At 40.1% G+C, this 72089-nt stretch overlaps 3 protein-coding genes and 1 non-coding gene across 6 annotated transcripts in view; 3 read left to right on the top strand and 1 right to left on the bottom strand.

Moving 5' to 3' along the window:
• The window catches only part of LOC593803 (nuclear receptor-binding protein), a 26177-nt gene extending 18963 nt beyond the window's left edge, over positions 1-7214 (top strand). Inside the window, exons 11-14 of the mRNA XM_030983466.1 lie at positions 1344-1542; positions 3583-3646; positions 5381-5436; positions 6347-7214. Of these exons, the coding sequence (XP_030839326.1) occupies positions 1344-1542; positions 3583-3646; positions 5381-5436; positions 6347-6430 (403 nt within the window). The 3' untranslated portion in view covers positions 6431-7214. The remainder of the gene's footprint in view (positions 1-1343; positions 1543-3582; positions 3647-5380; positions 5437-6346) is intronic.
• Positions 7215-19715: 12501 nt separating this feature from the next.
• LOC582503 (mediator of DNA damage checkpoint protein 1) lies at positions 19716-69332 on the bottom strand. Of its 3 annotated transcripts, XM_030983463.1 has the most exons (22): positions 69212-69332; positions 68289-68381; positions 67340-67403; positions 65127-65179; positions 63666-63758; positions 62407-62502; positions 60989-61078; positions 59590-59749; positions 39453-39518; positions 38178-38228; positions 37458-37561; positions 36986-37385; positions 36027-36116; positions 34629-34696; positions 29721-29865; positions 27467-28326; positions 24877-27132; positions 24133-24254; positions 23970-24084; positions 22468-22636; positions 21258-21439; positions 19716-20784 (listed from the first exon to the last, which is right to left on the bottom strand). In XM_030983463.1, the coding sequence occupies exons 2-22, from the start codon at positions 68367-68369 to the stop codon at positions 20608-20610; spliced, it is 5442 nt and encodes a 1813-aa protein (XP_030839323.1). In that variant the 5' UTR covers positions 68370-68381; positions 69212-69332; the 3' UTR covers positions 19716-20607. The 3 variants fall into 3 exon arrangements, with proteins under 3 accessions (XP_030839323.1, XP_030839322.1, XP_030839324.1); XM_030983462.1 differs by having other exon boundaries at positions 23970-24254; XM_030983464.1 differs by lacking the exons at positions 37458-37561; positions 38178-38228; positions 39453-39518; ... (6 more) ...; positions 68289-68381; positions 69212-69332 and having other exon boundaries at positions 23970-24254; positions 36986-37325; positions 37374-37422.
• LOC105440795 lies at positions 45718-46567 on the top strand. The gene is made up of 2 exons (XM_030983465.1): positions 45718-45802; positions 46144-46567. Exons 1-2 carry the CDS (start codon positions 45745-45747, stop codon positions 46545-46547), a joined length of 462 nt encoding a protein of 153 aa, XP_030839325.1. The 5' UTR covers positions 45718-45744; the 3' UTR covers positions 46548-46567.
• Positions 60739-60811, top strand: TRNAM-CAU. Its single transcript has one exon. It is a non-coding gene; the product is annotated as a tRNA-Met (tRNA).
• Positions 69333-72089: the final 2757 nt, after the last annotated feature.

The raw sequence follows: 72089 nt of genomic DNA, 5'->3' as shown, positions 1-72089 counted from the left end.
ATTTTGGGGTCTTGGTCAAGGTCAAAGGTCATGCGGCTCATTATGTATGCAAAAAATAGCTTGTGATCGCATTATCATTAGAACAGATTGATGGATTCCTGCCAAACTTAGATCATGGATGTATCTTGCAGAGCCAATGAACTGAGTAGATTCTTGGGTCATGAGGTCAAAGGTCAAATGTCATGGGCTCATTATGTATGCAAAAATAGCTTGTGAACGCATTCTCATTAGAACTGACAGATGGATTACTATTTAACTCAGGACATCTTGCAGAGCCAATGAACTGAGTACATTTTAGGGTCATGAGGTCAAAGATCAAAGGGTCATATATGTATATGAGAAATTGCTTTTTGGTTTGTAAACTTGCTCTATGACGGAGGCATCATTTTCGACTGCGTGCAGTCGAAGTTCCATCTAGTTTTTGTATAATTCTTTCTTTTTGCCTTCTACTATTTCCTCTCTTTTATTCCCCCCCCCAAATCCATAATTTCTTAGTTACATATTTTGTATCTATTTATTGATTTTCTAAGTATACTTTGTTCATGTTTTATTGTAAAACAGAATCTGAGGAACTAACACTTCAACAAGCTCTGCTTCTAGTTAGTTCCTCTTTTCTCGTGCTATTTCTATTATATTTGTTGTTTCATTGCATATTTTGTTGGTAATATACATGTACTTATTCATTGTGTTATATTTCGCATGAGAAATAAAATAAACTCATTTGAGTCATGATAAATGAAAATCTAACCTTGATAGCAAACTAGTCTAGAGGAAAACCGAAAAATCAGTCAAGGAGACTGGTAAAAGTTGTAATCACTAAATGTATGAGCTCTTCAAATTGGCTGAATCAGTAATAGTTGTGATGGTGGACAACTTTCCTGTTTGTTCCAACACAAGAATGTACACAAATTTACATTTTTCCAAAATGTATGACGAAGGAGGGTGTTTGTTCTTTAATACTATCCTATCCACAATATATTTTGAGAAGAGGGAGAAGGGAAAAGACACTTCTAAAGGAGAAAAACAGAAATTAATGATATTTTTGTACACGACAAACTGAGAGCCATTCATGGCTATGTTATGATCCACTGACCAAACAGCCAATCTGCAGTTTTAAGGGAAGTTTTAAATTAGTATTATCTTTCAAATGCCATTGGAATTTAACCTGTTCATTTTTTTGGCCTGCAAATGGGACATAGTACCTTTAATTGTTGTTGCTCAAAGTAAACAAAAAGTGAATGCAAACAAAAAAAAAAGATTAAAGAAAACATTAGAAGAGAGATATATATCCAGAGGAAGAACTGAAATACCCACTCTAACCCTCTAACATGTGTATCAAACAGGAATGGTATCCATCCATTGACGGCCTTTGCCATGAAGAGGTCATACCCGGTCAAGATACGACCTCAGAGTCCTGAGACCCAGGAATCGGTCAAGAGCGCTACACCAGAACCCATTGACATGGAGAATAGGAAGATTACTATGATGCAGTGCGACATCAAACAAGGCAAAGAGGGAGAGGAAACACAGACTAATCTACATGTGAGTTGGGACAGCTTTCATTATACAGTCAAATCTGTCTGTAGCGACCGCCCAAGGGAAACACAAAAAGTGGTCTTTGTAGACGGGTTCCTTTAGTGCATGTTTCAATGAGACACCACTTTCCAGGGAAACAACAAATGTGGTCTTTGTAGACAGGTGGTCACTAAAGCAGGTTTGACTGTAGATACAGCCATTTTTATGATGCAATTAAACTTAATGCACAATTCCTTGTAAATAACCTAGTAACAAACTATTAAGTTCATCTGTTATGAGTCATAATTTAATATTGATCGTTAGTAGGTTGGACATGCCAAATTGTTTGTGTGATATGAATTAAAGCAATCTGAAATATGACTAGTGAATTATAATGCGTAGCAGGTGCGTGTAATATAAATGTCAGTCAGCAAACACAGATTTATACATGGTTACTGGTATGTTATGATTTGGTATGGTTTGGAAAATCTCGCACTGACTGGAAGAATCAAGGGGAGGAGAAGTAGGGGTAGAAGGAGCATTCTGTGGATGAGTAGCTTAAAGAGTGGAATTGATCTCAGGGAAAATGAATTACTTCATAGAATATAGGACAGAGAGTTGTGGCACTCCATAGTCGTCCACGTCACAGTATATGACACGTAGAGAGAGAGAGAGAGAGAGAGAGAGAGAGAGATATTATGAAAATAGCATATACTTTTACACCTGTTGGTAAAGTTATTGAATTGAGACTGCTGGACATTGTGAAGGGTGTCTTTCGTAATGTGGAGGTAATTCATTTGAAAGTTCTTTCAGGATTTCCAATGGACTTTGCTCTATCTCAAGTATCTCTATGCTTGGTATGATGGCCATGTATGACTACTAGCAAGAAAGGACTGTCGAGGAATGAGTCAGAGATTGCATAACCCATGCCTATTCAACATTGGTTTGCAACCTTCAATCCAGGGATCCTTTTCACAAAGCCTTTTTTCAATGACCAATGACAAAAATCAGTGACAAATCTGCTGATAACCAATCAGAAGCAAAGATTTCAGTAGCTTATAACAAATCCTGTCATTTGTCACTGATAATAATAAAAATAATAATAATAATAATAGCCTAATAGTCCACTCCAAATTTTATTAAACCGAAACGGAAATTCTTTTTGCCCAATTGATCGTGAGCCCGGCAGCCACTGAGCAGCGCCAGATCGACGTTGCTCTATCCCTTATTGTTGAACGCCAAACAAGGTAGCAACAACTCCCATCTTTTAACGTCTTTTGGTATGACGCGGCCGGGGTTCGAACCCACGACCTCCCGGTTGTGTGGCGGACGCTCTACTGACTGAGCCAACACTCCGGTATGATGACAAGTTTTGTGAAACACCCCCTGGACCAATCACCCTACCTAACCCTAAACCTGACCTTTATTAAATCCAGGCAGGGAAAAAATTATTTAAATAATTTCGGGGACTACTTTTCAACCTCGCTTGAATGAAAATAACACTATTTAATTTGTTTTGCATTCAGTGAACTCTATGCTCATTTTGGGGGGCTATTTTCTGACTTTCTGGGGCTCTTTTTGGCATTTCATGGGCTAATTCACCCTGAACCCCCCTGCATTTTTTTCACTGAACCCTGGTGCAACTTGCACCAAGCCCTAACCTTACAGTATATCTTGACAAAATGAAACCCCACACAAAAGTTGCCTGAGTGAATGTTGGGTCAGGGAATCAGATAATATCTGTAAATTCAGGGAATCCCTGGTTTTCTTGTGGAAAAAATTGAGAGAGAAAGGCCCGAATTCACAAAGGAGGTTTATGTGCGTCATATGACGCGTTTTTACAAACCAGGTTTGTAAAAAACGCGTAGAAACGCATCATATGACGCACATAATCCAAGGTTTGTCAACAAACCTCCTTCGTGAATTCGGGCCAAAGTGTTTGTAGTACTTGCAAGGTAAATTTTCCTGCCGATCTGTTGAGAAAAAGAGGATTTAATGATGAAAAATGTTTACAAGAGACTGACTGATTGTCTTATGTTTTTGTTTTTTGTCCATTCTGAATGACAGTTGGAGTTATTATTGAGGCTGGATGATACAATGAACAGACATCTTAGCTGTGAGATTACTGCAGGTAAGTTACAATATAATCAACCCACTGCATACTAATACACTCCCAACAATGGAAGAAATACAAGATCAGTAGATTTACGGATTTAAAGACCCCCCTGAATGAGGTTCCTAAAGCCTCGTTCAGCTATGGGAAGGTAAACTGCTGTGTGTTTTTATGCCTCCGTCCACCAAAGGTGGTGCCGGCCGGAGGCATTATGTTTTCGGGGCTGTCCAGATCACATGGTTCACGGTTTGAGTCCCACTGCGGCACAAATGTCCTTTGTCAAGACATCAAACTGCATTTGCACTATGCAAAATATCCAATTGATATTATCATAGTATAAGTATGATGAATGAATACCAGTACATAACAATAAATAGTTTTGAGTGACAGGATTTCAATACTAATTTCGACCCTATGTGACTGGTAAATTCATAACGATTTGCATACATTTGCATGATTAACTTTGCATGAAGACAATTTGATTTCGTGATTTCTGTAGAGAAGGATATAAACGACATGCATTTTTAAGAGCTAAAATGGGAATGCCAATGTTATATCAACAAAATGCATACAATTTGCATAAATTATCATGATTAACCATGAAGATATGATTAAAGGGTTTTGTGGAGAACAATTAAACTCTGGGCCTAATAACACTATGAATATGACTGACAAAGAAAGCGGACAAAATATACAGTTCCTCAGGTAGACAAAGGAACATCCCTTCACTGCTGTTATGTAAAAATGTGTAGAACAGGTGTCACATGCATATTCACTTGTTCTACACATTTTTACATAATAGCAGTGAAAGGATGTTCCTTTATCTACCTGAGGAACTGTATATTTTGTCCGCTTTCTTTGTTCGTCAGGTTCATAGTGTAAATCCCACTTGAGCCTATTAAAATAATCACAGCTAAAGTCATCACTATGAACATGACAGACAAAGAAAGCGGACAAAATATACAGTTCCTCAGATAGACAAAGGAACATCCCTTCACTGCTATTATGTAAAAAGGTGAATATGCATGTGACACCTGTTCTACACATTTTTACATAATAGCAGTGAAGGGATGTTCCTTTGTCTACCTGAGGAACTGTATATTTTGTCTGTCATGTTCATAGTGCATGGAAGTGATTCTTTGCCCTCTTGAAAGGATCACTTCCACCTGTGTTTATTAGAATGTATGACAGGTGCATGCATAAATAATGATTACATAACTTTTGTGTGCATGTATCCAGTATTAGTCTCAGTGGGTTTTACAAATTTGTACAAGTGACCTTTATCTGCGCGTGTGCAGATTGTATCTACAAACTGGGGCCCATTTCATAAAACTTTTTATCCAAAACAAATGCTTAATTTCTATGATAAGTTTGCTCTCAGCCAATCAGATGCCTTGATTTCAGTAGCTTATAACTTATCTTTAAGTTAGACTTAAAAATTACTGAAAGTCTTTAGCATCTATGAAATTATTTTGTAAAAGTTATTTTAAGAGGCATAAAATGTTGATTCAAATCTTCCATATTTCTAATGTCAATGAGGTTTCATGTTCTTGATTCGGAATTTATAAAAAGTCTAAAATACTTGAATTGTCACTTCTGAATTATTTTATTTTAAGGCTACATATGGCTGTCAATAATATTTTAGTCCAACTTAGAGATAAGTTTGACTTGAGATCTTTGTGAAACAGGGCCCTGGTCTATAACCATTGCATGTAATTCTCTAAGTGTAACTGATTTTTCTTTCTTTGACAGAGGAGAGCCCAAGGGTACTTGCCAATGAACTTGTCCAATATGGCTTCATTAGTGATGTAAGTGTTTGCATCAACCACTGTGTTTTATAACTAGCATTAGGGCAAGATGGCCACATCTCGGTTAAAGTGACTCGGTAACGTTGTTGAAGGTTGATGAAAAAACTGCATCATTTTTGTATGATATGTTACTTATTATATCCCCTCTACTGTTCTAACCCTCTGAAAAGCAAACAAATCTTGAAAAAAATCTCAAACAGCAAAGATATTTATGTTTTGAGGCGTCACTGTGCAACACCCCCTAACAGTAAATTCTCCCAACCAATTTTTGAATTTCCCAACCGTTTTTCCATAAAAATAAGACATAAAACAGGCTTTAAAAAATCTTTCAGCTCTTAAAGATATTATAATAATATAGTTGGGAATTCAGGAATGGATCAGATCAGTTTCTCCCAATTTTTATCATTAATAATGGTCTGTTTTAACTCAAACTTTCAGATTATCTTTAATTGTCCATCTAGCATTGAAGTCACTACCTTAGCACCATTTTCTCTCATCTGAACAATGTTACCAAGTCCCTTTAATATTGTGGTATCCTCCTGTTCAGCTTACCACATGTGTTCGTATCTACATAGCCAGTTTTGTATTGCAGGAGCAGGGATAGCGCAGGTGAATACAAAAAACAGTTGAAGGAGAATAAAGACTCGTATTTGTGTACAAAATGTAGAATGGCGGATCTAACACCATCATGATTGGGTTGGTGGAGGAACGATTGCCCCAATCCTACTTTGATTAGCTAATAACATAGATTAAATAAGGGTAGTTTCTTTTTGTACTTTAAAAGGATGGTTACATTTTTTTTGGGGGGGGGGGGAAATACAACAGATTTTTTCAAACACTATTCTAAGGAATTTTAATTTTGAGGTTTGTCATGTAGGTGAGAATGTTTTTGTTTGTCCTCTCATCACAGTTTGACAAAGACAGAGTGGCTGGCATCATCGAAGAGAAGGTGAACATTGTGGTACAGAGTGTGGTCCCTGCCATAGCAACGTAGTATACACCCACCCACCTGAACCTTCTCATCATCGCCACGCAAGCTCTCTCAATCGCCACCTGACCACGCCCGCTCATCACCACCTCACAATGCCCGCTCATCGCTACCTGACCACACCCCCGGCCAAATCTAGCTTCATCAAAGTTTCATTCCTTCCTGGTTGTCACTATGGAGTGACCCATGTGGTGTCTTCAGTTCTACACCACTGTGCCATTATATGAGTTTTCAACCAGTGCGCATTCAATATAAAGGAGTGCGATTATGTATAATATATGTTTTGTATGGGACTCAAAGGTTTCTATTTTGTGGCATGTCCTAGCGTTCTGAGTAATCTCTATTTCTGACTTGGCTTGGTGCAGATATTTATGAAGCCTTTATGACAGATGTTCATAAAATGATTTGGGTTGGAGGACATGTTGAATTGGTTGTGGTGATACATGTTGCATCACAGAGACAAACTACTATCCAAGATAGAGGACAACCAAACAAGATTATCTACATCTTCTCTTAGTGTTACCGTTCATCATGGGTAATCACCATTGGCCCCTCAAGATAAAGGACAACCAAACAAGAGATCATCTACATCTTCTCTTAGTGTTACCGTTCATCATGGGTAATCACCATTGGCCCTACAAGATAAAGGACAACCAAACAAGAGATTATCTACATCTTCTCTTAGTGTTACCGTTCATCATGGGTAATCACCATTGGCCCTACAAGTTAAAGGACAACCAAACAAGAGATTATCAACATCTTCTCTTAGTGCATACCATTCATCATGGTTTGCAAATACCGGTAGAGATATTTGATTGATTGAAGTGAGAGAGAGGAAGAGAAAGATAGAAAAGACAATTCACATGTAAATATATCATTACCACTTAGCTCTAGCATATTTATGCTTCACTCCATTCCTGCATTCAAAAGTACCAATGTAATGATAAGCTATTGCATGTTTGTCGTGTGAGGTATTTAATACTTTGGAACTGTTATGCAAAGTCTTTGACAGGGGGAGGGGCATTTGTCATTAACATTACGTTTTGTTGTCAGACTTTGAAGGATTTGGTGAGAAAATTTCCCCACTATTTATATTGACATCATATCTGTTTCTTTGTCTTTATTTTTGTTATTAGTATTATGATGATATGGGTTTTCAACATGATTTTGGGTGGGGTAGGAGAGAGGGGGGGGGGGGGGGGGTAAAAGTTACCAATATGCTGCACTGCTGCTTCTGTAGAAGTGTCCTGGGATAGAAGGGGGAAACAGAAAGAAGGGCGATATCAAGAAACAACAAGCGATGTTTGTTTCCTATTAGCTCTAGAAATGCTGCATTGTTGTGTAGCAGACAGCAGATAGCTATGTGTAGGGATAGCTGAATCACATGGATGTACAGAGAGGTATAGACTAAATTATATACTTTACATATTTAATTTGATTTTGATGACTCTCCTTTTAATGGGACAACCAAGAATTGTACAAAGTTTGTTTGGTGTGTTCAAGCCCTTGAAGCTGTGATTTCTGGGGGGGGGGGGGGGGGTGTTTCATAAAGCTGTTCGTAAAGTTATGCATGACCTTACGAACAACTTGTATATGAAGTGCCAGATAGTTTGCCCAAAGTTTTTTCTGATATTTTCAATAACCTCAATTAAATTATGGCAAAAAATATACTTTGCATTAAAAATGTTTGTTATCATAAGAATGTCAATCTACATCTGCACAGTTCAACTTTAGTTGATGTATTTCATAATAATTGAGTATCCCATTTGGCTTTTCATATACAAGTCGTTCGTAAAGTCATGCGTGACTTTATGAACAGCTTTATGAACCACCCCCCTGTAGGAGTATGGGATTAGCATGGAGGCTCCGAGTGAATCTTATAGAGACACTGTGGCTGCAGAGTGTGATGGGAGACAGGAAGGAATTAATTAGGCTGCCAGACATGATGACAGCTGTGTGTGTGTGCTGGAGTCACTGGCAGGTCACCTGACTGACTGACTCCAGTCATGTGACACAAGGTGAAGGTCATGTGACTCACAATGCTGCACCATAGGTAGTGTGTGTTTTCTTTGTGTTTTGAGTGTGTGATTTGGCACCTGCTTCCAGGGACCCGTTTCACAAAGCCTTTTTTCAATGACAAATGACAAAATTCAGTGAAAAATCTGTTGATAACCAATCAGAAGCAAGGATTTCAGTAGCTTATAACAAAAAATGTCATTTGTCACTGATGACAAGTTTTGTGAAACGCCTTCCAGGGGTGTTTGAGCTGAGGGAGGGTAGTGTAAGATTAGATCAAAGGCAAGGTAAGGAGTTCAAAGAATGAAAAGAACACATTTAGATAGCAGCTGTGAAACATGTCAAGGGGAGGGGGAGGGTATTTATTGGAGGAGTTTTTAATTTGTCAAGGGAACAAACTTTGTAAGCTGTTACGGAAATGGTTGGAAAGTCTGTTAGGCAGGCGCCAATTATGATGAAATTAGGGGGGAAAAAACACGAAAAGAGGCTTTGTGCTGTAAACCCATGAGATTTTATTGTGCTTTTTGTAGGAATTTTCAAGCAGTTTTCAATTTTCAATGCACAGGCTGCACAAAATTAATGTGTCACATTTTTTTAAGGTACAAAGAGAACTGAACATGGAAATTGACTTGTTTCTCAATGATTATCAATGAGTATTTAGCACTTATGCTCTATCTTCTAAGGTCTATTTGCTGGAGTTATTTTGTTATTATGGCATGTTAAGCTGTCTTGTCAGATTGATGTGAAACCTTGTTCCGGGACCCTTGCTACTTAGTGTTTGTATGATGCTATGCAGGTACCATACTTCAAAAGTCCCGCCTTTCATGATTTCTCACTATGTTTTCTACATCTCAGTGCAATTTTTCTGTCCTAAAATTAATGTTGATAGAAAACGTCATCAGCTAAATGTGTACTCTTTTGTGTTTTATTTATTATTATTTTTTATTGTGTTCTTTTGCTAGTGACGTATTGAAGACAGTACCCACATTCTCAGGCCTTATTGCTCATGTTTATCTATTCTTTATTTGATGCTTATTAATATGTACCATTGTAAATATTTATTAAATTGGAAATGAGCATACTAGGCTGCTTATCACCTTTTTTTCCCTTTTCATGAATTGACATGATGAAGTATTATGTGCATATATCTGTATTACTTTGTGATTATTTTTTGTTTTCCTTGCTTAATATCCGTTGCCATCATAATTTATTGCTGAGTGGAAGAATATTGCGGCTTTTAATTTTTTGAGCCGGAGACTTCATTAAGATGATGTCAAAATTTGGCACAACCAATAGTATTATTATGTATTATCAGAATAAAAAGGGTCCATTGTAGTGAGTTTTACTAAGCTTTATGTTCAAGAGGGGACAGCAGCATAGCATTTAAGAATTATGGAATAATTGTCACGTTAGAAGAGTTCTGTAGACTCTGTATCAGACATTTGGAAGTGTTTGGTCTAGAGGAAAGTCTTTGGACTTTGTATCACATGGTACAGGGTTCAAATCCCCTGTCACAGCACACCAGTGTCCTTTCGCCACCCTGCTGAAGTGAATGGGTACCGGTAAGAAGAATGCGCTATAAACGGCTGCTGTTGGGGTATATACAGCACTCTGTATCCGCAGCAAAAAACACTTTATACAACTATAAATCCAACAATCATCATTAATTTTATTGGTATATTAATCTATATTTGCCTCACTTGACCCAGGTGATGCATATGGGTCCCTGGCAGGAATTATTTCTTTGAAATGCTCAAGTGCTGTAATGGCAGCCATACTAAAGCCGTGGTATTAAATGTGGAGCGCCAGGAGTGTCAAGTCTGACAGATATGAGCGCTATACAAGACAAGAATTCATTATTATTATTATTATTAGTTGATTTATAGCACTTATTCAAACAAATGAGACAAGTATTTCTCAACAATTTCTGTATTTATATTCCTAAAGCCTGCACTCATAGTATTAATATAATACATAAGTGAATGACATTCGCTATCCTATGTACATTCTTAATCTAAGAAAAGTCACTCTCTATCTATATCTATCTAGAAAACCCTCATCATTTGTGACCAGGCACTACAAAACCACCATCAAGTTCTTTATTTACAAGTAAAAGATCTAGCTTAGTGTTGCTAGTGGTGATATGATGATTGAACGTATTTACTACCTGTGTACATTCCAATGAAGATATCAAGGTACAGTCAAACCTGCTTCAGTGACCACCTGTCTACAAAGACCACATTTTTTAAAAACGGTTTCTCACTGAAACATGTACTAAAGGAACCTGTCTGCAAAGACCACTTTTTTGTGTTTCCCTTGGGCGGTTGCTATAGACAGGTTTGACTGTTTAATGCGAATATATAGACATCAAACCTGTGTTGCATGGAGACAGGTGTATTTAGAAACCTGTGTAAGAAGCCTTTATTCCGTCACCCACATATAAATGTTTATGTATAGATTGAAGAGCATCATTATATTGAGTTGTTTCTCAAGAATTCTTGCAATTATGATCCTGGTATGTGATGTGCTTTGAGCATCAAATGTGATAGTAGTTATAAGTAAGTTATCTTGGTAATGAATGCTTATGTATCATACATGTATAACTTAAAAATCTATGAAGGTATATTCATGCATATATATATATTCATTGTTGTCAGTATTTTGTTGTATTATAGAGTGAACAAGGATCAGGCACCCGTTTCACAAAGTCTTTTTTGAAATGACAAATGACAACAATTTGACTAATCTGCTGATAACCAATCAGATGCAAGGATTTTGATAGCTTGTAACCAAAATTGTCATTTGTCACTGATGACAAGTTTTGTGAAATGAGACCCAGTTCTTGTCATGTTTTTACCTGATGTTTCATCATTGCTCCGTTGTTATGCTTTATTATAAACAATGTGGTAGCGAAGTGTCTCTATGTACATGTACAGAAGATATAGAGTACAGCCCAGTGTTAAATGCACATGTCACATTTCAATGGATTTCACCAAGTGCCCAAATTCAGAAGCAAGGTACATGCATATACCTATACATGTGATAGTCAGCAAAGTGGATGATCTTACTTGTTTTTCAAAATAAAATTCTCTAGCATTTATTGAAAAAGCCAAACCTCATCATTTTGATCTGCAACTTTAAAAAACCCGCAATGGCTATCTATTCCCTTCTGAATGAATATGTGGGCCTCATATGTAATGTTCAGAGTTGAGATATTCAATTCTAAAATGCCTGAGAGGAAACCATTTTACGATCCAATCTAGGCAATATTAACCAAATTTCAAGGTCTACTATATCTCATTCCAGAAAGGAAACTTAAATAGTAATAAATGATTAGGCTGTGCAATGCACCATTAAATCCCTAGTTACAACCCAAAACTGAATTCAAAGCTTTTAGTACTGAAATTAATAGGAACTGTAACTGTTTGGCTTTTACTTATAACCAACAAAGGATTTCAAACTACAAAGAGAGAAATAATTTCTGGTCTTTTGTCTTATATTACTGCACCAGTAATGGGGAATTTATGCTGAGTGTGTATTATTTATTAACAATTATTGTGCCTAATAAATGTTTTGATTTGACTGTCCATGTAACGGTACCACATGTTCATTGTATTAAATTGGCTAGTTTGCGTTCTATATGATGACAGATCTGATAAGGGAAAAACGCCCGGCCGGTCAGACCACTACTTTATCTAACCACATTCTCACATTCTATATTTCTTTCCTCTATGATATCATACACGTAATGCCAATGTATAATGGAATGAATGAATGAATGAATGAATGCGTGTGTTGTGAGTAACCTAGAGCATAAAGTGTATGTACAAACATATCTTGGGCTGTACTCACATGTACAATGAATGGATGAAAACATGTATGAAAGAGGTTTGTTTTGAAGAGCATTGTGCCTTTTATTTTGATTCCATCTCATATTTATTTTGATTTGTTTTAAAAGTGCTATTTATGTTAAGCTCTAACAAGGGTTACCAGTAATGATGTAAGCTGTGTTACATTCAAACAACATCATTGAAAATATGTTTATATTATTCTGTATGAAGATGTAAATGTTACATGTGACTGTGTTCACACTTTAAGCCTCACACATTAATATGTAATTGGAATGCTGCATTGCATTAGTGTCATGTAAACATGGTTTAGAAACCATGCTGATACTAGCTGTGCTCACAGCTGGGACCCGTTTCACAAAGCCTTTTTTCAATGACAACTGACAAAATTCAGTGACAAATCTGCTGATAACCAATCAGCAGCAAGGATTTCTGTAGCTTATAACAAAGAATGTCATATGTCACTGATGACAAGTTTTGTGAAACGGGTCTGGGGAGTCAAGTACATGTAAATGCTATTAAAACAGTATGTCTCCCTCCATTGGCCTGTACTGATCATGATGGACATGGACAGGTATAAGGTTCAGAGGTTTAAAGATAAAGTTGAGTTCTGGTCATGCGATTGCATTGTGAAAGAAACAGTGTGGAATCTATCAGAAAAGGTTGATCATCTAGCATAAGTATTAATGTGTACTGCCAAGGTTCTGTAATCGTCAAAATGATAAGAAACTTGGCCCAGTCTTGGTAACGTTACAAGCACTGTATACAGAAGGAATTACATGGGACTACCCGAACATCAAAATCTTTCCTGATTTTTATGATGTTACATGCTATATTTCGAATATTAAGGCATTTGAAGAGCCAATGCTTTTTATGGAACATTTTTTATCTGATGTTCTTCCACACTTCCATCATACAATGATAACGCTCACAAATTATTGTTCACCTCTTCCCAGAACTCAACCTTCTCTTTAAGCTACATGAGTAGAATAACGGCTATTGTCATTTCTTCCAAAGTGTTCTGCAATACAAGAAATAAAAAAAACTGTGTTTATGATAAAGCTATGGTGAGGTTTATTTCTACCCATGTCCAGACCTAAAAATCATAATTATGGACATAATTAACTTGTCAAATTGATGTGTGCTGAGCTGATGGCCTAGCCTCCTCATGACTGACATAGCATGATAAGAATATCAATATCCTTTGAGTTTCAGCTAAAAAGTTTAAAGCTTTGAGCATTTTTCAAAATAAATATTGTTATTAGCATTGATTGATTAATACCATTGAACAAGCAGTCCATCCATTCTGGGAACTGTTCATACAGGCATTTTGACATGTCTCTCTCTCTCTATGGCTGTTTACATGCACAACTGAGCTTTATCTATAGGTATGAACACAGCACAAGTTTGTTGACCCCTCTGTCTGCGCTTCTCATTTGCATCCATGTCTTCCTGGCACATCACTAGCCCATTTCACAATGAAAGAATTAAAACAATTCAGTGCTTCTTGTATCGTCCAGTGTGAAGTTAGCAATTAGCAGAATAAGGGTTAAACTCTTGGGCCTGGATTATACCAGAATAGAAACCCAAGGCTGCATGTAAGCTTGATCTGTCAAGTCTAAAACAAGGAGATGAAGCTGGTTAACTCTTTCAATACTGGTATGGCTGTTACATTTGATGTACATGTACTACAGACCCATAGGCCCAAATTCACAAAGGAGGTTTACATTTAGCCCATGGTTTAAACCTTCATTTACATAACCCATGGTTTAAAAAATAGCGCAAAATATGTGTACCTTGCCTTGTGCTTGTCTAATATTGGACCTCTGACTTGTGTCGCGCTTATTTCGCGCTTATTTTAGACCGTGGGTTATGTAAATGAGGGTTTAAACCACGGGTTAAATCTAAACCTCCTTTGTGAATTCGGGCCATAGAGTTGTGTGTTATGAGAAAAATAGGTAGTGTCCAGTGGGTTACTCTCCAGCCGAAAACATGTGCAGCTAGGGTTTGATATTATGGTCAACTACAGGCTCCTAGGCTAGGCTAGGTCAGTAGATGCAAGTTTGTAGATATGTATTTCTGTGTATTTTGAGGAAACTAGAGAAATTGTGTAATATTGTGTGCTTCATGGACTTGTTAACTGCACATTTCATGGTCATATACATATGTACATATACATGTAAAGTTGAATGCATGGTGCAAATTTTACTCTGTTTTCATATATTCTCTCATTGTTAATAACTTAATCAGTAAGGTACATGTATGAGATGAAAATGCTTGAATGTTCAAATTTGTACGCCAAAGATTCATTTCAATATTGATTGATCAGCGTACCGGTACTTTGATGTGGATATTTTCAGATTGCAATGGGCGTAGCAAAGACTATTCAATGTGAGGTAGGACTGCATCAAAATCAAATGTGTCTGTACATTACTCTGAATAGGACTCTGAGACTATGTTCATGTATTTAAAATGATATCGACTCAAGATTCCAATTCGCCCGTTCAATTCCAGGTCATTTACGTTGGAAGTGAAATTATAAAGTGAATGGTTTGCAGACACCAAATAGGGGGCACGATCCAGTATGTGTAATGCTGAAACATTCAGATAGGCAACTCCTGTACATTGAGGGAGGAAGGGAGGGAGGCAATGGGTCATAAATTGATAAATTCATTGTAAATATGAATTTACTAACTTTTGACAAGATCTTATTAGGACCCCAAAAATGTGCATTCTGGGAACACACAATAGTTTGTTAATTTTGCTCTTACAATGTATGTGCCTTTAAAATAAATATTGTCTTATTCTGAGCACTGCTTGAAATGCTTAGCATCCGTCTGTCCTCTCCCTCCCTTTCTCTCTCTTTCCCCCTCCCCCCTCTCTCCCCCTCCCTCCCCCCTCTCCCCCCTCCCTCCCCCCTCTCTCTTCCCCCTCCCTCCCCCCTCTCTCTTCCCCCTCCCTCCCCCTCTCTCTCCCCCTCTCTCTCCCCTTCCCCCTCCCTCTCTCTCTCTCTCCTCTCTTCCCCCTTCCTCCCTCTCTCTCTCTCTACCCCCCTTCCTCACTCTCTCTCTCTACCCCCCTTCCTCACTCTCTCTCTCTACCCCCCCCCCCTTCCTCTCTCTCTCTCCTCTCTCTCTTTTCCCTCCCTTCTTCCCCTCCCCCCTCTCCCTTCCCCCTCCCTCCCCCCTCCCTCCCCCCTCTCTCCCCCCTCCCTCCCCCCTCTCTCTCCCTCCCCCTCTCTCTCTCCCCCCTCTCCCTCCCCCTCTCTCCCTCTCCCCTCTCCCCCTCTCTCTCTCCCCCTCTCTCTCTCCCCCCTCTCCCTCCCCCTCTCTCTCTAGTAGTTCAGTCTTTGATCCTCAGTCATAATGTGATGTCCTGCATTGTAATAAGACCTTAGCCCATCTAACAGTTTGCACTATTTATTAATGCTTTGTGTTTAGTAAATATGTGCTTCGTGGAATGAATATGCAGTTATTGGCAACCAATGATGTAAGATTTATGAATAAAGTGTCTAATATCCTGATGATGTATAACATGCAAATAAAGTACTCAACAAAATCAAGTCAATTTGTTATTTCTGAATTTTATTTGTTGTGAACATGTGAATAATAAAAGTCCTCACTTTGTCCATTAACGTGGCGCCTTTAAGCCCTACAGCAGACAATGTATAAGGCAATAGAATGGACAGTTTCCCGTTCATTAACAAGCTTTTATATTTACATTATTTGGTGATAAAGACTCCAGTGAAAAATATAGTCTTATTTGTATAGCACTTATACTACATTTCTAAGCTCTTTACATTGTAATAATCATTACCCTGGTCATTGGATTCAGTTGCTAATCTGCACATGATGGTGCACACACTCTGCTCCCTGGGGAGTATTCCAGCCAGGCACTATTTAACATCACTGCCAATCCAACCACATTATCATTCGCATCCTACCAGGTACACATTAAACACCTTGGTGGATAGTGGCAAATGTAGATGAGTGACTTGGAAAAAAGGACATTAGTGGCACCGCGAACCGCGAACCATGTGATCCACAGTCCAGTGACGTATCCACTAGACCATCCACATCTCCACATGTGTATCTTCCATACAACACAGCAATGAAGCTTCTGGATGGGAGGGAGGGGGACTGTATGGCCCGAATTCACCAAGGAGGTTTGTCGACAAACCTAGGTTAATTTATGTGCCTCATATGACGCATTTCAAACCAAGGTTTGTTTGAAACGTGTCGAAACGCGTCATATGATGCACATAAACCTAGGTTTGTTGACAAACCTCCTTTGTGAATTCGGGCCTGAATGTCCATAGAAATATCAAATTTATCATAAGATTGCAATTATAAAGCAGTAAAAAGAAAAATTTATTTAAAAAAACAAGCATAACATAGTCATTAAAAGTGATTGTACTAAATGCATAGATGGCAAATATATCTTACATCTCCCTAGCCTACAATGAGATAAGGATCAACCTTACGATCAATGTTCCTGATGTAGAATAGACCAGTTTGTAGTTAGCACATGGTTCAGATGACCCCTAATATCCACAGATCTTTTAAACATAGATAAATCCCACTTTGTGCCTTTTGGAATAATCACAGCTTAAGACAGTCATGGAGGTGATTCTTTGTTTGCCCTCTTGAAAAGATTACTTCCATCTGTGTTCAATAGAATGCATCACAGGTGCATGCATGAATAATGATTACATAACCTTCATGAGCACATGGGTTTTACAATTTTGTACAAGTGACCTTTATCTGCGAATGTGCAGATTGCATCTACGAACTGGTCTATTGTAAACAAATACCTTTCTTTAATTGACACAATAAAAAATCAATACAATGAGAAGACTTGTGACATAATATTTATATTTTAGTAACTTAAGCATGGTACATAAGTTACAGGTTAAAGGTAGTGTATCCCACTTGCAGCCTACATCAAATTCTAGAGAACTTTGCATGAATTATGAATATGTCATGTATGTCCCATCTGTGAAATTTAAACATTAGCAGTGTCCTAGATTTCAAATTATGCAAGGAAGCCTGTTTACTTGCTAGATTTCACTGTCAGACACTATTGAGTGACTGACTGACTGACTTGTAAAGGGTATGAGCTTTTGCATACATCAATAACCTGCTAGCTACTTGTAATGGTCAAAATTAAGCTGTTTGAATCTTTGCGCAGCACAAAACGTACAACCAAGGGTCTAAAAAACTTTTTTTTTACGTATAATTTAAGAAGCGCATTTTCGAACGGTTGATATAATTCCATGTAGAGGCAATTACCAGGTTAATTTTTTCAGGGAAGTTTTTAGTTGACATTATCTCTTGTTTACCATAGGATTTACAGAATACACAAGTTCATATGTTCAGCCTGCAAAAGGGACACACCATCTTTAAAGGTATTAGGTAACTTTGCCTCTGATTCTAAACCAAATCCTGGATTTAGCTCATGCTGCAATCATAACTAAGCTTTCAGGTCAGAAATGAATCCCATGATTTTTACAAGCCAATCGCATGTTTGTTTATCATGATATTTATGATTGGAACTCGAAATTTCAGAAACCGTTTTCTTTACGGTTTTGAACAGCTTTTATAAAACTCGTCTATTGGGAGAAATGAGTATGGTAAAACCGGTCACTCAAAGTTTTTTACTTTTTGAAGCACTACATGATCATTATGAAGCGTTATTTGTTTGAGGGGCTTCAATATTACACCATATCACAGACACTGATAAAACGTAGGGCCATGCATCTCAAATTTGTAAAACTGGAAACATTGTTAAACAATGCCTGGAAGATTTGTGGTACATATAGACAAAGGAAATTCAATATGATGGAAAGACAAAGAATTTGCAAGAATCACAAGTATTAACATTTGGTATTGAGAAATAAAATTGCTTACTGGTATGTTTTTGAGTTTATCCAAGATTGTTGTAATAGCTCACGAATGGAATAGTCTCTGGAAATGCATTTGTGATGCATTTCTTATGAAAATAATTGAAGGGTCATACTTATTTAAGATAAAGATCAGTTCTGGTCATGCGATTGCATTGTAAAAGAAACATTGTGGAATCGATCAGAAAAGGTTGATCATCTAGTATAAGTATTGGTGTGTACTGCAAGGTTCTGGAATCATCAAAATGATAAGAAATTTGGCCCAGTCTTGGTAAAGTTACAAGCACTTTACACAGAAAGATGTATATGGGACTACTCCCACACGTGCGTGACACATGCGTTCTATCTATCAGGTCCAAATAGATATAATAAATTACCAAATATATCAATCAGTAGGTGGTTTCTTGGCAAAATTTGTATGATCATGTATTAGTCAAAACATATTCTTTCACATGATTGGTATTACATGTAAGAGCTTCCATTTCATTTTTTGAAATGGGGGCGTTTCCAATACTGGTCTTTACCTTTAATGTAACAAAGCTTTCAGGGCAATATCGAGTGGCATTTTGAAGTTTGTTGCAAACACTAGCATTGCCATATCTCAAATGGTAAAACTGATACAACTAAAGTTACATTTCCTCTGTTCAATAGTTGTGGCAAAATAATCCTGGTAAAAACATGAAACATGTACTACATATACATAGCAAGCTTGATCAATGCCCAGTGTCTAAAATTTGAGTCTGTTGATTGGTTGGATTGATCGCGTACATGAATATTCATGCTGGGATTGATCCCAGCCTAAAAAGCGATTTAGTGAACCGGTCAGGTACATGTAGAATCGCCTTTAAGCTGGGATTGAAATCAATCCCAAAAATTGCTCTTAGGAACGAAATCGTTTCCAGTTAGTGAATCGCCCCCCAGTAATAAAAGCAAAAGCTCCTCGAATATTAAGAAGGTGAAAAATAAAAAGACCTACTCCTGCTATAAGTGTAGATAAAAGGTGCCATGGCCTAAAATATTAATATTTTCTGGTAAATTTGAAACTAAAATAACAAATGGCTGGACTTTCCTCCAATATTCATTAAAAAAAATATTAAAAAACACAAACAAACAAAAAACTTTGAATATTCAAGTTTTTCATTACCAAAATTAAATGGAAAAAAAAAACATATTAAAAAGATGTTTGTGTTCAGGATACAAGGAAAAAATTAGTAATGAGCATTTAGGCAAATTTTCATAGGAAAGAACCTCCCGTCTCAAATATGTATTGTATTTCGTAGGCCTCACAACAACCTAGATTTTAAAGAGTCAATGATATCAATGATTTTGAGAACTTTGTTCCAAATTGTTGCCTACCTCCTTTAATAATAATAATAATAATAGCTCACATTTATAATGCGCCTAATACTTTGTTTCTAGGCGCAGCACATATTTTTAGACTAGGTGGAGTACCTACAGTGTAGGTTAGATAATCACTAGCCTTCAGTCGTTCTTTGGTCCAGATTAGGCTGTAGTCCTTGCATGCACAAGATACAAGATATTTGATTTGGTCTTTGCAAACAAGTTACATAGAAATTTGGTTTCCACTGGCGTTAAAGTAATATTCAAGAAAATACATAATTACAAGAAATAAATACATCATGTTTATAGAAATAGATGAAATAAGAAACAAGTACGTGCAAAAGATAATGAAGCAACAAAAATGGTCATTGGTACTTCAAATCATGAGTTTCAAAATTAAGCCTTGGTCATTGGTATTTCAAATCATAATAGTTTCAGTATGAATTAATTTCCGACACAGAAGTTTAACGTTTAACCTGTGAGTTGAATTTATGAACAGAGTCGGGTACCAATGAATATCTGAATCGTGAAATGCGGGTTGGGGTGGGGCAAAGTCGGATGTAGTCCTTGCATGCACAAGACATACAGCTATCTGATCCCACTGTCCATCACAGATCCAATGGTCCACATCATTTACCTTCAAAGCCAATGTCAATTGCAGGAGGTCAGGTGCAGTGGCTCAGTGGTAGAGCAGTGGTCTCATAGCAGGGAGGCCCCCGGATTTGATACCAAGTCAACATGCTAGAGCCTTTTGGTAAGGCATTAATCCTCATTACTGAGAGGCCTTAAAGATGTCGGTCCCCTGGTTGCTTACTTATGCTGCGGTCACAAAGGTTCGTACGAATGATAGTTTTGTATGAATCTCTGTGTTTCCATTGTCTTCCCGAATTTCCATTGTCTGAAAATTGATCGTACGGCGTTCATAGCAGTTTATAATGGCATTTGTGACCGAGGCTTAACAAGCATACACATGCTTTCGTAGCGTTCAGGTAAAACAAACAAAGGAACGAATGTCTGAGATCATCTAACAGTATACAAAGGGTCATGACTGGATCATTCTTACATACAATCCTGACCTATTTGAGTTTATAATCTTTGAGTAAGACATCTTGCCTCAGGATGCCTGTAAGGATGAACTCTGATGACACGAGAAGGTTACCAGCCTTGCTAAGCCCCGCCCATAGTGATTTGTCACCGTCACATGACACAACGACCGTCTGCTGGGAAGACTTGATAGGTAACTTGGCAACATACTGTGTGTGATATGGAATACAACAAGAGAGAAAACAATAAGGAACTTTTATAAATGTAATGCTTCCTGGGAGAAATTTCAAATTATTTAAACATATTTGTGGCTTACACCCAGTAGAGTCTCTGCCCAGCAAGCAGTAGATGCAGGTTCAAGTCCCGCTGGTTCCAAGATTTTTTCTGACTTGTTTTTCAATTACAGATCGATCAATCGATCTTATTTACTGGGTGTAAGCCACAAATATGTTTAAATAAATAATGAACTTTGTATGTTATACATTCCTACCTACATGTACATGTATGTTATTATTATACTTGAAGAGTTCAACTTTGACTCTGGGTTATGTATGACTTCCATAAAGCTGCTACCACTTAACGTGAATAGGTAAATTCAACAATAATTTGTCTGCCCGCTCTGTGATAATGTCTTTCATTTGTTGAGGTTCTGTTTTGACCCCTGGTGTCACATGTATCTTACCTGTGCCCCTGCACATGTGATAATGTCTTTCATTTGTTGAGGTTCTGGTTTGACCCCTGGTGTCACATGTATCTTGTATCCTGTCAGCAGTCTAGCTTGGCTTGCTTTCTGAAGTGACGTCTGTAGATTGAAGCCATGCTGTCTCTCTGAAGCCTTGTCTTTCAGCTGGAATGGACCAGGATCTATGACAAACAAGAAATAATTATAAAAACAAAGCTTAAAGGTAAAGGTGAGTTCTGGTCATCTGATTGAATTGTGAAAGAAAAGGTGTGGAATGGATCAGAAAAAATTGATCATGTAGCATGTAAGTATTGGTGTCTACTGCAAAGTTCTGGAGTCATCAAAATCATTATGATAATAAATTTGGTAAAGTAACAAGCACTGTACACAGAAAGATGTATATGGGACTACACAAATGGTGTCTGGGCTAGTAACCTTGATTACCTAATCTTTCTATGCTCATTACTCAGCCATTATACATTTTTCTACCAAAATTGTTTGGCAAAATTTATTTGTAATCTTGAACATTTAGTGTAAGTTTTGTTTGATTCTGTGAAGAAAAAAAAAAAATTTTTATTTTTTTAACCAGAACTCACCTTTATCTTTAAAGGTATCCTTCTTTTTATATTCATATACAATACAAGAATATCACAGGAGCAATGTCCCATGAAAAAGGACCTCTACTATAAATTGCTCTTGTACTTGTACTAGAAATTAAACAACAACTTTGGACTAAATTTTGATGCCAAATATGTGTCAGTCCAATGTAGAAATATCTGTGTCTAGTTCTTTTTGTTGTTTTCAAGCAAGCAAGATTTAATCAGTCTGTTAGAATTTGATAATTATGAAAGCAAAATAATGTACAGCTTCTATTTATCACATAATCAACGATTACACCAAAAAAAATTCTGAGCAATTCTTTCCTGAGAAAGCGAACAAAATCAAACTTGGTCAATAAATGACGAGGAAGCATTTTTTGTATTTTGGGGTAATTGTGTGAATATATTTACACAAATTATCATAATGGTGAGGCTAAAGCCACGGTCACAAATACCATTCCGAACTGCTTCGAACGCTGTACAAACGATTTTTAGACAATGGAAATTTGGGAAGACAATGGAAAAACAGAGATTTGTACGAACCTTGTGACCGTATCTTAACCTTTGCGTTACAGGGGATAAATGAAGATAGGAATGTATATTAATCTCACCAATAAACATCTTTGCAGTCTTTGAGTCCTCCAGCCAGTTCGGTGTGATAATGATAATACCACGAGCCATGCAGCACAGGAATTTAACAGTTCTCCTCACTTTATCAGTTATAAGATGGGTGCATTCGTGAACGGAGTCTACAAGCTCACCTCCTAATGTTGTTACAGTCTGTTTACACAAAATAATTGTGAAAATAACAAGTTTCATGATTATACTCGAACTTCATGCCTATTTTCAAGACAGTGTTGTAGCTCAGTCCACAATCTATTAGTCCAAGGGGGTGTTTCACAAAGATTCGAAGTCAAACTTAACTCTAAGTTGGACTTAAATATTATAGAGAGCCATTTGTAGTCTTATTTTGAAATATATTCAAAAGCAAAATTCAAGTATTTTAGACTTTTCATAAATTCCACTTCAAGAACATGAAATCTCCCATGATAATAGAAAATGTGAATGATTTTAATCAACATTTTATGCCTTTTAGAATAACTTTTACAAAATATTTTCAACAATGCTAATGGCTTTCCAGAATTGTTAAGTCCAACTTAGAGATAAGTTCAACTTATGATTTTTGTGAAACACCCCCCAAGTCCACAACAGCTTCCATTAATTTCACAACTGAAAGATGCTTCATAGTCCCCATTCAAATTTAAGTCCAAATCCATGTAAATTGGAATTGACACCATACTTGACCATTATCTAATACCATTATGTACCTTGGAGTGTACAGTATCCACTGTGTGATTTCTAAATGATTGTATAATTGTCACACTTGAAAAAAGTTTTTGTTTTCTTTCTGATACTGTATGCATACATGGCTTTCTCTCAAATGTCATACTGTGGTCTATTTACAAATACATGTATGGCCAAACACACAGGAATTATTAAAGTCATAGTGAAAAAAAAGTGATTAGGAAATGTTCCTTCATTCTCATAGAAAGTGAAAATGTGAGAAAGCAATACAAATTTATTTTTAAAAAGTATAACTTGTATTGTGACATGCTGCTATAATAAATGCCTGCCAAGTGGGTGATTTGGGGTTTATATTCCAAAGAATGACCCAGCTACGCTGTTACATTAAAGGGATCCGGTAACTTTGTCTCAGATTCTGAAAAAAATCCTGGATTTAGCTCATGCTGCAATGATAATTATAAACCTTTAGGTCAGTCAGGAACCCCATGAATTTTACAAGCCGATCGCCTGTCTGATTATCAAGATATTTATGATTGGAAATCGAAACCAAATTTTGCATTTGCCTAACGGTTTTCATAACACTACAGTCTATTGGGGAAAACAAGTATTGTAAAACCAGTCACTCAAAGATTTTTTACTCTTTGAGGCACTTCTTGATCATTTTGAAGCGCAATTCTTGTAGGGCTTCACTATTAAACCATATCACAGACACTAATTAACACGAGGGGCCGTGCATCTCAGATTTAACATTGTTAAACGATCCCTTTAAGTTGTGATTGTAAGGTTCATTAGACAGCTGATTCTTTACCTTCTGCCATGAGCCGTCCATGACCCCCGTAAACATGACCTTTGGCCTAACATCACTCAGACGTCTCCTTAGAGATGGACTGAGAGCGGACGTCTGATCAGTCTGGTGACCGGACCTCGTTGCTGGGCTGAGAGTGGACGTCTGATAAGCCTGGTGACCTGACCTCGTTGCTGGGCTACTGGAGGGGGATGACTGGCTGGTTGGAATGGTAGCTTGCCTTGGTCTCTTGGCTGGCGAGCACGGCGGTGGGGTAGCAGTGGCACCTCTCTTTGCTCTGGTCTTAACCTAGTCAAAAAAATATAAAAATATGTGAGGTTATTTAAGTTTATTATTACCTGTGTGCTCAGTGTAAACAAAAGTATATAATAAAACTCAATTCTGAGTTTAGTTTACAGAAAATATAATGGCGAAGTTAAACAACAAAACAACAACAAACAAACATATTGGTAACTGATAACTATTGTATGAAAGTAACACAAATAATCTGAAGTTGTAACAACATTTACATGTGAAATGTTTAACTATTGAACCAGCATTTTTAGAACTGATCTTAACTTTCTTTCAATCTCAACTGAAAACCTACTTGTTTAAAAACGCTTTCTGATGCCATTTATCCGTATTATTGTATTCATCAAAATTTAATTACATTGCAGTACTTTTACATAATTTGCCTTCATTTCTCTGTAATTGATGTTTATAATGATTGATTATTATTAATCTTGTCCTTATTGTGATATTTCTTTAGTTCGTGAATTAGTAGTTATGTGTAATTTTGTTGTATTAATATTGTAAAGCACATTGTTATTTTCTTTGAAGATGAAATGTGCTATAGAAGCCTAGGTTATTATTTTTAACTGTACTTGGAGGGGTAAACACCTAATAATATGAAAACAAATATGGAGCTCACCACTTCATTACACTTGTCTCCTTCTGTACTTCTGTCACCTCTTTCTTTAAACTCTTTGGATGTTTTAGCTGTTGGGGCTGGTACTGCAGCTCTACTCCCTCTTGTAGTAGGAGTTACCGAGCTCTTCTCAGATACCGGTTCTTCTACAGGTTTCACTCTCCCTCTTCTGCTGCTATCTCTAGAAGCTTCTTTCAAATCTTCTGATTTCCCATCGTCTGAAGGAGCTGCAGAGGTTCTTGTTGTAGCCCGTCCTCTTCTCTGATTAAAGGTGGTTTTGTTCTCTTCAGCTTTTGATTCTTCCACGCACAATGTTCCTGACATAGCAGCAGGGGCCTCATGGCCTCTTTTCCTGCTCACTCTCGAGGCTTCTTTCACAGGCTCTACAGCTGCTTCAGGGATCTTAGCAGTAGATCTTCTCCCTCTAGAACTCAACTGCACTGTCTCTGCTTCTACTGCTGTCTGTGATGAAGATGGTAGCTCTTTCTGTTGTATTTTCCTGGAAGGTTTTGCCAAGGCCTTGGGCACGGCAAACACACCAGCATTGGAGCTGCTTGTGTCTTCCGCCTCCTGCTCTAAAGATGATCTGTGGCTTCCAGTAGCTTTATCTTTACCATCTGGATTAAGAAATCTTGCAGGTACTGTTCTCCTCCTTCCACTATGCCGTACATTGGTCTCCCCCGTTTCGTTAGCAGACCCTTCTGGGCTTTCGCTTGTGGCTCTTCTGTTTCTCCGTGTACTTGTCTCTTGTGATTCCTTGTCTGCCTGAACTGAAGTTTCCCCTTGGGTACCTTGTTCCTTACCTCCTGCATGTTGGGTTATTGCTCTGCCTCTTGTACTTGGCTTAACCACCTTAGACGGAATTTCTCCCCTTTTCGTACTTATATTTCCTATAGGTTCCTCTTCTTGTACGTCTGGTTTTACCCCTTGCGTAGTACCTCTTCTAGTCCTCTTACTACTAACCTCCTCATCATTCTGAGAGTGTATCCTTTCATTCTTTCTTCTTCTTGTAGACACCTCTCCCTGGTCATCATCCTGCGATGGTGTCTCATCTCCTTTTATAGCTAGTTCTCTTTTTCGTGCCCTGCTCCTACTTTGTGTTGATTGCCCATCCACCTCTGTCTCAACAGTTTCAATAGCAACTCCTCCTCTTCTTGTCCTACTACCAGCTTTCTTCTCACTTTCCTGCAAATCTGTCGTTTCTTCCTTTTCTGATCCTCCTCTTTGTGACCTCCTGGCCCCAGGGGTCACGTGTCCAGCATGTTCCTCAGTGATCTTCTTACTCCCTTTCCTATTCCTGGTTCCTCTTGTTGGTCTTGTGCTGGGCTCGACTTCAGCAAAGTCTCTTACACTTGATGCAGTAGATGATATTGATGCTGTATCATCACTATCACCATCGTCCACAACCTCAGCAGTTCTTTGTGGCCTCCTTGTCGCTACGGAATCAGAAACGGGGTTACAAGTTGCATTTGGTTCACTATCTTCACTACTTTTCTTCTCCCTTTTACTCATTCTTGTAAGTTTCTTTCCTATTTGAACGATAGTTTTCAATGCTCTCCCTGCTCTGCTTCCCTCAGAACCAACAGATGAGATACTGCCATCAGAAAGCTTCCTCTCATCTTTGACCTTTGAACCTTGCCTCACTGATGGCCTTGGATTCTCTGCATCAAACTCCTTCTTTCTGGTTGGTTTGGCATCGGTCATTGTAAGCCCTTCATCAACAGACACTGGATCTCCATTAGGGTCCTCTTCCATCTTACTACCTCTTTGTTTCTCCCCCCTCTTCATCTTCGCATCACTCTTATCTTTGGTTGCTGGTGCAGAGGAATCAGCTGATACTGGCTCTAGGGCTCCTACCTTCCTCTTTCGTCCAGGTTTGGCTGCTGCTTCATCACTCACAGCTTCAAATCTAGTACTCCTCCTTCCAGAGGTAACATCATCTTTTGTTTCAATGTCCACCTTTTCATCTTTATTTCTCCGTGACACTCTGGATCCGCTTGATGATGACTGTCCTTCACCTCGAGACTGATTGCCTCGAGAGCGACTGCCGCGTCTCAGAGGCTGGCTTTCTCCTTCACTTTCTTGGCCTTCTTCTTCGTTGTCTGCAGGCTCAAACGTTACTCTCCTAGCTTTGGTTGCTTTTCTTTCTGGTGTATTTGGTGGCTTCAGACAGGATTTTGAAGGTGACTGGGTCTTGAAGTCTGGGAACCTTGAAGACGTAGTTGGTTGGTCATCACCATCCTGACTGTCCGGTACTTGCTGTGAAAAGAAAGGGGGAAACACATTGATAAGTTGTATGATTAATGGTCATGTTTTAAGCCCACTACTTTCACACATTAACATAGCCAGTAATTTTCTATGGGGAAGTTTATTTCTAGTTACATCAAAGGTATTTGTGACTACTGAAGAAATTAGACAGGGGGCTATAAAGCATGTATGTTTGGTTTGCTTCAAGACAAACTGGATTGAAATTTGGGATTTTAGGAACTTTGGTCCAAAGTTGAGGTCGCCTCAATAGTTCTAGAGTTATAAGAGTATGAAAACGGGACAAACATCCCTAAAACATAGGTAGGAAAAAAAGAGTATAACCTACTGTATCACTGTTTTGCATTCCATAAGCCTGAGTACTTTCTATTTCACTGTCCCCTGTTTCCATGGCAATATCTTCCTCTGTTTCACGTGGGATGATTGGTTCTGTATCATCATCATGTGAGTCAGATTGCTTGTTTTCTCCTTCAGTACCATACGGTTGAGTGAAGGATAATGCCATTGTGATCGATGTTGCGGACGTAGGTTCTTCCATTGTCTCCTCCTCATTCATACCACCATATGGCTGCGTAGCATCAATGCCATCATCATTGCCATGGTTACTGGACAGTACATCTTCTGTACTTGTATCATCTGATGGTCCTCCGTAAGGCTGAGTGGCCTCAACCTCACACGATCCGGGGGGTTCCTCAGCTGCAGGATTCTGCTCAGTCCTATAGTTCAAGAAATATTCTTGAGAGGAATTATTCTTCTCCATCTCAGTGTTGTCATCATCATGATCACTATTTGATGGAGCTATAATTGGTTTGTCTTCTTTTATGATGTCCCTATTTCCATCTTTTAACTTTGTGTCATTTATCACACTTTTCTCTTCTTCATCTTTGCTCCCCTCCTCCACATCAGTATCATCATCATCATCATCGTTAGCCGTTGCTATGGCAATGGTAGCCATATCTGCCATATCTTTTATCTTGACCGTATCACTATTCGCTCCTTTGTCATCACTGTCCTCTACGTCAGTATCGTCATCATAATCATCCATTTCTATGGGAACTGTAGCCATGTTCTCTACATCCCAAGTCGTGTCTGTTATGGGTATCTTAGAATTGGTTTCCATGGTTTCCTTGTCTTCTGTGGTATCCTCCTCCTCTTCTTCTTGACCAATAGCAACAGTAGCCATGTTATCTATACCAATCATAGTAGGAGAATAGAAAGATAGAAATCATGAACACATTTCTCAAAAATAATATCTTACCATCAATTTGTTCAACATCTGATCTTTAACCATAAAATACTATTTTAAATTCAACATACTTTTTCTGATTTCTTTGTCAAATAATCAATTCAATTATTTATGAACAAAACAATTGTAAATGATACTGCAAATCCCTCTATTTTTTAATTGCACATTATATGTACTGAGCATGACATAGAACGCTAGTGCTGTCGTCGCGTACACATTTCTTTGTCTACATGTCGGTTCAAACATATGGCCGATGTCGACAACTTTCAACAAAACAATGATCGTTAAATTTCAACATACAAGTCAACAAACTGTCATAAACCCAATATAAAACCAGTGTCAACAGAGGGCCCCACAGCACTATAAAACAGGCACTAGTTTTGATACTTGGAATATACACTATGAATATGACTGACAAAGAAAGCGGACAAAATATACAGTTCCTCAGGTAGACAAAGGAACATCCCTTCACTGCTATTATGTAAACATGTGTAGAACAGGTGTCACATGCATATTCACCTTTTTACATAATAGCAGTGAAGGGATGTTCCTTTGTCTACCTGAGGAACTGTATATTTTGTCTGCTTTCTTTGTCAGTCATGTTTATAGTGATATGACCTCCACCTACTATCTGTTCTAATTACTTTCTTCCTAGAGTAATGTTTAAAAAATATGTGAAATATTCATGAAGTAAAGGTGTCTTACTTTTACAGCGGGCCTCTTAATTTATAGAATACAGAAATTAGGGAGACAATGGAGGCTAGATGTGAAAGAACGCCAAAACAGAATAAAAGTGATCAGGTAAGGGTTACAAATAAGGGAAACCTTGGTGAGAGTTGATGAAAGAACCCCTTTCTCCCTCATGAAAGTGAGAATGCTATGTATGTCAAAGTCTCATTGGTTCCTGAGATATGGTGATATCGAGAAAGTGGGATGGATTGACAGACGGTCAACCCGAGAACATAATGCCTCCGGCACCACTTTTGGTGAGTGGAGACATACAAAAACTAGATTGACCTTTGACCACGCGCAGTCAAAAATGATGCCTCCGCCATGGCGCAATTTTACAAACCAAAACAAAAGCAAGGTAATTTTGCATACATAATGAGCCCTGTAACTTTTGACATTTGACCTCGTTACCCAAAAATCTAATCTGTTCATTGGCTCTGCAATATACATACATGACCCAAGTTTGGCGGGAATCCATCAATTGGTTCTTGAGATAACGCGATCACGAGAACGACGGACGGACGGACGGACAACCCGAAAACATAATGCCTCCGGCACCACTTTCTGTGAGTGGAGACATAACAAAATAAAGCATATCCATACTAACCTATTTCATTTTCACTATCTCCTAGGACAGCTTGTGTCTCTGCTTCAGTTCCTCTGTCCTCTATGTCTGTCTCTGAGCCTGAATCTGAGACTATACCATCACATGCTTGCGTGGGTTCATCATAGATGCTTCTGCTACTCCTAGCCTGCAGCAATAGATGAGCAAACATATTATAAACCTCATACATAGATTCATACCCTATGAACATGACGGATAAAGAAAGAGGACAAATACAGTTCCTCATTCTACCCTCAACAATTGCTGTGGTATTCAAAAGAACATCCCTTCACTGCTATTATGTAACAAGGGAAACGCTCTCGGCGGTCTCGCCTGCATTACGCAATTCGATATGATGACAAACTGAGGTTGGAACATTATGCATAGGCAGGGTGGCCCATTAGATAATCACATTTTGAAGTGAATATTGCCTAAGAATCATCAGAAGAATTATTTACTATAAAATGTACCACGATCGATAACTTGAATGAAATATATGAACAAATTAATAAAAAAAATTATTAATTCTCATATTAAGTTGTGAAAACATAATCCAAGTCTACTGACCTTTGACCTTGTGACCTGGAATTTGTGTCATATGATTTGTGATACTTGATAACCCTTGGGTACAAGTTTCATGGAAATTGAACAATCAATTTTGAAAATATGCTAAAAAATTCAAAATCTTGATGTTGATGCCACAACAAAGTCTAAGTTTGTTGACCTGAAATGACCTTTGACCTTGACTTTGTGACCTGAAATTCTACTCACATGATTGGGGATACTTGATAAACCTATAGTCCAAGTTTCATTGACTAAGAACTTATACTTTCAAAATTATATCAAAAATTCAAAAACTTAACCTTAGGTTAAGTTTTTGATGTTGACGCTGCCGTCGCCGCCGTCCCACCGGAAAAGCGGCACCTATGTCTCGCTTTTTTGCTACGCAGGCGAGACAAAAATGTGTAGAACAGGTGTCACATGCATATTCACCTGTTCTACACATTTTTAAATAATAGCAGTGAAGGGATGTTCCTTTGTCTACCACAGCAATTGTTGGGGGTAGAATGAGGAACTGTATATTTTGTCCTCTTTCTTTGTCCATCATGTTCATAGTGATATTCACTGATTGGTCAAAACTATATCACATGACAAGGAGCATCTCGATCTATCATTGAGTCACAGGGTTTGGGCGTTCTATCAATTAACCGAAGGTCAAATGATAGAATATCAAAACCCTGTGACCTAACCTCTAACCCGCCTAACCACTTCACGACTTTTGCACACACACAGCATACAGAAATAAAAATACCCTCCAGCGGGCAACTCCAGCGGTGTCACGGCGCTGAAGACATGCAATTTACGCTGAGCCGCAGTAATTGCATTGCCTTACTGTATAGATTGGATTTCCGTATGTTGGATTTCTTTTAACGTTGGATATTTGAAACCGTTTTGAACTTCAAAAGACTGTTAATATGTTACTGCGAGGAGCAAATAGACTCTTGATATTGGATTTCTTTTCTAGACCTCTTCATGAATCAATGAAAAGATGAGGTATAAAAAACAAATATGGACTGCTCATGGGGATGGTGGTGGTGTGTGGTGGTGTTCATACCGGCCCTTCTATCACCCCGAGCTGAAGCGGTAAGATCCCCAAGCCAAGGCTTAGACACAAGTTTGAATGTCTGACTGCTCTGTTTTGACCGATTTCAATTTTTGCTGCAAAACATTTAGAGGGAAAAGGTAACTTCTAGAAAGAGATTTGTAATTTCCTAAGTTACATGGTCTGCTTGAACCCCCCCCCCCTTTCCCTGCAAAAAAAAAGAAAGAAAAAAAAAAGTTGAAATATTAAAGGGGAAGTGTAGAGTTGGTTTTGATGGAAGCAGAAAATGAGAGGAACAGGTGAGTGAAAGTTTGAGCAAATTCTGATTAAAATTAAGAAAATTTGTATTAGAAATTTGAAACTTTCATGTCCCTCAAGAAAATAGACATCATACACACACCCTAGTAGAACTATTACAAATATGGAAGTAATCTATTCTGCCATCAATAACAAAGAAAATGAAAATTTATGAAATATGGTGTACTGAGCAAATTGGAGAGGAGTGTGCGAGATATGTCGGTGTTGCCACTTTGTGTCTGATTGATCACAAATTTAAATTTCATAACTTTCTTATTCTCTCAAACTTTTAAACTGACCTGTCTGTTGCTCTCTTTTTTCTGTTATTACTCAAACCAACTTAAAGATGAAGTTGAGTTCTGGTCATGCGATTCATTTTGCATTGTGAAAGAAACGGTGTGGAATCGATCAGAAAAGGTTGATCATCTAGCATATAAGAATTTGTGTATTGCAAGGTTCTGGAATCATCAAAATGATAAGAAATTTGGCCAAGTCTTGGTAAAGTTACAAACACTGTACACAGAAAGATGTATATGGGACTACACAAACACGTGGCGTAAAAATCCTACCCTGAATTTTTATGATGCTACATGACATATTAAGAATATGAAGGCATTTGAAGAGCCATGCTTTTCAGGGAACATGTCTTATCTGATGTTCTTCCACACTTGCATAATAAGAATGATAACGCTCACAAATTATTTTTCACCTCTTCCCAGAACTCAACCTTCTCTTTAATATCAGGGTTGGACATCACCTTTAAATTCAGTGTTATCAAGCATACCATCCTGTGTCTTTAATAGTACTACCACGCACATACTGCAGCACATCTATATACTTGTTTTCAATCAATTGATCCCATTCTACAGATATGATGGAACCATAAATAAAAACAATCCAGATGAAAAAACTACAAATATAGATTTGTGAGCTCATCCAAGCCAAGCATACCCAAGGCAGTGAGTAGCCATTGCTCCTGGACCTACATGTACATGATTACTGGTTTCCATCTTCACAGTCCTATTGCATGTAAGTATGGGTGTCACCCCCTTAGGAAACAAAGCCTCTTACAGCGGGGGGGGGGGGGGGGGGGGGGGGGGGGGGGGGGGGGGGGGGGGGGGGGGGGGGGGGGGGGGGGGGGGGGGGGGGGGGGGGGGGGGGGTGGGGGGGGGGGAGCACTAAAAAAAAAAAAGTTTTTCTTTTTTCTCAACCCCCCCCCCCCCCCCACCCCTTGAGTAAAAAACTAGATGGAATTTCGACTGCGCGCAGTCGAAAATGATGCCTCCGTCATAGAGCAATTTTACAAACCAAAACAGAAGAAATTTTTTCAAATTCAAGTTCAATTGTAATCCATTAACAGGTTTTCAGAATATTGTGATTACAAGCTATTTTTGCATACATAATGAGCCCATGACCTTTGACCTTATGAACCAAGAATCTACTCAGTTCATTGGCTCTGCAAGAAACATACATGACCTAAGTTGGCAGGAATCCATCAATCGGTTCTTGAGATAACGCGATCACGAGCTGTTTTTGCATACATAATGTGCCCTGTGATCTTTGAACTTTGACCTTGTGACCCCTACATCTAATCAGTTCATCGGCTCTGCAAGTAACATACATGACCTAAGTTTGGCAGCAATCCATCAATCGGTTCTTCAAATAACGCGATCACAAGCTCGTTTTGCATACATAATGAGCCCTGTGGCCTTTGACCTTTGACCTCGTGACCTCAAAATCTAATCAGTTTTTTGGCTTTGCAAGTAACATACATGACCTAAGTTTGGCAGCAATCCATCAATCGGTTCTTCAGATAATGCGATCACGAGCTCGTTTTGCATACATAATGAGCCCTGTGACCTTTGACCTTTGACCTCGTGACCCCAAAATCTAATCAGTTCATCGCTCTACAAGATACATACATGACCAAAGTTTGGCAGGAATCCATCAACCAGTTCTTCAGATAACGCGATCACGAGCTCGTTTTGCATACATAATGAGCCCTGTGACCTTTGACCTTTGACCTCGTAACCCCAAAATCTAATCAGTTCATCGGCTCTACAAGATACATACATGACCAAAGTTTGGCACGAATCCATCAACCAGTTCTTCAGATAACGCGATCACGAGAACGGGACGTACGTACGTACAGACGTACGTACGTACGTACGTACGGACGTACGGACGGACGGACAACCCGAAAACATAATGCCTCCGGCTACTTCGTAACGGAGGCATAAAAAAAGTAATCGGGGGAAAAATTAACATTCAACAACATTCCCCCCCCCCCCCTTCTGAGTAAGAAAATTGGGAAAAGGGAAACAAATAAGGATAATAGGGGTTAAAACAGGGGGGGAGAGGGAAAAAAAAAAAAAAAAAAAAAAAACGAAATTGGGAGACCGATATAAATCGGGTAATTATCAGGCCTGCTCTTAAACCCTTGAAATTGGCAAGTATGAATCATAGGTAGGGCAAAGAGCAATAAGCCACTTTCGTAATGTAACCTAATTTAATGCATCAGTCTTTGTGAAGTGCCTCAATACAAATTATTTCATTCGCCTGATAAGAATGATAGCAGGGAAAAAATACTTAAAACATTTCGGGGGCTACTTTTCAAGCTTGCTTGCATGAAAATAACACTCTTTAATTTGTTTTGCATTGAACTCTAGGCAAATTTTTGTTGGGCTCTTTTATGACTTTCGGGGGCTCTTTTTAGCATTTTGGGGGCTAATTCACCCCGAGCCCCCGTGTATTTTTTTCACTGAATGATAGTATTACAATAGACAGAATCTGAACTGCATACATTAACTGTTGCCATGTAGGACAAACTTTATGGCTTGACCTACCTAGCAACACTTAATATATACAGTTTGCATTCTGACTATTGAAATTGAAATACTATTATTCTTATGAGGCACTTCACTAGGACTTATGCATTAAATTTGGTAATTTTACGAAAGTGGCTTATTGCTAGAAAATATCAGAGTAAGGGCTAGATGTGAGATGCATACCTGTTTGACCGGACTGTCATCTCCATCACTAGAAGCTGTGGATGAATCGAGGACTAACGTGCGGCTCCCTGAAAGAAAGAAGGCAAGCAAACGTACACCTCAGTGTAATGTGAAAAAAAATAACCACTATAAGGGCTAAAAAAAAAAAAAGATGTTGTATTGCCCTTTGTGACCGACCCAAAAATCTTAAAATCTAGTCGTCATTTTTAAGTTGTTTTTTTTAAACTGTTTTTTGACAGAAAAATAATATTAAAGCATTCAAAACTGAGAAATATCAGCCCAAAGAGGGAGGGAAAAAAAAGTTTAAAAAGTTTAAAAAAAGAGATTTCCGACCGACCGACCCATTTTTGGCACCTGAAGGGCAATACAACATTTTTTTATTTTTAGGCCTACGATATGCGATACGAAAAATGCCAAAAAAAATGATTAAAACTCTGTCTCATAAATATTCAAATGATCAATAAAGAAATAATCATGCAGCTCAAATGTTAGCTAAGTACAAATATTGTGTGTGTTTGCACATGACCATCCAGAGTCTTCAGGCTACTGGATTTTGGTTCTTTTGTTAGTTTGCCAATGCTAAGCACAATGTTATGCTAGGTTTACATTATGTGAACACAGCAAAACGTGACAGTACGTAACAAAATACCTAACTAAACTTGAATACAGAGAAAAAATGGCAAAAAACCATAAAACCAGCACAAACTGATGAGCTTACCTCATATGAATCTAAAATCATTTCAAGATGCACGTTCAAAGGTTCTGGATTATAAGTATTGAATTTCAAGCTTAATCAACACAATCGCAACTTGCGAGATACTTTGTTGCTTCAGATCCCATCTATCAAAACAAAAATAATTCTAGGTGATCGAGCATATTGCTTGTGCAGCCCCAAAATTGTGGAATAACTTACTATTTGAAGTCAGGAAATCACCACCTGTGACTAGCTTTAAATCAAAACTGAAAGCACAATTTTTCAATGAACTGTAAATCTAAGCATATCAGGAGCTCTTGAAAGCGCAGTAGAATATATAATAATAATAATACTAATAATGAACATTATTTGTATAGCGCATATCACTAATATAAAGAAAGTCCCTATGCGCTTAGAAAAGAAAGAAATAGAGATAGGGCGGAATAGTTTCTACGCTCTATAAATGTATTATTAAATGCTACTTGTAAGTTATGTAGATATACAGTAGGCTTGTGCTGTAGATATACAGTAGGCTTGCGGTCCTTTTCAGGACTCCTCAATCCTCCCCCTCTCTCACATGGTGCAACCGCAAGCCTACTGTAATTGTATTATTATTATTATAGTGTTATCTACAATATAAATCCAATCACATAGTCATGTCTGATGGATGTAGGCCTGTATAAGGGCTAGGTATAAATGCTTACATTCCCTAGGTGTACCCTGCCTCCTGGAGCCATCAAGTCCCACAGCTTGGGTCGGGGCTTCAAGCATACTCTGGCCAACCTCATCCAAATCTACAGAGTAAACAGAGGAGAACAATAATGAAAATCCATGTCCCTCAATAGTCTCTGAAAGTGATGTCTAGAAAGTAAACAGGTTTCCTTGTACGATTTGAATACTAGGACACCGCTAATGTTTAAATTTCACAAATAGGACATGACATATTCATAATTCCTGCAAAGCTCTACAGAATTTGATGTTGGCTGCAAAAGGGACATAGTATATCTAATGAAGTCAAAAACAATTTAATGTATGCACCAATGTTAGTGGGTAGTATGTATACCGAACAACCTTTGTTCTTTATACAGCCTCTGTTCTTTATATCTGTATAGCCAGGCTCATCTCATTTACAGATCGGTTTAAATTATCTGCTTGCACAACAGAAGAGGATTTGTGGGTGAGGTACAAAGAATGCGCTCTACAAGCAACCAAATCTTTCTTTGGAAAGATATGGTGAAGAAAGAAAGCAATAAGGTTGGTTAAAATGAGGAGGATGCTCAAGACAAGAAAAAGTGGAGGGAGGGAGTGCTATGATGGCACAACTATCATAAATGATGATGATGATGATGATGATGATGATGATGGTGGTGGTGATGATGATGATGATGATGGTGGTGATGGTGATGATTTTGATGATGATGATGATGATGATGATGATGATGATGATGATAGTGATGATGGTGGTGGTGGTGGTGGTGATGATGATGATGATGATGATGATGATGATGATGATGATGATGATGATGATGATGATGATGATGATGATGATGATGATGATGATGATGATGATGATGATGATGATGATGATGATGATGATGATGATGATGATGATGATGATGATGAAATAGAAAATTTGTTTTTGCCTTAAGTTTGTTCTTCTGACCTGTATCAGACGAGTCACTATCTGGACTGTAATCAACAGCTTGTGTTGCCATACTGTCAACAGCAATTGTTGCTGTGTTGTCAATAGCTTGTGTTTCAATGTTGTCGATGGCCTGAGTTTCCCCATCTTCAACAGCCAATGTTGCCATGTTATCTACTGCCAATGTTGCCATGTTGTCTACAGCTTGAGTTTCCATATTGTCTACTGCCAATGTTGTCATGTTGTCGATGGCTTGAGTTTCCATGTTGTCTACAGCTTGAGTTTCCATACCATCTACTGCCAATGTTGGCATACCATCAACTGCCTGTGTTGCCATATTGTCTACAGCTTGAGTTTCCATATTGTCTACTGCCAATGTTGCCATGTTGTCGATGGCTTGAGTTTCCATGTTGTCGATGGCCTGAGTTTCCCCATCTTCAACAGCCAATGTTGCCATGTTATCTATTGCCAATGTTGCCATGTTGTCAATGGCTTGAGTTTCCATGTTGTCTACTGCCAATGTTGCCATGTTGTCTACGGCTTGAGTTGCCATAACAGCTTGAGTTTGGGCAGAAGCAAGTAATATATCAAATGGTCCTGGGAAAAAGAAAATTGGAAGTAAAAAAACATCAAGAAACAAGGGAATGCGTGTTAGAGCTTGAATTATTATACATTTTACTCTATGCCGTACACTACACAGTATTAATGTCGTATTAAAAGTTGTTATTAAAGCGTGCGCAGCGCAGATAGAATATGCTAACTATGATCCTCGCGATTGAAATCAAGCAACAAGCTGTGGACCAATCCCAACTTTGGATCTGTAAAAGCTATCTGATTATTTTCATATTGACTATTTAAAGCATTGAAGGTGTGTTGATTTACAGAACAAATTGATCAGGGAGCAGACGAAAGTCCAGGACATCCTTAAAAGAAGGAAATGGAATTGGGCGTGCCACATCAGCCGTAGAAATGATAATCGCTGGAGTTCAGCAATCACTCACTGGACACTATATCAGGGAAAACGAAACAGGGGAGGTCAAAGAAAAAGATGGAGAGATGGGTTGCAACAGTTCTGGGAAAAGACTAATTGGCACCAACAGGCGCTGAACAGAGGCATTTGGAGAAAGCATGCCGAGGCCTTCATCCTGCAGTGGATCGTGAAAAAGTGAAGTGAAGTGAAGTGATCTATAGAGAGTTGGAAGAACCTTCTCACCTGTCTCATCGATGTCTGTATCCGAGTCAGATTCTTCCACTGCTGAGATATCTGAAGTTAACAGGAAAGAGATAAAGCATAAGACTAAGGAGGCAATTTTATATTCACAAAACAGAAATAAATGGAATATGTGAATTTGACAGTCTTGCATACTAGTACTATTCATTCAAGATTCAAGATAATTTATTGTCCGATTTAAAAAAAAATACAGAAATTTGTCCTCCACTGGCGAGTGACATACATACACAAGCAACATAAGCAATATATAAATACATTCAAGGATACAAAGAAAATACAATAATAATAACAATACTAGCAATAACAAAACTGACATGTCAATTTGAAAACTGGCATTAAAAAAAGGTCAGGGAGGCAAGGACAAGCCAACCTTTGTAATAAGATCCATTGTATGAATGCAGAAACAAAGAGAAGCAAAATGGCCCAGTTTCAAATAAATCAGACCATAATATGAATGTTTGAAATATGAGATCATTAGATCTATGCGAATATCAAATTGGGAATTTGGAAAGTGGATTGTGACGTAGTCACATACAACTTTCCCATGTGTCATGTATACAAATATAATTAATTCCTCTTTGCCTTCAACCTTGTGGCACTTCTTAGAATTTATTGTGGATAGCATAGTAATATAGGTCCTCTAAAAAGGAAAAGTCTAACCTGAGCCTAACATTTCAGTCATTATGTGTGTTGAATCATATGGGAAAGTTGTCCAGAACTACATCACAGTTACATTACCAAGTCAGCCAATTTGAAATACCCATACATATATATATAGTGATTACAACTTTCTTATTGTTTGTCCAAACTTTCACCAGTCTTTTTTTTTTTCCTGCTTTCTTTTAGAGTAGTTGTCTGGTAATGTTGGTTTCCCTTTAAAGTTGAGTTCTGATCATTCGATTGCATTGTGAAAGAAACAGTGTGGAATTGACCAGAAAAGGTTGATCATCTAGCATTAAAGTATTTGTGTGTATTGCAAGGTTCTGGAATCATTAATATGATGAGAAATTTGGCAAAGTCTTGGTAAAGTTACAAGCACTGTACACGGAAAGATGTATATGGGACTGCACAAACACGTGGCGTAAAAATCTGTCCCGATTTTTATGATATTACATGCTATATTTAGAATATGAAGGCATTTGAAGAGCCAAGCTTTTCAGGGAACATACTTTATCTGATGTTCTTTCACACTTGCATAATAACAATGATAACAAATTATTTTTCACCTCTCAACCTTCTCTTTAATGCTGAACTCACCATTTTTCTTCTTGGCTGAAAGCTGGGTCTCTGGAATAAAGGAATCATCTCCAAATCTACCTGCATCTAAAGTAAAACAAGGTTTAATGTTAAGCCTGAGTCAAAACGTTTAACCGATGTTCAACGACCGCATTCATCAAAACCGTTTAGCATTTCTCGCTCCGTTTTACCGTTATTTTTGTGCAGTTTGTTACATGTGTTTTGTTTTTGTTTTTGAGACTTCATTGCCGATATGGACAACGAAGTCTTGCCAATATTTAACTTATCCTTAACAATTCCTGCATGTAACTGCAAAACCTACCAGGTAATATGTAATAACAGGCCTGGGCAATCGCAGATGACAAACATGCAAGCACCAGTGAAAGTATTTTTAAACTATCAATCTCTTAAATTAAAAAAAAAATAAAAACTAGAAATATCGCAATCTGTATTGCTGTGCAATGCGAATGTATCCCCCGGCAGTGGCAGCCATTTTGTGTCATCCTTATGTTCGAAGGAGGGACAAAGATCCCCTCTCCCCTCCCTGAAACAAAAGGATGAGGTGGCTCAGGCTATTGTCAAGACTAGGAGCAGCATTACCAAAAAAATAAGTGTGTAGATTAGAGTATAATGCATCTCTGTAGACAATTTGAAAGAAATCTGTAAAGAAATATGGCAGTTGAGTGCACAGAAACCATCCACAAAAATATGGCATTTTACCCTATTGAAGATGGAACACTAGGGGCAGCATCACCAAAAGATATGGGTGTGTAGATTATACCAAGATACACCTCCACACAAAATTTGAAAGAAATCTGTCAAGGAATGTGGCAGTTAGAGCGCACACAAGAATATGACTCAGAGGCGTAACGCATACCGGCATACGTCCTGAGGATACAATTACATATAGCTGGTGATAAAAGGATGTACATGTATGTGCACCCACATCACACAGATCTCTGTACTCGTCTCATACATGACAACCCCCCCCCCCCCCCCTCCCCTACACACAGATGTAATCATATCAGCTGGTGGTAAAAGGGTGAACGTGCACCCACGTCACACAGCTCTTTGCACTCTTCTCAAACATGACGACCCCTCCTCCTACAACACAGGTGTAATCATATATCAGCTGGTGTAAAAAGGGTGTTGTGTACCCACATCACATAGCTCTCTGCACTCTTCTCAAATATGACAACCCCCCCCCCCCCCCACCCCCTAAACAAAGGTGTAATCTTATATCAGCTGGTGGAAAAAGGGTGTTGTGTACCCACATCACACAGCTCTCTGCACTCTTCTCAAACATGACAACCCCCCCCCCCCTCCTACAACACAGGTGTAATCATATATCAGCTGGTGGAAAAAGGGTGTTGTGTACCCACATCACATAGCTCTCTGCAATCTTCTCAAATATAACACCCCCCCCCCACCCCCTACACAAAGGTGTAATCTTATATCAGCTGGTGGAAAAAGGGTGTTGTGTACCCACATCACACAGCTCTCTGCACTCTTCTCCAACGTGAGGACCCCCCTCCCCCGCCCCCTACACAAAGGTGTAATCTTATATCAGCTGGTGGTAAAAGGGTGTTGTGTACCCACATCACACAGCTCTCTGCATTCTTCTCAAATATGACAACCCCCCCCCCCCTCCTACAACACAGGTGTAATCATATATCAGCTGGTGGAAAAAGGGTGTTGTGTACCCGCATCACACAGCTCTCTGCACTCTTCTCAAACATGAAACCCCCCCCCCCCCCCACCCCCTACACAAAGGTGTTATCTTGTATCAGCTGGTGGAAAAAGGGTGTTGAGTACCCACATCACACAGCTCTCTGTACTCTTCTCAAACATGACAACCCCCCCACCCCCTACACATAGGTGTTATCTTGTATCAGCTGGTGGAAAAAGGGTGTTGTGTACCCACATCGCACAGCTCTCTGCCCTCTTCTTAAAAAGGACGACCCCTCCTCCTTCACACCGGCGTAATCTTAATTCAGCTGGTGGAAAAAGGGTGTTGTGTACCCACATCACACAGCTCTCTGCACTCTTCTCAGACATGACAACCCCCCCCCCCCCCAACCCCCTACACAAAGGTGTAAACTGATATCAGCCGGTGGAAAAGGGTGTTGTGTACCCACATCACACAGCTCTCTGCACTCTCCTCAAACATGACAACCCCGCCCCCCCACACACACACACACAAGTGTAATCTTAATTCAGCTGGTGGTAAAAGGGTGTTGTGTACCCACATCACACAGCTCTCTGCAATCTTCTCAAACATGACAAACCCCCTCCCCCCTCCTCCACACAAGTGTAATCTTAATTCAGCTGGTGGTAAAAGGGTGTTTAGCACCCACGTCACACAGCTCTCTGCACTCTTCTCAAACATGACAACCCCACCCCCCCCCCCACACACACACACACACACAGGTATAATCTTATATCAGCTGGTGGTAAAAGGGTGTCTAGCACCCGCATCACACAGCTCTCTGCACTCTTCTCAAACATGACAACCCCCCCCCCCCCCCTACACAAAGGTGTAATCTTATATCAGCTGGTGGTAAAAGGGTGTCGTGCACCCACATCACACAGCTCTCTGCCCTCTTCTTAAACAGGACAACCCCTCCTCCTCCACACAGGTGTAATCTTATATCAGCTGGTGGTAAAAGGGTGTTGTGTACCCACATCACACAGCTCTCTGTACCCTTCTCAAATATGACAACCCCCCCCCCCCCCCCCCTCCTACAACACAGGTGTAATCATATATCAGCTGGTGGAAAAAGGGTGTTGTGTACCCACATCACACAGCTCTCTGCCCTCTTCTCAACATGACAACCCCCCCACCCCCTACACAAAGGTGTTATCTTGTATCAGCTGGTGGAAAAAGGGTGTTGTGTACCCACATCGCACAGCTCTCTGCCCTCTTCTCAAACAGGACGACCCCTCCTCATTCACACTGGCGTAATCTTAATTCAGCTGGTGGAAAAAGGGTGTTGTGTACCCACATCACACAGCTCTCTGCACTCTTCTCAAACATGACAACCCCCCCCCCCCCTACACAAAGGTGTAATCTTATATCAGCTGGTGGTAAAAGGGTGTCGTGCACCCACATCACACAGCTCTCTGCCCTCTTCTTAAACAGGACAACCCCTCCTCCTCCACACAGGTGTAATCTTATATCAGCTGGTGGTAATAGGGTGTCTTGCACCCACATCACACAGCTCTCTGCACTCTTCTCAAATATGACAACCCCCCCCCCCCTCCACACCCTACACAAAGGTGTAATCTTATATCAGCTGGTGGAAAAAGGGTGTTGTGTACCCACATCACACAGCTCTCTGCACTCTTCTTAAACATGACAACCCCCCCCCCCTCCTACAACACAGGTGTAATCATATATCAGCTGGTGGTAAAGGGTGTTGTGTACCCACATCACACAGCTCTCTGCATTCTTCTCAAACATGACTACCCCCCACCCCCTACACAAAGGTGTAATCTTATATCAGCTGGTAGTAAAAGGGTGTTGTGTACCCACATCACACAGCTCTCTGTACTCTTCTCAAATATGACAACCCCCCCCCCCCTCCTACAACACAGGTGTAATCATTTATCGCTGGTGAAAAAGGGTGTTGTGTACCCACATCACACAGCTCTCTGTACCCTTCTCAAACATGACAACCCCCCCCCTCCACACCCTACACAAAGGTGTAATCTTATATCAGCTGGTGGTAAAAGGGTGTCTAGCACCCGCATCACACAGCTCTCTGCACTCTTCTCAAACATGACACACCCCCCCCCCCCCTACACAAAGGTGTAATCTTATATCAGCTGGTGGTAAAAGGTGTCGTGCACCCACATCACACAGCGCTCTGCCCTCTTCTTAAACAGGACAACCCGTCCTCCTCCACACAGGTGTAATCTTATATCAGCTGGTGGTAATAGGGTGTCTTGCACCCACATCACACAGCTCTCTGCACTCTTCTCAAATATGACAACCCCCCCCCCCCTCCACACCCTACACAAAGGTGTAATCTTATATCAGCTGGTGGAAAAAGGGTGTTGTGTACCCACATCACACAGCTCTCTGCACTCTTCTCAAACATGACACCCCCCCCCCCCCCTCCTACAACACAGGTGTAATCATATATCAGCTGGTGGTAAAAGGGTGTTGTGTACCCACATCACACAGCTCTCTGCATTCTTCTCAAACATGACTAACCCCCACCCCCTACACAAAGGTGTAATCTTATATCAGCTGGTGGTAAAAGGGTGTTGTGTACCCACATCACACAGCTCTCTGTACTCTTCTCAAATATGACAACCCCCCTCCCCCTCCTACAACACAGGTGTAATCATTTATCAGCTGGTGGAAAAAGGGTGTTGTGTACCCACATCACACAGCTCTCTGTACTCTTCTCAAATATGACAACCCCCCCCCTCCTACAACACAGGTGTAATCATTTATCAGCTGGTGGAAAAAGGGTGTTGTGTACCCACATCCAGGGCTGTCGTTTAAAGCCGGTAACCGGTAAAACTTGCCGCCTATTCACTCGTTTCTTACCGGCTATAATTCCTATAATAAACCTTGCAAAAATCACAGAAAGTAGATCTAAATCAATGCTAATCCAAAATTTCCTTAATTTCGTCCAAGATATAATTAGTGCCGCACATACACGGCCGCAGTCGACGAAATCCCTTACGATCACGAACGCGACGTCGTCCGTACTTACCTAGACCTATCTATCTAACGTTACATCGCAGTTCTCCCCCCACAGCGCGGCGGCCAAGCCCGCCCGTCCCTACCCCATTGCGATCCCGATGTGCACACGAGAAGACGATGCACTGCACAAAATATACACACTGATCATAACAAAACTGAAGCTAGCTCGCTGTAACCAAACTATCCGTTGCCGATTTGATATTTGAAGATCACGGAAACCGGGCCTATACACGTGCGTGCAATGTCTAGAGACAACGTACTTTAGATTCTGAGATGCGCAAATCGGCAACAGAGTTTTGAACTCGGCTGAGTTTAGGCCGGCCACGACCGTCCCCGGCGGACCCCCGCAGCTAGCTCGCATAATGCAGACTCGCGCTCCGCGAATATTAAAAACAAACTTCCGATCGCAATCGATCTCGAGGCTGTTCGTTTCGGCAACACATCAATTAAAATTGGAACGATACAGATCAGAGGTACCACCAGATCTAACGTTAGGCCTACAGTGGATCACAAATTTGTTGGTAAGTCCGCATAACTTATAAAATTTTCCCCAAATAACAAGCATCGTAGAAACCAATTTCATAATGGTTTCTCGGTCGTTTTATTTTGTCGTCAGTCTGTTCCAAGTCACGAGAATGGTGATCAGATTTTGCACTTGTCAAAGTTTCACCTCCTCGCTCGCGTGCCCCGTAGGCCTACGGTACGTCCCTTTCGCCTGGCCCGGTCTACCCGGCCAGTAATGAACTGCGAGTCGAGTAAAGGCGTGGAAAGTGTGCAAGCCATCATCGTACCTATTCCATAAAATTATTTATAATTCGCATCCACTCACTAGCAATAAAAATGCTAACAAGTTAGACTTATTCTAAATACAGTGAGCAGTCAGTGTGACATTGTCAATAATGGTACAGAGTTTATTCAGACCCTCTTTTATTTTTAAGTTTTTGTCTAAGTTAGACTAGCCTGGATCCCTTATTATTTTGGGGAAATTTTCACAAATATGCCAGAAATATTTATTTAGATGGGAAATTTGATTATTTCCGCCATATGTAAAGAACTTAATAGAATGCTTGACTTGCTTAACTAGCTATAATTCAGACCCCTAGCCTGGTGGGCCCTTCATTCTTAGTAATAAATTATTAAATGTAACAAAATATAAATCAACTTAATTTTTTACCTGCCAATCAGGATAACATAACCCAGGACATGAATTATTTTAGTGCTAATTTGATCAGCTTAGTCTTTTCTACGTCAAATTGGCAACACTAATTTTTTTCTTTTGCTACATTTTCTAACAAAATGCAATTGAACTGAGCTGAAATGACTGAGCATTGACAGAAAGTATGGTGATAAGTTTTTCTTAAACACATGAAAACATGAAAAACATTTTTTTTTTTTTTTATTGCGTTGCCAATGTAAGGATTTTATGCTTATTTTCCTTTTTAAATATCCCAGTTACACAATCAAAATAAATCCAGTGTGTGCAGACATTTTTTCTCTTTCTGCTCATGTATTTTGAATATTAACATTGGTTTTTATCTAAATGACCTATTTGTTGTTTCAGTTTCAGAGGATGACTGTGACCATAATCATACAATGAAGCGCCAATCTTCACTGAAGGATTTTTTCAACCCGAAAAGACAAAACGCTCAAGGTATGTTATGTGTTCAATGATTTATGAACAATATTAATGTTCTTGTTCTATTAGGCCTAAATAGTAATGAAGGCAAGAATTTTATTTTTATTTTCCATGTTCTAGGTTTGCACATAATTAATTCATGGGTCTTTGAGCCAGGCTTACCATTTTCCCTGTGATATATATCTATCTACATGAGTTATTGAATATGTGCACAGCAAATTGGATTGGGAGCGGTGTCCACAAAATTAAGCGAGAATTGTGATTTTAAACTTACTCTGTTTATGAAAGAAATGAACAGTCGGCTGTTTGATATAAATACATTGTTGTATATTTTTTCCTTTTACTCCTATTTCTAGATGACTCCGAGTCATTCCCTGCGTCGACAGATTGTCCTGCTGCTGAACACAATGCTGATTCGATGCACGATGTTGAAGAACCTAATGAGCGTGTGCCATCTCAAAACTCAACAGAAGTCACTTTGCCGAGATCAACTGAAGATCCCATGTCAACGAAGTCGAAGAGTTCTGAGCAAACAATCCTGGAAGCTAAACCCATTGCGGATGAAATAGTTCTAGAAACAATCAAGAGCTATTTTGATAATTCCAACAAATTCCACAGTTTTTACCACTGTAACAGAAAGTGCTCAACATTATCTTCTGATGAGAAGAATGCTCAATCTAAGTTCACTCACAAATTCAAACATGAATGGCTGGTCGACCGTGAACTCAGTTATTGTTCAGAACTGGAATGTACTGGTTGACCTATGATGAAGCATCACATGGAATGCGCAGTTGAGTATATACATATAGAAACTGCGCATTATAAATTTACAATTATTATTATTTATTATTATTACTGTATACTCTGTCGAAAGCATGATGTGGGCAATGCAAGGAACAAGACCAAGGCATTCAACCTAGAACCAGGCAAAAGGTTTAGGAAAGCTGCGGTTGAAGATCATGGCTCCAGCAAACAGCATCGTTCAGCGGTAACAGCTGAGCTTGTAAGGCGAGTTTCGTATTTTCACAAAGAGAGTGAAGGGTACAGAAGACACCATGATGATGCACTCTACAATGTGTTTTGTGCCTGTTACTTTCTTGCCAAGGAGGAGATTGCCAATTGTAAGATCATCCCACTGTTAGAACTGATGGAACGTGCTGGAGTGATGGATTTGAAGTACTTTCATCATAGATCCCAATCTTCCATCCGCGAAGTGTTCATCACTCTTGGAGAAACCATTAAGGATGACGTACTTAAACGAGTTCATGAGGCACGGACATATGGACTTTTGGTAGATGATGCTTCTGATATAGCAGTAATGGAACAAATGGTTGCCTTTATTAGTTATGTCAACCATGAGACATCGATACCTCAAGTAGACTTCCTTTCCATCACAAATGTTCTCGCAGATGCAAGCAACGAAGGTGCCAACAGTAGGGTCTTATTCAAGGAAGTAGTACAACAGCTTGAGCAGTGTGAGCTAGAGGTAACGAATTTGACAAGTCTCGTAACTGATGGAGCTGCTGTGATGACTGGGAGAAAGAGTGGTCTCGCAACCCTTCTGAAGGAAGTCAGTAATCAACTCATTGCCATACATTGCATCTGCCACAAATTGTCTCTAGCTTGCGTGAAGTCAAATGACCAAACAAAGTACTTAGCAATTGTTGAAACAGTTCTGTACCAACTTTGGAATTTTTTTGAAAATTCTCCAAAGAGATCAGCAAAGTACATGCACATCCAGCTGGAGTACAAGAAGGCTGTATTAAGAACTGTTGATGGAGAAAAGGAGAAGGTCATCGTTCGCAAGATAAGAAAAGCCTGTCGAACACGGTGGCTTTCATTGGACAAGTCCGTGGAAGCAGTGTACTTGGATTTTGTGCCAATTCTGCATACCCTACACTTCTTTTCAGAGACAGATGCAGTGGCAACTGGCCTGCTGAAGAAGATGAAGACGCCACAGTTTATTGGAGCAATATACATCTTCAGGAACGTCCTTCCCATTTTGGCAAGGTTGAGTAAACTATTCCAATATGGGACAGTGAACTTCTCACGCATAAGGCCAGCTTTACAAGCTTCAAAACATGATTTGCAAGTGGTCGTAGATTCTGGTATTGTCTTAACCGAGTTGAAGAAAGACGTAGATGAGAGGTTGGCTCTCACGGAAATCCACCCAACACCATACCAGTATGAGATGATAAGCACAATGCTTAACAAGTATGTGTCTGCTTTGAAGGAGAACCTTGATAGGAGATTTGACGATGCTCTACCCGTCATTAGCAGTTTTAGCATATTTGATCCTACAGCCATACCTCCATCCGATGTGCCATTGTCAAACTATGGCGTGAAAGAAGTGGACATTTTGGCCAGCCACTTCTATCCTTCTTCTGAAGCCGATAGAGAGAAGTTGAGAGCAGAGTGGGCCAACTTTAGGTTTGAGCTCAGAGAGTGGCAATCGATGGCTGCTGTGAGAAGTGGGACATCAACACCAACTGAATGGGTCCTCCAGCGGCTAGCATCCATGAGGAATACCTACATTAGGGTTTACCCCAAGTTGTATTTCATTGCAGAAGTATGTGCAGCAATGCCAGTGAGCAACGCCTGGCCAGAGAGGGGTGTTAGTACCATGCGCAGAGTTAAGACTCGACTCCGAAGCAGCCTCAAGAACGACATGCTTGAAGCATTGATGCATGTTAGCATCAACGGCCCACCAGCTTCTTCAACCCAAGCCAAGGAAATCATCAGCCAGGCGGTGAAGAGGTGGAAAGGTGTCAAACCACGGCGAAGGCTTCCTAAATGCAGGACATCATGTGAACAAGTCACCGTCATGGCAGACGCTCAGGTAAAACATATTCTTACTCTGAAATGACAATCTACACCAGCCTCAACGTATTATTGTGTTCAAATGCACAGTCATTCATAGTTATTATTAACATTCATACACTCCAAACATTTCTTTTCCATTTAACCCCATTACACCTGCAATAGCTTGCTCTTCACTTTTTGAAATTGTTGTAGAAAGCCTTTTCAGTGAGATTATGAAAAATCTGAATTTACATTATCTATCTATATTGTTTAATAATCTACTCTTTATTTGTTTTATTCATACACTACAGGTGCAAACTGGTGATGGCGACACTGATGATGGTGCATCTGTAAATGAAGTTCCAACTCCATACGCTGACGATGATACCATCACTGAAGGCCAAGATGCAATGGGAGATGGCACACAAGACAAAGAACTTATGAAGGCTCTTAATTTATCAGAGTCCTCTGGCTCAGAATCTGAACCAGAAGATCTCTGAAATCAGAATTATTCTGGTGATTGGTAAGAGTCTTGATGTACATGTAAGAAAAGAAATTCTGAACACAAGACAAAGAACTTATGAAGGCTCTTAATTTATCAGAGTCCTCTGGCTCAGAATCTGAACCAGAAGATCTCTGAAATCAGAATTATTCTGGTGATTGGTAAGAGTCTTGATGTACATGTAAGAAAAGAAATTCTGAACACAAGACAAAGAACTTATGAAGGCTCTTAATTTATCAGAGTCCTCTGGCTCAGAATCTGAACCAGAAGATCTCTGAAATCAGAATTATTCTGGTGATTGGTAAGAGTCTTGATGTACATGTAAGAAAAGAAATTCTGCAAACAAAATGACATTGTATAGACAGACAGTACATATCTCCCAAACTCACACTGTCCTGAATGTTTATGATTACAAATTATAATGCCTGGCTTTAAAGATGAAATTTAATTCGTCACACAACACACCTGCTACAAAGGACAAGATAGACTAAAATAGAAGCCAATCGGTTAATTCATTTATTTTATTTTCATTTATTTCCTTAAAAAAGTTGAATAAACAAATATACAGTGTCTTCACTTTGTCAGGAAAAACAGTGATATAACATTATAAAATGAACAGGAACTGAAGTAAATTCTTAAATGTATTTCATTTCAAAAAAAAATAATTAAATGAGAATTCATATGGGGAGCCAAATAAAAGTCACAAGTAAAAAAAAAAATCAAAATCTAGCCTCTGCTGCCCATTATTTAAATACTGTACATGTATTCAACAAATCATGATGTAGAAAGATTGAGTATGGTGCATCATCTCAGTTTAATTAAAAATTACAAAGTAATGGTACAAAGTGATAAATAATTATCAACTTAATAACTTTTCTTATGAGTTATGATTGTTCATGTAATATTAAACATGAACAATATGTGTGTTTATTACAATATATGTGTAATACAAGGTAGGAAAGATAACTACAAATTTTCTTCTTAGGTATGCACCAGATTGCACGATTTCAAGTGGAAAATCCCAAAAGGTCCCTACCCCCCTCGGTCGCTTCGCTCCCTCGGGCTTGGTCGCTTCGCTCCCTCGCTGAGATGGTACCTCCTATAAAATTCAAATTACCTCCTTCAAAAATAATTAACAAGACCCCTGCACATCACACAGCTCTCTGCCCTCTTCTCAAACAGGACGGCCCCTCCTCCTTCACACCGGCGTAATCTTATATCAGCTGGTGGTAAAAGGGTGTCTAGCACCCACATCACACAGCTCTCTGCACTCTTCTCAAACATGACAACCCCCCCCACCTACCCCCTACACAAAGGTGTAAACTGATATCAGCCGGTGGAAAAGGGTGTTGTTTACCCACATCACACAGCTCTCTGCACTCTCCTCAAACATGACAACCCCGCCCCCCCCCCACACACACACAAGTGTAATCTTAATTCAGCTGGTGGTAAAAGGGTGTCTTGCACCCACATCGCACAGCTCTCTGCCCTCTTCTCAGACAGGACGACCCCTCCTCCTTCACACCGGCGTAATCTTAATTCAGCTGGTAGAAAAAGGGTGTTGTGTACCCACATCACACAGCTCTCTGCAATCTTCTCAAACATGACAAACCCCCTCCCCCCTCCTCCACACAAGTGTAATCTTAATTCAGCTGGTGGTAAAAGGGTGTTTAGCACCCACGTCACACAGCTCTCTGCACTCTTCTCAAACATGACAACCCCACCCCCCCCCCCACACACACACACACACAGGTGTAATCTTATATCAGCTGGTGGTAAAAGGGTGTCTAGCACCCGCATCACACAGCTCTCTGCACTCTTCTCAAACATGACAACCCCCCCCCCCCCTTACACAAAGGTGTAATCTTATATCAGCTGGTGGTAAAAGGGTGTCGTGCACCCACATCACACAGCTCTCTGCCCTCTTCTTAAACAGGACAACCCCTCCTCCTCCACACAGGTGTAATCTTATATCAGCTGGTGGTAATAGGGTGTCTTGCACCCACATCACACAGCTCTCTGCACTCTTCTCAAATATGACAATCCCCCCCCCCCCCTCCACACCCTACACAAAGGTGTAATCTTATATCAGCTGGTGGAAAAAGGGTGTTGTGTACCCACATCACACAGCTCTCTGCACTCTTCTCAAACATGACAACCCCCCCCCCCCCCTCCTACAACACAGGTGTAATCATATATCAGCTGGTGGTAAAAGGGTGTTGTGTACCCACATCACACAGCTCTCTGCATTCTTCTCAAACATGACTAACCCCCCACCCCCTACACAAAGGTGTAATCTTATATCAGCTGGTGGTAAAAGGGTGTTGTGTACCCACATAACACAGCTCTCTGTACTCTTCTCAAATATGACAACCCCCCCCCCCCCCCTCCTACAACACAGGTGTAATCATTTATCAGCTGGTGGAAAAAGGGTGTTGTGTACCCACATCACACAGCTCTCTGTACTCTTCTCAAATATGACAACCCCCCCCCCCCCTCCTACAACACAGGTGTAATCATTTATCAGCTGGTGGAAAAAGGGTGTTGTGTACCCACATCACACAGCTCTCTGACCTCTTCTCAAACAGGACGGCCCCTCCTCCTTCGCACCGGCGTAATCTTAATTCAGCTGGTGGAAAAAGGGTGTTGTGTACCCACATCACACAGCTCTCTGCACTCTTCTCAAACATGACAACCCCCCCCCCTACCCCCTACACAAAGGTGTAAACTGATATCAGCCGGTGGAAAAAGGGTGTTGTGTACCCACATCACACAGCTCTCTGCCCTCTTCTCAAACAGGACGACCCCTCCTCCTTCACACCGGCGTAATCTTAATTCAGCTGGTGGAAAAAGGGTGTTGTGTACCCACATCACACAGCTCTCTGCACTCTTCTCAAACATGACAACCCCCCCCCCCTACCCCCTACACAAAGGTGTAATCTTATATCAGCTGGTGGAAAAAGGGTGTTGTGTACCCACATCACACAGCTCTCTGCACTCTCCTCAAACATGACAACCCCGCCCCCCCCCCCACACACACACACAAGTGTAATCTTAATTCAGCTGGTGGTAAAAGGGTGTCTTGCACCCACATCGCACAGCTCTCTGCACTCTCCTCAAACATGACAACCCCGCCCCCCCCCCCCACACACACACACAAGTGTAATCTTAATTCAGCTGGTGGAAAAAGGGTGTTGTGTACCCACATCACACAGCTCTCTGCACTCTTCTCAAACATGACAACCCCCCCCCCCCCAACCCCCTACACAAAGGTGTAAACTGATATCAGCCGGTGGAAAAAGGGTGTTGTGTACCCACATCACACAGCTCTCTGCACTCTCCTCAAACATGACAACCCCGCCCCCCCCCCACACACACACAAGTGTAATCTTAATTCAGCTGGTGGTAAAAGGGTGTCTTGCACCCACATCGCACAGCTCTCTGCCCTCTTCTCAAACAGGACGACCCCTCCTCCTTCACAACGGCGTAATCTTAATTCAGCTGGTGGAAAAAGGGTGTTGTGTACCCACATCACACAGCTCTCTGCACTCTTCTCAAACATGACAACCCCCCCCCCACCCCCTACACAAAGGTGTAAACTTAAATCAGCTGGTGGAAAAAGGGTGTTGTGTACCCACATCACACAGCTCTCTGCAATCTTCTCAAACATGACAACCCCCCCCCCCCCCATCCTCCACACAAGTGTAATCTTAATTCAGCTGGTGGTAAAAGGGTGTCTAGCACCCACGTCACACAGCTCTCTGCACTCTTCTCAAACATGACAACCCCCCCCCCCCCCATCCTCCACACAAGTGTAATCTTAATTCAGCTGGTGTAAAAGGGTGTCTAGCACCCACGTTACACAGCTCTCTGCACTCTTCTCAAACATGACAACCCCCCCCCCCCCCCACACACACACACACAGGTGTAATCTTATATCAGCTGGTGGTAAAAGGGTGTCTAGCACCCGCATCACACAGCTCTCTGCACTCTTCTCAAACATGACAACCCCCCACCCCCTACACAAGGTGTAATCTTATATCAGCTGGTGGAAAAAGGGTGTTGTGTACCCACGTCACACAGCTCTCTGCACTCTTCTCAAACATGACAACCCCCCCCCCCCTACACAAAGGTGTAATCTTATATCAGCTGGTGGTAAAAGGGTGTCTAGCACCCGCATCACACAGCTCTCTGCACTCTTCTCAAACATGACAACCCCCCCCCCCCTACACAAAGGTGTAATCTTATATCAGCTGGTGGTAAAAGGGTGTCGTGCACCCACATCACACAGCTCTCTGCCCTCTTCTTAAACAGGACAACCCCTCCTCCTCCACACAGGTGTAATCTTATATCAGCTGGTGGTAATAGGGTGTCTTGCACCCACATCACACAGCTCTCTGCACTCTTCTCAAATATGAAACCCCCCCCCCCTCCACACCCTACACAAAGGTGTAATCTTATATCAGCTGGTGGAAAAAGGGTGTTGTGTACCCACATCACACAGCTCTCTGCACTCTTCTCAAACATGACAACCCCCCCCCCCCCCCCCCCCTCCTACAACACAGGTGTAATCATATATCAGCTGGTGGTAAAAGGGTGTTGTGTACCCACATCACACAGCTCTCTGCATTCTTCTCAAATATGACAACCCCCCCCCCCCCCTCCTACAACACAGGTGTAATCATTTATCAGATGGTGGAAAAAGGGTGTTGTGTACCCACATCACACAGCTCTCTGTACTCTTCTCAAATATGACAACCCCCCCCCCCCCCCTCCTACAACACAGGTGTAATCATTTATCAGCTGGTGGAAAAAGGGTGTTGTGTACCCACATCACACAGCTCTCTGTACTCTTCTCAAACATGACAACCCCCCCCCCCCCCCCTACACAAAGGTGTAATCTTATATCAGCTGGTGGTAAAAGGGTGTCTAGCACCCGCATCACACAGCTCTCTGCACTCTTCTTAAACAGGACAACCCCTCCTCCTCCACACAGGTGTAATCTTATATCAGCTTGTGGTAATAGGGTGTCTTGCACCCACATCACACAGCTCTCTGCACTCTTCTCAAATATGACAACCCCCCCCCCCCCCCTCCACACCCTACACAAAGGTGTAATCTTATATCAGCTGGTGGAAAAAGGGTGTTGTGTACCCACATCACACAGCTCTCTGCACTCTTCTCAAACATGACAACCCCCCCCCCCCCTCCTACAACACAGGTGTAATCATATATCAGCTGGTGGTAAAAGGGTGTTGTGTACCCACATCACACAGCTCTCTGCATTCTTCTCAAACATGACTAACCCCCCACCCCCTACACAAAGGTGTAATCTTATATCAGCTGGTGGTAAAAGGGTGTTGTGTACCCACATCACACAGCTCTCTGTACTCTTCTCAAATATGACAACCCCCCCCCCCCCCCCCTCCTACAACACAGGTGTAATCATTTATCAGCTGGTGGAAAAAGGGTGTTGTGTACCCACATCACACAGCTCTCTGTACTCTTCTCAAATATGACAACCCCCCCCCCCCCCCTCCTACAACACAGGTGTAATCATTTATCAGCTGGTGGAAAAAGGGTGTTGTGTACCCACATCACACAGCTCTCTGCCCTCTTCTCAAACAGGACGGCCCCTCCTCCTTCACACCGGCGTAATCTTAATTCAGCTGGTGGAAAAAGGGTGTTGTGTACCCACATCACACAGCTCTCTGCACTCTTCTCAAACATGACAACCCCCCCCCCTACCCCCTACACAAAGGTGTAAACTGATATCAGCCGGTGGAAAAAGGGTGTTGTGTACCCACATCACACAGCTCTCTGCCCTCTTCTCAAACAGGACAACCCCTCCTCCTTCACACCGGCGTAATCTTAATTCAGCTGGTGGAAAAAGGGTGTTGTGTACCCACATCACACAGCTCTCTGCACTCTTCTCAAACATGACAACCCCCCCCCCCCCTACCCCCTACACAAAGGTGTAATCTTATATCAGCTGGTGGAAAAAGGGTGTTGTGTACCCACATCACACAGCTCTCTGCACTCTTCTCAAACATGACACCCCCCCCCCCCCCCTCCTACAACACAGGTGTAATCATATATCAGCTGGTGGAAAAAGGGTGTTGTGTACCCACATCACACAGCTCTCTGACCTCTTCTCAAACATGACAACCCCCCCCCCCCCCCCTCCTACAACACAGGTGTAATCATATATCAGCTGGTGGAAAAAGGGTGTTGTGTACCCACATCACACAGCTCTCTGCACTCTTCTCAAACATGACAACCCCCCCCCCCCCCCCCTCCTACAACACAGGTGTAATCATATATCAGCTGGTGGAAAAAGGGTGTTGTGTACCCACATCACACAGCTCTCTGCACTCTTCTCAAACATGACAACCCCCCCCCCCCCCCCTCCTACAACACAGGTGTAATCATATATCAGCTGGTGGAAAAAGGGTGTTGTGTACCCACATCACACAGCTCTCTGCATTCTTCTCAAACATGACAACCCCCCCCCCCCCCCCACCCCCTACACAAAGGTGTAATCTTATATCAGCTGGTGGTAAAAGGGTGTTGTGTACCCACATCACACAGCTCTCTGTACTCTTCTCAAATATGACAACCCCCCCCCCCCCCCTCCTACAACACAGGTGTAATCATATATTAGCTGGTGGAAAAAGGGTGTTGTGTACCCGCATCACACAGCTCTCTGCACTCTTCTCAAACATGAAACCCCCCCCCCCCCCCCCCCCTACACAAAGGTGTTATCTTATATCAGCTGGTGGAAAAAGGGTGTTGTGTACCCACATCACACAGCTCTCTGCCCTCTTCTCAAACAGGACGACCCCTCCTCCTTCACACCGGCGTAATCTTAATTCAGCTGGTGGAAAAAGGGTGTTGTGTACCCACATCACACAGCTCTCTGCACTCTTCTCAAACATGACAACCCCCCCCCCCCCTACCCCCTACACAAAGGTGTAATCTTATATCAGCTGGTGGAAAAAGGGTGTTGTGTACCCACATCACACAGCTCTCTGCACTCTTCTCAAACATGACAACCCCGCCCCCCCCCCCCCCCCACACACACAGGTGTAATCTTATATCAGCTGGTGGTAAAAGGGTGTCTTGTACCCACATAGCACAGCTCTCTGCACTCTTCTCAAACATGACAACCCCCCCCCCCCTCCTACAACACAGGTGTAATCATATATTAGCTGGTGGAAAAAGGGTGTTGTGTACCCGCATCACACAGCTCTCTGCACTCTTCTCAAACATGAAACCCCCCCCCCCACCCCCTACACAAAGGTGTTATCTTATATCAGCTGGTGGAAAAAGGGTGTTGTGTACCCACATCACACAGCTCTCTGCCCTCTTCTCAAACAGGACGACCCCTCCTCCTTCACACCGGCGTAATCTTAATTCAGCTGGTGGAAAAAGGGTGTTGTGTACCCACATCACACAGCTCTCTGCACTCTTCTCAAACATGAAAACCCCCCCCCCCTACCCCCTACACAAAGGTGTAATCTTATATCAGCTGGTGGAAAAAGGGTGTTGTGTACCCACATCACACAGCTCTCTGCACTCTTCTCAAACATGACAACCCCGCCCCCCCCCCCCCACACACACAGGTGTAATCTTATATCAGCTGGTGGTAAAAGGGTGTCTTGTACCCACATAGCACAGCTCTCTGCACTCTTCTCAAACATGACAACCCCCCCCCCCCCCCACCCCCTACACAAAGGTGTAATCTTATATCAGCTGGTGGAAAAAGGGTGTTGTGTACCCACATCACACAGCTCTCTGCACTCTTCTAAAACATGAACCCCCCCCCCCCCCCCCCCACCCTCTACACAAAGGTGTTATCTTGTATCAGCTGGTGGAAAAAGGGTGTTGTGTACCCACATCACACAGCTCTCTGCCCTCTTCTCAAACAGGACGGCCCCTCCTCCTTCACACCGGCGTAATCTTAATTCAGCTGGTGGAAAAAGGGTGTTGTGTACCCACATCACACAGCTCTCTGCACTCTTCTCAAACATGACAACCCCCCCCCCCCAACCCCCTACACAAAGGTGTAAACTGATATCAGCCGGTGGAAAAAGGGTGTTGTGTACCCACATCACACAGCTCTCTGCCCTCTTCTCAAACAGGACGACCCCTCCTCCTTCACACCGGCGTAATCTTAATTCAGCTGGTGGAAAAAGGAAGTTGTGTACCCACATCACACAGCTCTCTGCACTCTTCTCAAACATGACAACCCCCCCCCCCCCCTACCCCCTACACAAAGGTGTAATCTTATATCAGCTGGTGGTAAAAGGGTGTTGTGTACCCACATCACACAGCTCTCTGTACTCTTCTCAAATATGACAACCCCCCTCCCCCCCCCCCCTCCTACAACACAGGTGTAATCATATATCAGCTGGTGGAAAAAGGGTGTTGTGTACCCGCATCACACAGCTCTCTGCACTCTTCTCAAACATGAAACCCCCCCCCCCCACCCCCTACACAAAGGTGTTATCTTATATCAGCTGGTGGAAAAAGGGTGTTGTGTACCCACATCACACAGCTCTCTGCCCTCTTCTCAAACAGGACGACCCCTCCTCCTTCACACCGGCGTAATCTTAATTCAGCTGGTGGAAAAAGGGTGTTGTGTACCCACATCACACAGCTCTCTGCACTCTTCTCAAACATAACAACCCCCCCCCCCACCCCCTACACAAAGGTGATATCTTATATCAGCTGGTGGAAAAAGGGTGTTGTGTACCCACATCACACAGCTCTCTGCACTCTTCTCAAACATAACAACCCCCCCCCCCACCCCCTACACAAAGGTGTAATCTTATATCAGCTGGTGGTAAAAGGGTGTCGTGCACCCACATCACACAGCTCTCTGCCCTCTTCTTAAACAGGACAACCCCTCCTCCTCCACACAGGTATAATCATATCAGCTGGTGGTAATAGGGCACGGGTGGCCAATCTGCGGCCCGCGGGCCACATGCGGCCCGCGAGCTCTTCTTGTGCGGCCCGCGGAGCATTGAAAAAGTAATTATAAAAATATTTAATGAATGAAATGCGGCCCGCATAACAGCGATGAAATAGAGTAAACCATTTACACACAGCTATCTCTATTTCCATAATTTGTTTTCATCATTCACAACATATTGATTCGTTACGTGGCTTATACAAAACTCCTCAAATTCCCTCTCATTACATTACATTAACGACATTAACATCACTCGCCGTGTTAATTTCAGTTTGTTATTTCCACATGCAGTAACCTTTGTAAATATACAAATAATAACAATAATAATAATCTTTTAAAATCCACTCCAAATTTTATTAAGTTAAACCGAAAATGGAAATTCTTTTTGCCCAATCGATCGTGAATCAAGAAATATCTTTGAAATGCCATACTTGTCTTAAAACTTACAACCCTTTTCTCCCGCCGTATAATTTTTTCATTAATCTTAATCGTGGATAGTCCCCTTATATTCTTTCTTCTGTGTCATTGATTTTGTTTGAAATAACAACCAACATGGCATCGATTTCGAGACGTGCGAAGAAAAGGAAAGTTTCAGATGAAGACAGAAACTTTAAATCGGATTGATCTCTGAAGTATTTCTTCATAGAAGAGAAAGGTAAACAACTTTGCCTCATATTTTGTCAGCCAGAAATCACACTAAAAAAGTAAGCCTGATTTTGTTCGACTGATTTTGTTGTTTGCAAAATTGCAGGTGTGTACATGAGTGTGTGTGTGTGTGTGGGGGGAATTTTAGATTTGGTTTTGACGGGGTGTGCCGCTGAACCCATTTTTAAGGGTTGCCTTGTTTTGGCCGATTTTTGTTGAAAGTAAAGCCCATTTTATAAAAAATTCGGGTGTTTGCATGGCTAAAACCCTGAATTATTTTTTAAATAAATTTTTTGAAAACACGGACCCATATTTAGGATATTTCTGTTAAAAATGGGACCCAAGTTTAGGGATTCTTTTTGTAAAAAAGGTTACCCATTAGAGCGGCACACCCCGTATGTCTCAATATGTGATTAACCACCCCCCCCCCCTACACAAAGGTGATATCTTATATCAGCTGGTGGAAAAAGGGTGTCTTGCACCCACATCACACAGCTCTCTGCACTCTTCTCAAATATATATAATTAAATGAAAGTAAAGTGAATAGACAAATATCCACATACATCTGTGAATCTTGATGGGCATCCCGTCTTTCTTTTCCCCCTTTTACCAATATTTTTTTCCTCCATATTTGTATTATTATGTATCAATTGAGGGTAGTCATGCTATCAAGCTTTGCTTACTTTGTCAACCCTCCTGTTTGATGTTTTCGATTAGTTACATGTACAGCCAGCCTTACACTATCCTACATATATTCTTTTGTCATGTGTAAAGTTGCAATGTTTGTTTGTTATATATTTGTAAAAATGCAAAAGAAAAAGAAAATCAAACAGAAATAAAATAAATAAATAAAATCAAATCAAGAATGAATCCTACTTGAGTTGTTTGGCGATTCCTCATCTGAGTCAGCAGCAAAGACCTTCCCTTCATTCAGACGACGAGGGGTCTTGAACACAAGCTTGGGAGATGGCATGCAAGGCTGGGTGGGATGCAAGAAATCGTTTAGATTGAAGCTTGTTTCATTCTCATTTTCATCCTATGGGTGAAAGGGGTAATAATAATAATAACAATAATAATAAAGCGCAACATATCCATCTCTAGATATGCTCAAGGCGCATACAAATAGTTTAAATCAATATTTAACATACTTAAGATTAAAGAAATATTAACTGTTAACTTACATGGAAAAATTAATGCTTGTATGCATGAACAAAAAGTAAATACATGTACTAACAAAATCTTTACATTGCTAAGTTAATGAGGAAAAGCAAGGAAAATGTTAAACAATATCAAGACAATAGTATAAAATACATAAAAATCAGTGCATCTAAGAAGGAGTTTGAACTACACTATAGCAGTTGACAAATCTATTTCATTTATAAGAAACCTTCCCCCCAGAAGGGCACTAACTTATTTATGCAATTTGCGTTCTGGCAATCATAGTACAAAAGATAATAGCAGGTGAATGAAATACTTCATCACCACACACGTCTGGGAAAGAAGCATCTATACATTAGAGTACATTTACTTGATAAGCGACTTCGCATAGTACGTCACATTATCAAGAAAATGGCGATGCCCATGTCGTGCTGAGAAACTGTACTTTATTTTTGCTTTAGTCCTTTCTCATACACTTTGGTGGGGAATCTTGTAGATTTATGGGCAATACTATAATAAATCTCTCAGAATAAGTAAAGATAATACTTGGGGTTCGGTTTCCTTTAACAGTGTTAGATCTGAAAGTCAGCCATTATGCATGGGCTTGTATTAAAGTGAAACCTGTATATAAAGACCACCCAAGGATCGAGACAAGAAAAGTGGTCTTTATAGGCAGGTGGTCCTTGTGCACAGGTTACTTTGGTACATGTTTCAATGAGAAACCATTTTCAAGGGGCAAAAAAATGTGGTCTTTGTACATGTAGATAGGTGGTCATTAAAGCAAGTTTGACTGTATTACTTATAAGATTACCACAGTGTAATACAGTATTCTTTGAATCTCACTTGTTTATTTAATTGTTTATACCGGGCATGGTGGCTCAGTGGTTAGAGCGCCCGCCTCATGAACGGGAGGTCGTGGGTTCGAACCCCGGCCAAGTCATACCAAAGACTTATAACAATGAGACCTTCTGCCTTCTAGTTAGGCACTCAGCATATTAGATTGGAGAAGGGTAGTAATAACATATTATGTTATACAGGGCCCGCTGGAAGAGCAGTTTCATAACTGAAGTGGCTACCCTGGGTAAATAAAACGTTATTATTATTTTTTATTACTCACCTCGTTGCTGTTCTTGTCATCCATATCTTCAGAGTCTGGTGGCTGCAGCATCAGCTCGGAATCAGTCTCTGATCCCGTCTCATCATCATCCTGGATAGATAACAATCATTATATTATCATAAATAATATCGCTAGTGATATTCGTTTGTCTCGCAATGTACAAGGGATCTAACGATCATGACGTTTCGTGCGCCGCTGCAACACTTCGTCAGGCAATAAAATATAATGTAAGCAAGCATGTTTTATACTCTACGGGCGGATCCGACTGTCCTTATAATCTGTATATATTGGTTGCAGAATGACAATATTTTAAACAAGGAAAGATCGAGACCTACTACCTCACAATATACAGTGGTCATATCTATCAACCTCTATATGTACTGTGATTTCAATTGAGTTGACTGATCTTGATTATGAATTTAAAGGGATAGTTGAGTTTTGTTGAGGAGGGCGCTACACAAAATATATCTTTTTGTGAGATAATGAAAAATTGAGAGTCAAATTTGAAAGAACATGCAATTTAAATCACAAAATCGCCTTTATTTGATCAAAATCGGTTTAGAGACGGCTGAAATATCCATAAATATAACCATTACTAATCTTCGTGGGGCACCACAAAAATTTGATAATTTTGAACAAGCCGTTGAAAAAACGAGAAAGCGCCTTAATACGTTTTATTCCAGTCAATGCCAATGTTGGCTTTTTTGTGTTGGTTAGAATAGGCACAACCAGCCGGCCTATGTATTGTTATTATTAATTAATTCATTAATCAACGTTCACTATACTTTTTGGGGGGCGGTCTAAAATTACCTTCATAGCAATTTTAGGTCCTTAAAGGGCACTAGAAATGTCATAAAAAAAGAATAAGAGCAATATCCATGGTGCACTTTGAAGGCATTTGCGGTCTTAAACAAGAACTAAACTATCCCATTAAGACATAGGAAAGGGTCCAATTTTCTGACCAAAACCAATAAATTTCAATCATTTTTATACTGTAGTTCACATGAAATATTAGGAACATTTGTTTTTATACTAGGATAGCAATTGATGAGCAATGAATTGGGGGGGGGGGGGGGGGGGATTATGGTCCTCTTTGACTTTGACCTTATGAACTCGGTTATCACGCAAAGTTTGGGTCTCTCTATGATGCTGCGTATTCTAATCATCAACTTCATGAATCAAACAGATCTTGAAACATTATTACAGGGAACCGTTTCACAAAGCCTTTTTTCAATGACAAATGACAAATATCAGTGACAAATCTGCTGATAACCAATCAGAAGCAAGGATTTCAGTAGCTCATAACAACAATTGTCATTTGTCACTGATGACAAGTTTGTGAAACACCCCCCAGGAGTACATTAAAGCTGACCCTAGGTCATTGGGATATCATTCTTGATGTTGCCATGGTAACATACCTCTTCTGATTGGATGATATACTGACACTTCACATCACCAAAGATGATGACATCACTCTCCCTCAGCTCATAACGAACATTTGGTTTCAGAAACATCTGTGAAACAATTATATATATGAACAACAACAAAATATGAAACTTCTTGAATTACATGCAAATAAATTAGCATGTAAGAAGTGCCTCAAAAAAGTAAAAATCTTTGAGTGACCGGTTTTACCATACTTGTTTTACCCATAGACTGTAGTGGTCAAGCCCCTAATTACATCAAAGAATTACTTCAACTCTAAGTCCAATCACACAGTCGTAGCCTGCCCAGTTCCACAGATAAATTATTGTTTCAGATTCCCCATGACAAAACTAAAGTAACTCTTGAGGACCGTGCTTTTGCTATTGCTGCCCCCAAACTATGGAATAGCTTGCCAATAGAAATAAGAAGCACTCTATCTCTCAATGTTTTTAAATCCAATTTAAAAACTTATTTGTTCACCTGAGTGATCTTATTTTGTAGAATTTAGTAAAAAGGAGCTCTTAACCAGCGCAGCTGAATATATTTTGTATAAAAGCTGTGCTATATAAATTTATTATTATTATTATTATTATTATTATAAAAACTGTTAGGAAAACGCAAAATTTGGTTTCGATTTCCAATTATAAATATCTTGATAATCAGACAGGCGATCGGCCTGTAAAAGTCTTGAGTTTCCTGACTGACCTAAAGGATTATAATCATCATTGCAGCATGAGCTAAATCCAGGATTTTGTTTCAGAATCTGAGACAAAGTTACCGGTTTCCTTTGAAACAAACTCTCACATCAATATAACAAATAAAAAACGTTACTTATAAAGCGCTTACCACCGAAGTCTCTAAGCGCTAAATATGTACTGTACCAATAAGAAGGAATATGATTTGCCTAATTAGTGTGTCAAGTTTGATGACAATCTGAAAATCGCCTCTCAAAATGTTCTATTGAATTCTCATCTTCCTTTTGTCCCTTTGCACTGAACCTCATGAGTCAGCATTAGTTCACAGAAGATGATAAGACTCCAATTTTTAAGCACCCTTTTCTGAAAAATATCACATTCTTTGAGAATGAAATTCCTACTGTTCTTTCAGTGGGTTAGGAAGATCCAATCTGATGGGTGATATAACATTGTGAGGGAAGTTTTATCTTTTCAGAAACAGAACTAAACTAAATATTCCTATCTGGCAACATTTTGTGGTTTTATGGTACTCACTCACAAATGTCTATGGTTATTACCTTGCCTCTCCTAGTCTTATTTCTGCTGTCCAGGTCATAGATAAGATGGGAATTCCCTTGTACCTCGATACAAGCATGCTGCTTAGATAGTGCCTAGGAAGTAAAAAGAATAAGCCACAGGAAAAATTATTTACGAATACACAGCAAAAAAGGTAAATCTTTGAAAAATAATAATAATTATATATAGGATTTGTATGTAAGGCGCCAAATCCACTTAAAATAAAATGCTCAAGGCGTTTTTTCCTAAAACTTACCATTGATTGTGACTTTCATGGAAACCTTGATTTGATTGGCTGTTAAGTGATGTTGAGCGAAGTTACCATCAATGGTATTTTTTATGCAACAGGGCCCTAATTTTGCATCAAATGTAATTGAAGTCTGTACACGTGGTAACTTTTAGTTCCATTCTTCAAGTAATTACCTGCTTTCATTTTAGGTGCAACAGATTTATTGAGAGAGCGTCTGGAATGCGGCCAGAATGCCATTTGCTAGAGGTCAGAGGTCAATGGGAGCAAAGCCATATCGGAAGATGTGACGGGGACATGGACACAGGTCACATAGCCAGAGTATTAGTGGTAAATGTTAATTTTTGTTTTCTCTTCCTTTCCTTTTCTCTCTTTCAAGTAGTTTAAGATTTAAAAGTCTCCTTTTCAACTTTATCAGAGAAATGAATGCTGCACTTTCTGACCAGAGTGGATAGATACATTTGTATAATGTATGTGATTGCTTGGAGTTTGATATCATGGTAAGACTGGCATAGCTGTCAGCCGCGATGCAGTGCATTCTGTTAGCATTCCAGAATGCGAGTAAAAGAAAGTAGCGCTGTCAATCTTGTCTTTGTGTGGATGGCACATTAATGGAGCATTTCGGAATGCCACCGGCCATTCTAACACCATTCTGGAACTAACCCTCGATAGCGCAGCCTTATTAAGCTAAGTACTAGTACCTCCTTCTACATGCTGCAAAAATGGGGATTAAGAAGACAATCGATTTTAGAGGGGAAAATTCCAGGCAGCATTCTAAACAATCTGTTATGCATTGTTTTTCTTGGAATGCATGTAACGGTCACATTACTCAACATGCTTGCAAATGATTTCTAAATTTCATTTTTGAACATTGTTGGACTTTTTTTTAGGAATGCTGTTTTTGCAATTATAGTTATCAGGCATTAACTTATCTTTTCTTCTGGTGTGTTGGCTCAGTCAGTAGAGCGTCCGCCTCACAGCCGGGAGGTCATGGGTTCAAACCCCGGCCGCGTCATACCAAAAGACGTTAAAAGACGGGAGTTGCTGCTACCTTGTTTGGCGTTCAACAATAAAGGGATAGAGCAACGTTGATCTGGCGCTGCTCAGTGGCTGCCCGGGCTCACGATCAATTGGGCAAGAAGAATTTCAATTTTCGGTTTAACTTAATAAAATTTGGAGTGGACTTTAAAAGATTATTATTATTATTATAACTCACCTTGTAAGGCATGTGAATGGAATTGCTGTCATGACGACCGATGAAGTTATCTCCTGCACAGATACAGATACAATAATGTCATCAAAAATAGAATATCAAAGATATCTTCTTACAGAACAAAAACACTTAGTTGATTTAAAGACCGCAACGAAAAAAATACACGGTGGCGACGGGCGATTCGCCCCCTAAACCTCTGAAATCGCCACGGTAAAAATCAAGACGAGGGCGAAAAAAAATCAATATATCTTGAAAAATCGCCCCCGCCATAAATTGATATTCCCTATGAATTAATAAACCAATTTATTGATGTGTCTGAGTGAAATCTCCGTTCCAACTACCAACTCCAAAACTAGAAACTTCCATCAACATTTTAAAAGTTTTGTGAGTTGCAGCGGATCGGCGGTCGTATGTTGAGGTCTTACTGTAGCTAGATCTACAGCGGTATCCGCCTGCCTGCGCCTAAGCTCCCGGCGGCCGGACAGGCCACCGGCCCCGATGTAGTTTCGTGCACAGCATGAATGCATACGCAATTCGCTCACGTTCACAATACACAGAAACGTACTAGCTCAGCTCCAACGCGCGCCCGCACGCTCCTTGTATGAAGCAAATAAGTATTTGCGAGTGACGAGAGCTCAACTGCTAGCGACCAAATTGGTACGTAATATGTGTATTTAGTCTTTTTTTTCTGGCCCTAATTTTTATCATGGACAATGCAATCCCATTAAAAAAATGTTATTCCGTCTAAAATTGTGTTATTTATAAGTTAAAACCATTAAATGCGAGTATATTTTTACTGTTGTCCCACATACTGATATATTTGTAATAACGAAACGTGCAAAATCAATGCCGGATTTTTTTCCTGTAAAATCGGTATAAAGCAAGTTTCGTACACAGAAATTGAATTTTGTTATAAAAAAACCGTAAATAAATATATAAAGGATGTTCCTACTCCTCAGAATCTTTCTTACAACTGTTTAATTAAATTAAATTATTTATATACGATCGATGCCATGCCAGGCCAATTGTCATGAGTGATGATGACATCAATTTCTGTCTACGAAATGAAACTAGCTTTGGCTTGGCCTTTAGAATTAGAGTCTATAAAAAAAAAATAAGGCCATGATTTTGCATGTTTCGGCATAACAAATAGACCCTACATCGGTATGTGGGACAACAGTAAAAATATTTACTCACATTTAATGGTTATAAATGGTCTAAATAACACAATTTTAAAGGGAGTTGGTCTACATTTTTTTTTAATGGGATTGCATTGTCCATGATAACAATTAAATTTGGGACAGAAAAAAAGACTAAATAACATATTACCTACCAATTTGGTTGCTAGTAGTATGATGGCTTAGGAAAAACACAACTTATTGTTACAGCTTACAATATGGCTTTAAGGAAGTAGCCCCTTGGTTTTTTTTAGGCAATGGGGAAAAGTAGCCCCCATAAAAAAATTAATTCCTATAGGCGTGTCAGTGATAATATTTTCTTAGGATATAAAAAACGAACAGTAAAACAAAACGCTCCTTTTGACAAGTTTTAGTTACATGTATATGTAAATCATAAAGCCACACGTTTAACACAAAGTGAATAAATCATGGGTATCTGAATGTCTGCAATACTCTACAGACATATGTACGCTACAAATATCTATATTTGCCTTTGCTTGGAATTTAATTAGGTAAAACCGCGTTTAAAAAAAATACAACCTTTAAAAAAAAAAAGCCCCCCTGAGCTCCAAAATAGCCACCGCAAAATAATTAAGGGGGGCTATTTTTTTAAGGGAAAATCTGAAAAGAGCCCTCGTAAAAAAAAAAGTAATTTTTTGGTTGTAAGACCGTCAATACTACTGGGCCAGAAGGGATTAGACCACACAGCGAGGTCACTGACAGGTGGCTATTTCATTAACTCAGCTCTCAACTAACATAAGAAAAAGAGGATCATGGGGGACCAACAGGCACCAATTGGGGAAGTTTAGGGAGCAAGTAAGTAGGACAGTGGGGCTTTAACAGGACCATGTTGAAAAACAGTATACCTGAACATATTATCATGTATAAAGATGTTTTAATAAACAAAATAAAAAAATAAATTACATATATACATGAGATAAGATGTACCAGAAATAAATGGTGAACATCAAGTTTACTTGGCAATGGCATAACTATGCTTGTTAAATTCCTACACGTATCTTGATAATCATGGTTTACCTTCGTAGATAGGGTGTTTGGAAGCAGAGACATCTTTCTGGGCCAAGATATGAAGAAAGGCAACCTTCGTTATTAAAAAGAAAGGTAAAAACAAAACAAATGTGACTGTGTCTACAATATGCCTCTGCCTAAATTCAGTTAAGATCCTGGATTTAAGTGTTCTTTGTAATATCAGGATGAGAACAAAAAGCCTATTGATCTTTATGACCTTTGACATGGCAATAATGAAACCTGATCACTTGTCCCCACCAGTAATGCACACTAGGTAGTAGGTACAGGTTTTAGGTTCACAACTAAATTAGCTGAAAATAGTGACTGATTTGGAAACAAGAGCTATTCGGACTGCATGTAACTGTCAATTATGCCTCCGCGATTTGTGCAATTCTCACATCCGCACATTTCACCAGAAGCTTATTACCACAAGCGCTGTAAAATGTTATGACCTCTATGAACTTTGACCTCTGAACAACTAACCCAAACTGTGTCAGATCCTCTTCCTATCAACAGCAGACAAATTCAGATTAAATTAATGTTGAAGACATAGCATTGTACTCTATTATTTAAGGAAAAGAAATCATCTGGGAGAGTGTTATTCAGGGTACGCATATGCCTGTTCCCAGCAACCCCCCCCCCCCCCCTTTTTCAGCAAAAGTCTGGTGTGTAAAGCCAATATGGGTTGACCTTTTTCTTTTGTCATACAAGCCTTTTTCAGCACCCCCCCCCCTCCCTTTCAGCAAAAGCCACGTGTGTATATAGTCAATACGGGTAGACCTTTTTCTTTTGTTATGAGCCAGAGAGTTTGGGAACACTCATGGTATCCCTCCGTTCACGGAGTGGGGGGGGGGGCCAGGGGAGGGGGGGGGGGAATGATGTCAGTACCAGTGACTAGAAACAATGTCATAAGAATCTTTCTTTACATTTAAAATTCTGCCCTCATCATATCACTCACAGCCTTTTTCTGTCCTGGTTCATGTTCATGTTCTTCTTCACTCTCTTCATCAGAGAAGTCGATTGCTTGTGTTGCATCCATGCTTCAGTTTAGCTGTGAAGACAAATAACAAATAAAAACACGTACTGATACACTGTATGTTCAATGTTTATTCAAATTAAAGACTGTCACATCTGCCACATAATTCATCAAACCCGACTGTTGAGAACACAGCATTCTTCCAGAATCTCAGGTAAAGGTAAACCTTTCCAGGTTAACTAAACTAAAGCACATCAAAATTTAAGAGAGGTGCCATAAATGTTCTTAGCCTTTTCATGTCATTATTCTGTTAGCTTGTTTAGAATAATATGCTTTGCTGGAGTGGTTTTAGTCACTCCAGCAAAGCATACAGAGTCAATGCTAATGCCCATTGACCTATAGCACTGCACTACGTGTTAATAGGAAGCATTTGAATACATGAATAGTCAATACAGTCATAACACACAGATGCACACAATCATGCCGATGCGGCTGATCGGCAAGTATTTGACAGTGGACTCACAATTTGAATTTTTTTAATTATTCCTTCTAACATCGGAAAGTTGAAAAAAAAAGTTATTTTACTGCTATTTAGGTGTCATCAATCGTCACTAAAGTACCGATTTTGAGTTTAATCAGTTGGGTTTTGTACAGTGGTGTTTGAAATGTTGAGAATCAATAGCACAGCTTTTATTACACAGCCAGGACTAGGGCCTAGATCTAGATCTAGGCCGCTATGTGTGGTTTTAGTACAGTCTCCACATGCTCCACGCCCACGGACCACGACGGAGCAAAATTTTGGATAGACTTCTGAACAAGCGCCTAATCCTGGAATCTTTTAGGTCGTCTGCCTGGGGGGCGGGTGATTCTTTCAACAAAAAAATCAAACATTGTTTCGAACTCACCGTCTATAATTAGGCTACTTCGAATCAATCGCCTCGTTCTGTGTTATGATATTGGAGGTAACCGTGGCCGTGGCTTGGGCGCATGTAGCGTAGCGCGCGATCGATTTCGCGATCGACTCGACTCGTACTCGTGCTTTGTAATTTAGATCTCGAAGGCTGAAGTTGGCCTCAAAATTGGCCAAAATCTCATTGCCAATTTAGCACGCACTAAATCCATTCACTATTGTAACGCATTAACAAGGCACGTACAGACCGAAAGCTTCAGTCTCTAATTTTGATGGTTAATCCACTGAGATTACCTCTAACTGCACTGAGCGTCTTAATTTTATTAAAGAATTCTCCATACATTGGGACACGTAAATTGATAAAGATTTTGAGCGCTAATTTCAGTAAGACAGCTAATATATATATAGAAAGCTAAGGTACTTGTAGATTTGGGGCTGTATCATAGAGCCAGTGGCGGATCCAGGGGGGGGGGGGGGGGGGTGCAAATTTTTAAATTTTCGATAAAAAAAAATGCGTTCACCACCCCCCCCCCCCCCCCCCCCCCCACACTGAGCGAATTTTCGGTCGGCGTGATTTTCAAATTTTCGGGGGCAAAAAAAAAAAAAAAAAAAAATAGTGCTCAATGAATGACCGCATGCGTGTTACCAAAATGTCCGGTAAAGGGGTACTTTTCGTGCGACAAAGTCCGGCCCGAGAGTTGTAAAAAAAATGGGTGTATTTGACTTTTCACCCGGAGATTTCTTTAAAAAGGGGGTGTTTTTTTTCCTCTCATCTCTTTGGACTCCTGAGAAATTATTCCGAATTTGGGGGGGGGGGGCGGTACATTGAGCATTTTTCCGGATTTAGGGGAATCTTCAAGGCAGGAAAAGCCCGCGAAAAACCAGCGGAAGGGGGGTTCGGATATTGGCAGTCCTCAGATAGGGGGTGCATTCAAAAATAGGGAACAAGCTATATGCGTACCCTAAATAACACTGAGTGGGGGGGGGGGGGGCGTGGGGGCGGAAAAAATACAACGCAAATTCTTCATGGGTTGATTTTAAATCTATGGTGAAATCATATAGACCTATGGACAGTGTCAGTAACTATACATTTTTGGAAAACAAGGTGAAAATATATAAACAATTCCATCAACTTTGATTGTTTATTATTGTATGGTTATATATTATTGTTAATAAATACCTCGAAAGAGGATAAGAAAAAACGTCATGTGGTGTGCGGGCGAGCGTAGTTGAGGCATAGAGATCTAGTTTATAAGACTGAGTTGAGGCCTCACGGACAGAATAGGAAAGCACATCGCGCGAACGCCGATCTCAAACTTCAGACCAATCAGTGCGTGGGCGCATAATACACATATTGCCGTAGATGGCGTACGTATATATATATATATATATATATATATATATATATATATATATATCTCTCTCTCTCTCAGATTTCGAGTGCGCTGATAGACGCACTCTAAATACCGAACTACCCAAGACTCTTAATTTATAATAAAATGGGCCTATATGCTCAATCTTATTTCGATATAACGTCACTCACTACTGTCAGAAGCACTACGTTTCAAGGTTAAGGTGCCTAAACAAAATATTAAACACATTAAAAAGGAATAATTATTGTAAGGGCCTACATACAAGTTGATAAAAATTGTCATTTTATTACTTTTTATTTATTTATTTATTTATTTCTGATATTTATACAGGGAGGCACATATCACTAATTTGGTGGTCTTCCATGAGGCCCTGTTTGGTAAGAATAAAACAAATAACAGCAGCAAAAACAAAATAGATAAATACACAAGCATATAAACAGGTAAAATACAAATTAATTGGTATCCCCATGAAATAACTGATCATTCAAGAATCATCCTTGATCATTATTTTACAAGAAATAGGTGAATGGAATTTTCAAATTAAATAATTAAAACAAAAACATTCATTTAATGATCTGATATAGCTTAACGCACGGGATACCAAAATTGTTATATACATATTTATATTCAATTGTTCTTTAACTAATACACTTAGGTTGTTTACAAGTAGCTGAAAATGGATACATTACATGTATGATAACCATGTCAACCAAATGGCATTCTGTCAAAAAAGTGTCGTTCTTATTTATTCATGAAATGATCTGCAATTACATATTTTGAATAGACAGAGATCATACACTCCTTCTAGAGATGAACAGATATAAAAATGGGCCAGTTGCAAAATTATGAATTTTGGACAGAAATGGCACTATGGCTGGCAAAACAGGACTAGGAAGCCTCCAGCTATTATCCTTCTTTATATCTCAACATTTTATGAAAATATGCTATGTTTATATCAAAGAATTTTTTTCCATTGAACTTAACTGAATATACGGGCTGGTTTCCACATTGTAACATCTTCGAAGGGATGGGCAAGGGGCGGATACAGCCGGGACGAGGGAGGGGGCCCAATTTGCCGTGGGAAAATATTTAGGCGGCGACTCAGCCGACAGGCCGAATAAGCGGGGGGGGGGGGGGAGGGGCGTTTCCTTTTCCTTCTTTTTTTAAAGTCAAGCTTTACTACTTCAACCAGAAGGGATTAGACCACACAGCGAGCCAGCGAGGTCACTGTGACAGGTGGCTATCTCATTAACTCAGCTCTCAATTAACATAAGAAAAAGAGAATCATGGGGGACCAACAGGCACCGATTGGGGAAGTTTTGTATATAGAGGGAGCAAGTATAGCTACAAGTAGGACAGTGTGCCTTTAAAGGTAAAAATTACCATTTTTTTTTAAAACCTATTTTTTTTTCCAGGGGAGGGTGCCCGGGCCCTCGCCCCCTGGATCCGCCACTGAGGGGTTTATACCAATGTCAAAAAATAGTATATTTTCACCCTTTG

Source organism: Strongylocentrotus purpuratus, unplaced genomic scaffold (genome assembly GCF_000002235.5).
Source record: "Strongylocentrotus purpuratus isolate Spur 01 unplaced genomic scaffold, Spur_5.0 spur5_scaffold_13, whole genome shotgun sequence".
Taxonomy (NCBI): Eukaryota; Metazoa; Echinodermata; class Echinoidea; order Camarodonta; family Strongylocentrotidae; genus Strongylocentrotus; species Strongylocentrotus purpuratus.
This window is presented reverse-complemented; position numbering and strand designations above follow the sequence as displayed.

What these genes read in the sequence shown, in the direction of transcription:
- LOC105440795 (XM_030983465.1), top strand. Translation starts at nt 45,745, where the DNA reads ATGAAGCGCCAATCTTCACTGAAGGATTTTTTCAACCCGAAAAGACAA. An exon ending in GAAAAGACAAAACGCTCAAG is followed by an intron (nt 45,803 to 46,143) that starts GTATGTTATGTG and finishes TCCTATTTCTAG; the next exon opens with ATGACTCCGAGTCATTCCCT.
- LOC582503 (XM_030983462.1), bottom strand. Translation starts at nt 68,369, where the DNA reads ATGGATGCAACACAAGCAATCGACTTCTCTGATGAAGAGAGTGAAGAA. An exon ending in ATATCATCCAATCAGAAGAG is followed by an intron (nt 61,079 to 62,406) that starts GTATGTTACCAT and finishes TTATCTATCCAG; the next exon opens with GATGATGATGAGACGGGATC. An exon ending in GCAGGGTACACCTAGGGAAT is followed by an intron (nt 34,697 to 36,026) that starts GTAAGCATTTAT and finishes TCTTTCTTTCAG; the next exon opens with GGAGCCGCACGTTAGTCCTC.